The 71,065-nt window shown below is 43.9% G+C and overlaps 2 protein-coding genes and 1 non-coding gene across 4 annotated transcripts; 1 reads left to right on the forward strand and 2 right to left on the reverse strand.

The window, feature by feature from the left end:
- The first annotated feature begins 5,472 nt into the window (after positions 1-5,472).
- On the forward strand, positions 5,473-27,959 carry PLEKHF2 (pleckstrin homology and FYVE domain containing 2). Of its 2 annotated transcripts, none has more exons than XM_057400500.1 (2): positions 5,473-5,625; positions 24,749-27,959. In XM_057400500.1, exon 2 carries the CDS (start codon positions 24,763-24,765, stop codon positions 25,510-25,512), a length of 750 nt encoding a protein of 249 aa, XP_057256483.1. In that variant the 5' UTR covers positions 5,473-5,625; positions 24,749-24,762; the 3' UTR covers positions 25,513-27,959. The 2 variants fall into 2 exon arrangements, with proteins under 2 accessions (XP_057256483.1, XP_057256482.1); XM_057400499.1 differs by lacking the exon at positions 5,473-5,625 and adding an exon at positions 5,854-6,041.
- A 30,923-nt stretch (positions 27,960-58,882) lies between these two features.
- Positions 58,883-66,233, reverse strand: CFAP418 (cilia and flagella associated protein 418). The gene is made up of 6 exons (XM_057400501.1): positions 66,014-66,233; positions 64,513-64,612; positions 62,887-62,957; positions 62,345-62,410; positions 61,434-61,529; positions 58,883-59,520 (listed from the first exon to the last, which is right to left on the reverse strand). The coding sequence occupies exons 1-6, from the start codon at positions 66,157-66,159 to the stop codon at positions 59,361-59,363; spliced, it is 639 nt and encodes a 212-aa protein (XP_057256484.1). The 5' UTR covers positions 66,160-66,233; the 3' UTR covers positions 58,883-59,360.
- Positions 66,234-66,364: 131 nt separating this feature from the next.
- Positions 66,365-66,446, reverse strand: TRNAS-AGA (transfer RNA serine (anticodon AGA)). The gene has a single exon. It is a non-coding gene; the product is annotated as a tRNA-Ser (tRNA).
- Positions 66,447-71,065: the final 4,619 nt, after the last annotated feature.

Raw genomic sequence — 71,065 nt, forward strand, 5'->3', positions numbered from 1 at the left:
TGCTGCCTGCTGTGTAATACTTTTATAGCCCATCAACTAGATGTCTCCAGGTCACCAGCGACTGGCCCTGACTTCCCTCCAACCATCATCCCAACAGAGAATGAACTTTGATAGAACCAGATGAGTTCCACAGTAAAGGAACGACCAGCATCAGCAGGCAGCGATCCAATACTGCACACAGCCTTTCCTGCCCTGAAAGATTGTTACCAGAGATGGAATCTGCCTCGATTGTTGTCAGCCCGGCACCACTCACTGGGAGTGAGTGAACAAGTTCCCTGACTGGGTTTAAACCACGACAGTACTGCAGATTCCCTGTTCTAGGTCAGGCCCCTCTGTTATCTGCACTATGTCAGAAAGGCAGGATAGGTGTGCATTTCTGGTTTGTGGATAAAAACTGCCAGGAGTCTTTAGAGGAGGATGCTGGTTTTCTTTCTTCATAGTGGGGGGAACTTCAGAAACCTTTAACTGTGCAGTACTAAGTGGTTGAGGGTTTTTGGTCAAGTCAGTAGTAGAAGACCACTTTTAAGTGGTAGCTGCTCTTGTAGAACCTGCTGTAAGGCCTAGGAGCAGTTACCCAAGCACTCCTGTCTGGAGCTGAGGAATATTTTGCTCTGTGCACCTGAGGCTGAGCACACTCCCTTCTTACTCAGGCCATTCAGACTTTCTGTTTTATTAATCTGAAGACTCCAAAGGAATAAAAAAAAATCAAAATGTAAAGCTCTATCAGTCACTGTACAGAAGGCTGGACTTGCCTAAAAACAAATCCTTTTTGTCGTTGTGCATAATGCACAAAATCTGCAGCTTATTTCAAGTTGCAGGTTGGCAGTGTGTGACAGGACAGGGCATCTTTATTAGTTTAGCTCTAACTAATTTGTCCTTTTATCAAATCAGATCAGTTGTAGTTCATCAGCCTATGACATCATCCATTCTATGTCAGAATTACAGTGCTATGGAGAATCAAAGCTAAGGTGCTGTGGCTGGGATGGGAGATTGTTTAGACTTCTCTCAGTCCCCAAGCCTCAAACACTTACAAATTCAGAGGGCATGTCTGGTTTTGCCAGAGTGTGTCTAGATGCTGTTCCTTGCCCTATTACTGCATATAATCAGTTAAAGCTGAAGCGTGAAAGCTTAGATTTTGTAATTTCACACCTTCTTCAGTTACCACAGGCAGAGCAAAACATTGTGGTCTAGGACATCCATGCCTGTTTAGATTGCCACGCTTAAATAAGCATAAAATTAAATGAAGGGGAAAGAAAAATAGTTAAGATATAACTCTTGGGCTTCTTCTGTGTCAGAAAGGCCACATTCCTTCAACATAGTCTTTGCATATGGCATTCTGTTTTAGAAATCTGGTCTCTGTTCTAACCAAAAGGCCCAAGCAAAGGTTGGCTGCTGTTTTCACTGTATACAAATCTCAAACCCTACACAAAGCCAGATTAATATGATTTGTATATTTAACAAACCCTAAAGTCTAAACTTTTAGTAAGGTAATATGCTTTGAACGGCAAAAACACTATATCTGTGTGGCACTTGGAGAACCAGAAAGTTCAAGACTTAGCACTTTCTGAAGTTTTTGCTTAAAAAAAACACCTATTTTATCAGATTAGTTTCTACTAAGCTGTAAAGAATCATCTTTTGCTTTCAACAGCACAAGTTTAGAATTCCGCATTATTCATTATTTAATGAATGCTGAAGTTAAAAATGACATGAATGTTTGCAGGGACAGAATGAGACACATCCATCCCTAGGAAATGAAGAGTTATTTCTGGTTCAGCCCCTGAGCCCTTTCTTCTCAGGCTGCTCCTAGCAGTCTGGCTGTGGAAACTGAGGAAAAAGAATGCTCTATGAGAGAGAAATACGGTTGTGCAATGAAAATGGGATGAATACTAAATAAAGGTTGTCCTATGTTTATATGAATTTCTATTATAAACATTATTTCTAGGGAAAGGCCATGCTTCTTGTGGCTACTCCTTTGCCAAATTCTTTCGTACCTTAGGTGTACAACGAGTGCAGCCTCTTGGTTATGATGATTTCTCATCGTATGAAAACTTGGAGCACAAATGATGGATTTTGTTAGTTTTACCTTGGCTGATCCGGAATTGCCCTCTAGTAGTTCCAAAGAGATGGTGAGCAGAAATCCTTGCTGTGTCAAAGCCAGCAATCCTTTTGTGTCAGTATCAGAGAAGTAATCCATCAGAAAATGAGCTTGGCTTGAGCCTTCCTGGCTCTGTTGTTCGTTATGATACAGTGTGAAAGGGTTATTGCCAAGTCTCATTTGCATGGTGTGTACGGCAGAGGGGCAGAAAGAAAAAGCAGTGCATTGTATTCTGTCTTGATCTCACTTCAAAAGTCACCTATCTATTTGCAATTTAGCTTTTAAGGTATGTTAAAATGTTAGACTCTGGTAATAGTTGTAGGTGGACAGAGCTCAGCTGAAAACTGAGACAAAGCCTACAGATAACCTGTAATAACCATCTGAATTCAAGTCCACAGCTTGGGTCTAAATTTACAGAACACATGGTTTTAACCCAGAGAGGCTGGGAATCAGTCTGCGCTCTTGAATTTGAGTCCCCAGGTTTGGGTTCTGTTGTATGTGTACAACTACTGGCTCTCATACATCAGTGAAAGCTCTTCATTATGCAAGAGTAGATGTGAATTTAATGCCACTCTCAAACCTTTGCAACAGATTTGGATGATATCTGACAGCCAGAGATTCATGTTACTAACATAAGCTTGACAAAATATTTTAGAACGACATAAACTTGCAGATGGTCCTGTTTTACTGGACATGTTGTTTATAATACATGAGATAGACAAATGTTGTGCTTTTTTCCTTGCAAAAGTGCCCATAGTCTTACATGTTTTTATTTTAAAAGGGAAATGCTTAAAGCTGATTACTGAATTATGTTCCTTTGGCTGCCTCTTCTTATTCATGTTACATGGAAAATAAGAACCATAATACATCAATTTTACGAATGTTAAATGCAATTCCATAAAAATGGTGTGAGAATCTTTGTCACTTGGCTGTTTCCCAAGTATGGTCTCGTTGATGCTAAGAATTTTTTTCTCATGCCAAGAGTAAAATTCTAACCCGACATTGATGCAACTGAAGTTAAGTCACTCGCTGACCTGAGTTCAGTTTAGAGAACTATGGTGATCAGAAATGATTAACAGCAAGTTTCCATGGTTCATCTTAGGCTCAGCTGCTTAGTAGGCTGTGGTGGGTTTGCCAAGAACTAACTGCTCAAAGGTTAGCAAGCAGGTGTAACAATTTTTCAAATACAAAGTATACTTTTTATTCATAAAATTAATAGAAATAGATGACGGCAAAATTTTAGTAACATATATTTATACCTAATATATATTTTAATTTATTTTGAAATAATCACAGAATCACAGACTGGTTTGGGTTGGAAGGGACCTTAAAGCTCATTCAGTTCCAAACGCGCATGGACACCTTCACTAGACCAGGTTGCTCCAAGCCCCGTCCAGCCTGGCCTTGAGCACTGCCAGGGATGGGGCAGCTACAGCTTCTCTGGGCACCCTGTGCCAGTGCCTCACCACCCTCACAGTAAAGAGCTTCCTCCTAATATCTAATGTACATCTGCCCTCTTCTAATTTAAAGCCATCATTAATTCAATCATTCAGTCATTGAATAACACATTTATAAAAAAATAAGTCAACATGGTATGATGGTGAAAAAAGGAATTAGATAAATTTAAGGATTTGTTATCAGCGGTGCCTATTAAGGAACCTGTGAATTGCCATCTCTATCACATGAAGAACACATTCCTCCGTCCCCCTCCCAAAAAGAAGCCTTAATAAAAGCTCAATTAATGGGATAAATACGTAATTGCTCTTATTTTTACTTTTTTTTTACTTAAGCCTCCACTAGTGGTCACTGTTGGGGAAAGGGCACAAAGTCAAATGCCGTTTAGGGCTGCTGCTGATTTTGCACAAGAGTCATCTCTTTTGAGTATCATGGAGCTTTTATTTTTTGGGTTTTCAGTTTTTTTTTCCTTCTATTTCTATTTCTATTCTATTTCTAAATGAACGGATTCCCAAAAGGAGCGAGGAAGTGATAGGAATGAAAAAGAAAATTCACAGAAATGCTCTAAAAAAATAAATTTGTTGACAGGCAACATATATGTGTCTACAGCTGTCCTGGGTTCAGCAGTAGCAGTCATGTTTCTCCGGGAGAGCCCGGGGGGGGGGGCTCGATTGCTGTCAGCCCAGCAACACTCACTGGGAGTGAGCGAACAAGTTGCCTGACTGGGTTTAAACCACGACAACAGCACAGCTTAAAATGCTACCACAGTATTGTTTAGAGAAATAAATAGTATTGATATTAAATGTTTTTAATGCATGCTTCATATTCTAGCTATTGCTTCCTTTCTGCATAGAATCTACGTGGCTTGCATGGGTTTCTTGACTTGGTGAGAGATTTGCTCTCCTTCACCTGCGCAATCTTAGTTTCTTGGCTTTTCATCACAGTCCACTGTTGTCTATCCATGTCCCTGTCTGAGGTGGGGTAAAAAATTAAGATGAAATTCAGAAACTTCATTGGGTTCATTATCACCACTGGAAAGCCCCCCAGTCTAAATACTCTTATTTTTTTCCCCACAGAATCCAACCACATTATTGCTCATTAATGTGAAATGTGGGAAATGAAGCCCTGCTATATTGCATTTAAGTGGAACTGTCTTAAGAAAAAGCACCTCAGGCCATTTTCCAGAGCACAGACTTTGGCACCAGAGCAGTACAGAGCAGTGCATGGAGCTAACACTGAAAGAGGGCAGCTGTGCCCCCTTCCCTCCTGCTCCACAGCTCCCCAAACACCCCAGCCATGCTCCCGTTCTGGTAGCAGCCATCAGTGCCTGGGAATCTTAGAAGGGCCGTATCAGCTACTGATCAGCCAGATCTGGAAAGCCCTGCTCTGGATGACTTGATGTGTAGACATTAAAAACTGTAATGGAAAGGAGGGAAGGGGATCCTTGTGTTGATGGTTCCAGCAGCTTCTGGTGGGAGCTGTGCTGGCAGACCTGCCATGGTTTCTCCAAGCTGACCAGAAACTATTCAAACTGAAACACTGACATGGTTCAGTGGTGGTCTTGGCAGTCTTTAGGTAAAGATTGGACTCAATGATCTTAAAGGTCTTTTCCAACCCAGATGATTCTATGATTCTATGTTAATAACTCCCTTATGCGTTCTGTGTAGAAAGAGGTAATGGAAAACATGACCATCCCTATTTACTTCTGGGAAAGCATGCTTAGAGCAACGGACACAAACTATGGACCCGGGATGGTGTAGAAGGAATGGGAATATGGGGATTTCAACAAAAAACCTGAGGTAACTCTCGTGTCCTCACAGTCCCTCATCCACGAGGTGCCACTCATGTGCCGAGGCGCCCGCAGCTCCTCAGGGCCTACCCCACCGCTCAACCGCCCACTGTGGAATCACCTCAGCCCTTCCCGCCGCCCGGCTCCTCCCAAGATGGCGGCGGCCCCGCCCCGCGCGGGCGGTATCACGGAGCCCGTCCCCCGGCGGTGGGGTGTATGATCGCCTCGGTGTGCAGAGAGGGTGGCGGCCAGGCGCTGGGGCGGCAGGCGGAGTGGAGGGCGCTGGGTGAGCAGTGCGGTACCGGTTGTGTCCCGGCTGGTGGGTGGTCGGCGGCTGGGGCAGGTCGGGGACGGAGAGGGAAACTTTCCACGCGGAGTAATTCCCCGCTGGGGCTCCGGCCGATTTTTCGCGGCCATGTTGTGAGCCAGGGGTTGCCTGGTGGGGAACGAGCTCCGCCGGCGGGAGGCGGCGCTGGGCTCCGCTGGCGGCTGCCGTGCGGGGCTGTCCCGCTGGGGCGCTCCCAGCCGCCCGCCCGCGGTGGTATTGCTGCTTCCCGCCGCCGGGAGGGAGGCGGCAGTGAGGGGAAGGATCCGTGGAGGAGAGGGGCGGCGGTTGGCGCTGGCTTGTCCCAGGGCTCTGCGGGAGTTGCGGGGTCTGGGGAAGGAGCTTGGGGGGAAACAGCAGTGGCCCCGCCGTGTTACGTAAGTGCCCGAAACTGCCCAACTCGTGACCGGCGCCGAGGCCCGGGCGGCGGCCGCTTACTGTGGGGTGGAGGGACGGGACGGGACGCGTCTGGCTGGGGCGGAGGGCGCTTCCTTCCCTGGCGGCCCTGCGGCGCACCCCGCCGCCGGGTGAGCGCTGCTAGCCGTGCCCAGCTCGGAGCGAAACCCCTGCACAGTCTTGGTGCTGTGGTGCAAAGAGAGCAGCGGAACCGCGAGCGGCGTGAGGTGCTGGGGTGTTTTGCTGTGAAACTCGGTTAGGAGAGGAACGTGACTGCTCTGCTGAAGACATATGTGGCTGTTGTCTGAAAGCGGCTCAGGAAAACACAGCCACATGGTTTTCCTCTCGTCTCATTTGAAGTCCTCTGTGCACAGACAGCGATGTTTATAAATGGAAAAATTGCTCGTCTTGGCAAGGGAGCGCTGGGAGAGCGGGCGGAGCAGCGCGGCCGGGCACCGGCTTTGTCCCCGCGCCGTGAAACTGCTGCCGCGCAAGTTTTAACGTCGAGCGGCAGTGCAGCGAGTGCTGATAACCAGACAGACCTGTTATATCTTAAAGGACTCCTTTGCCTGGATTTTGATTGAATTGAGTGGTTCCAGAAGCATCATTAAGTCCTAACTAGGGGTCCAGTGTGCTGAGTAGTTACTGTAGGGTTTGATGCTTATTTGACATACTACATCCGAGGCTGTAGTGTGCGTAACAGCTTAAGTTCGGATGAGGTTAATGCAGTAGGCAAAGTGAGTCTAAAATCAAAGTCACAGCGCTAGGATCAGTTTCAGAACTGAGATTGCCATTTCCTATTTCCAAAAATAGAGAGCTTCCAAGACTTGTTTATTATTTTAGGGATGGCTACCTGAAAGAAGGGAAGTTTTTAAAGATAACACTGTAATCAGTGCTTAAACCCTATGAATTATTTGCTTTGTAAGCAGTCATCAACATGCAGAAAGGAATTGGTTCTTTAGCCCAGAAAGCAATGTTCTTGCTTTTAACCTATATAATCTAAGTATTATTGATTAATTGAGTGAGAAATAAGAATCCCTGTGTAGTTAAATGTCGTGTATATCAGCTGGGTTTGTTAAATAACATTTTCCTAAGTGTTCTAGTGCTGTGCTGCTAGTGCTATAACAGCAGTGAAAGTGAAGTGTTGTGAGACTGAGTCCTGAATTCTCGTTTCTGAATGCAAATCAGCCACATGCCTTTTGGAGTGTGTTTTGCTCTGCACAGAAACACACATAAGGAGTCCCTTAAATGCTAAATGAAAATGGGTGAGTAGAAATTTGGAGCTGGAGAAGCTGGATCAGCTTTCTCTGCCTTACTCTCCAGAAGGAGACAGAGTAGTGTCTTTTCACCTAGAAGCAAGTTTTCACTAGATAAAGTGATGAAATAATTCTTAGCAAGAGCTGTGTTCTGTTTCCTTTACATTATGGGCTAAGGCTTAACTCTAGTATTATGTACATTCCTGGACTAATAGAAGATTTGCCTGTAATATCCTGAAGTGCTTTAGTTTACAGAAAATATAATCGGTAAAATGGTTGTTTAATTCAAACAACGCAGTGACTTAGGTTTCACTGTTAGGGTTAGTGGATGTGGAAGATTCCAGAGCAGTAAAGAGAGATGGAACTGCAGTCTCAGGTGAGGCGTGATATGGCAGAGTTTGGCCACATCTCTTAGCAATGAATACATTTCTTAGATGTTGGTAGGTAAGAAAGTTGACCTCTTGAATTTTTTTTTTTTTTTATTAAGAAATTAAATCTTACTCTCTACTGCTTCAGGTTCTAAAGGTACATTTGTGGTTTATTCCAAGCTCTGTTAATGTTCATACTTACTTTTCTATTGATGTAATTTTTAAAAATTATAGATGATGCCTGTATATTTTACTGCTTTCAGGGATTAATTCAGTAATTTGATACAAGTTTGATAATCTGTACATTGTTCTGAAAGAGAATATGTAAGATAAAAAAAACCCACGCTTTTGAAATAGAACGGTGTAGGTAAAACTTTCTCCCTTTCTAGGTTTGTAGAATACCTTTGGTTGTCATGATTTAGCAGAGGACTTGTTTTTACAGTTGAGGGGAGTAAAAAGCTACTCTGTAGGTAGGTGTGGTGGAACATGTTTACTGTGCTACAGATTATTTTGATGTCGTAAGCTATAAGATGTGATGAAAGCTGTGTTGGCAAGTAGAGTCCTGCAGACTGAGCCACATGAGTAGTCTTGTTGAAATAAATGAGTCTGCTCACATGAGGAGTGGCTTGATGGAGAGTTGTAGGACAGAGATTCTCCTTTTAGGAAAATAAACATTATTGTGCAGAAGTGTTACTGAACAGAAGAGTACTTGATGTTTTTCAGGCTGCCACTTTAATACTACATAGTCAAAAATGCGCTCATATGTTTACTTTAAATTTTAAAGTTGCGTTACTAGGCAAGAGTGTTGCCACCTTGGACATAATGATGCTTTATATGGTGGTGTGGTTTTTTTTTTAGCCTGTTAGTGATTGTAAGTAATTTAAGGATTAAAATAATATTTAGGAGTGGCTTTTTTTTTTTTCCTCTTTGCATCATTATGTTTTGCAGCAAAACAGTGTTAAGCATATTGTGTATGTAATATAGCAGGATTTGGGCATTTTGTACAAGTGTAAAAGAAGAAAAAACAATTGAAAATTAAAGATTTCAAATAGAGGAATGTTCTCTCTATATCCCCTCCACCTCCTGTTCCTGAATGTAAGACCACATGCAAGCAGTTAGTTACTGCAGTGAGATGCAATGCTTTGAGAAGCTATACTGATTGAAATAGATTCAGGGAGGTTTCTAGATGTATCCAGTCATGCTGTCAGCAGCTTTAGTTTTCACTAGGTACCTCTTGTACCTCAAGTGGTATATATTACCTACAGGTAATTGTTTTGCTTTTAAGTACATAGCATGCCTTCTGCAAAAGGAAAAGCTACAGCATGTTCTTTGACATTTACATTTCTAAAGTGTATGCATAATTTGTTAATGCAAATAAATATTAAAGAGTGCACCATACACACTGCTGTTCAGGTTGTCAGGCAGCATCTTTCTCAGAACAGTTTGCTGTGCAGGTTAACTCCAGTGCAGACCTTTGTGCAGTTCTCAAGGTTTCATGTAGATCATGTCATCTTTGCTATGCAGTAAGGGCCTGAGAGCAAAGGAAAATGGCCTGTTAGATGGGACTCGGGGGGAGCACGAGCCCCTGCGGTATTCTGGGTGCTGTTTATTGCACTTGGAGGTCTGGTTTGTGCTGAGTGCTCTAATGTCTGTACTCAAAGTGCTTTCTCTATAACTTTAAAATGCATCAAATGTATTTGACAAGCAGTAAAAGGCAAAAAGGCCAGTGAGTGCATTTCCCAGGAAGGCCACCTACAGTAAGCTGCTGTGATTATGGGGTTGTTTCAGGAAATGACCCTCCCCCCCCCCCTTCTGCTTTAAATCTCTCCTAACTTAGCTGTGAATTCTCAGTCATGTAAAACTTCTGAGACTGAGTTTTAGTGCACTTCTGTTCTGAAGGCTGTGACAGTGAGATTTTGGTTTTGTTAATTTTTTTTTTCTCTTCCCTCTTTCCCATTCTGATCTAGGTTAGCAGCATGGAGGCACATGGACTGCCCTTTTAACACACAGGTTTCTGGCTGAAAAGCTGGTTACACTGAAGATTGACAAACTTCGTTTACCATTGCTAAAGCTTTCCTTTTTGACAATGGCTGTCAGATGTTGGTTTTTTTTTTTGACCATCTTTCACTAGGTATTTGTTATAAAAAGGGCTTATGTCCCTTGCTCAAGAAAGAGCAATTCAACACTTGGATTATTGGCTTATGTATTTTAAATTGCAGGATAAATACATTTTAAATATTGCTGGGGGTGACAGTGACAGGTCCATGATTACAGCACTTCAGTGTTGTCCAGTTTCCTGAAAATCACAACATGTGCTTTGATTCCAAGCCCCAAGCTGTGTTTCAGCCCCTTGTTTCTGCTGTGCTGGAGGTTGCAGCATGGTGACAGCCCTGCTGTGCACATGGCTGCTGGGGCCTGAGACTTTTTTTTGGTACTGATTTAAGCAACTTGTTTCAGGAGGTTTAAATGGTAGCAAAAAGAATCCCTGCAGCCTGCCATATGTGCCCTTAGTCTGTTCGTGCTGGTAAACTAGTGCTAGAAATTGCTTGACTCTCTTTTTTTGTAAGGAGTTAAAAGCTTAAGGAACTAAGTATGTCTGAATATTCTGGTTTTCCTGCTGTAATATAGAAAATGTGCTGTAGAAGTGCTTTGTCTGACCAAGCTAGTTAGTGGCCAGCTGCCTTGCCTCCTGAAAGGCTTTCTGCAGTGTAAAGCAGCATGAGGTTTTCCCCCTGAAGTGGAGATTTCCGAACTTATTTAGGTTAAGAGCCAGCAGCAAGTTGAGGTGACTGCACCTGGTCAGAGGAGAAGGCTGGGTGTTATTACTTGGCTTGTGTTTTGTTTAGTTTTGTGGAAATGCTTGGAATTAGTGAGCTGATAAAAGAAACCTCTTCATTGCGAATCTTCTCTTCCTGTAACAACAGGATACGTGAATTTAAAGGACACACACATGGGGAAATAATACTGATATGATAAAAATGAGATAGTGATGATGTGGTTATGCTGCTACGCTTGTAAACTGAGACTGCCTGGGAAAACTTTACATTTAGGTAGTATATTTTAAAACAGCAAATTCCTATTGTGTTGCAGATATTTGTAGGTAATTAATAGCTCTTGCCTAACGTTGACTACTTGGTGACTCATAGCTTGTTCATGCTATAATCAATCACCTATAGCCTGGTCCTTGTTAGACTGTTAAAGTTCAGTATATGATTATAGTAGTGAACTAAAGACAACTTAAAACAGAAAACTTTTTTTTTCCTAACACTAACTGGTTTAGGTACCTGTGCACCTTAAAAAGGTGTAAGCCAGTGAACGAAGTCAGGCATGTCATTAGTCTATGCATTCATGAAGAAAGGGAAAATAGAATTCTGTTAACTTGATGAAGCTTTTTGAACGTGGAGATGTTCTGGAAGCTTTGAAGTGTTAAAATATGAAGGTGCTCTGAAATCTAGGTGGTGCTGGTTTTAGTGTATACTTGTGCAAAATGACACCAGGCTGAGTGGTGCAGTTGACATGCCTGAGGGATGGGAAACTATCCAGAGGGACTTGGACAGGCTCAAGGGGTGGGCCCAGGCAAACCTCATGAGGTTCAGTGGGGCCAAGTGCAAGGTCCTGTACCTGGTTTGGGGCAACCCTGGTATTAATACAGGCTTGAGGGATGAAGAGACTGAGAGCAGTCCTGCAGAGAAGGACTTGGGAGTACCAGTGGATGAAAGGTTGGCTATGAGCTGGCAGTGTGTGCTTGCAGCCCCGAAAGCCAGCTGCATCTTGGGCCATATCCAAAGGAGCATGGTTAGCAGGTCAAGGGAGGTGATTCTGCCCCTCCACTCTGCTGGGACCCCACCTGGAGTACTAGATCCAGCTCTGGAGTCCTCAGCACAAGAAATGGACCTGTTGGAGCTGGTCCAGAGAAGGGCCACAAAATCAGAGGGATGGATCACCTTTCCTGTGAGGAAAGGCTGCGAAAGTTCAGCCTGCAGAAGACTCCAGGGAGACCTTATTGCGGCTTTTAGTTCTTAAAAGGGGTGTATAAGAAAGATGGAGAGAGACTTTTTAGCTGGGCCTGTTGCAATAGGATGAGGGGTGATGGTTTTAAAATAAAAGAGGGGAGGTTCAGGTTGGATGTGTGGGAAAAACTCTTTACAATGAGGATGGCAAAAATACTGGAACAGGTTGCCCTGTTCATTCCAGGATGCGCCATCCCTGGAGACATTCAAGGCCAGGCTGGTTGTGCTACTGGGCAACCTGATCTAGCTGAAGTTGTCCCTGCTCATTGCAGAGGGGTTGGACTAGATGATCTTTGACCAAACTATTCTATGATTCTGTAAGAGATACTCATTGGAAATGCTTCTGTAAATGTTCTCTACTTGTAGGTTAAAGATTCTGCAAGAGGGATCCTGGCAAATAATATTTAAGACTAAGTCTTCTTTTTCGTGCTTATGGGGAGACAGTCTAGATAGCTGTTGGCAAGTTACCTCTGTGTGTGCTCTAAATACAATAATCCGTAACAACAAACCACACAACCAGTCTTGTTTTGGAGAGCCTGCTTGCAAGATGGATTTAGCAACGCTTTGGGTTTTTTTTTAGGACAGCTGTATCTGGATCTGTTTTTTCTGTTCTAATGATGTTGTGTCCCTTCCCTGAAAGAATTTAATTAAGTCTGTTTCCAGATTTAAAGATGATGCTGTGGATTCTCGTCACTGTGCTGCGTTGGCAAGAATAAAGGTAGTATCTAGCTTGCTCTGAAATTGGTCAGATCTCTTTGAGTTTTCATGTCCCTCACCCAATGTCCATTTCATGTCAAGTGTAGTAGTATTTATGTATGTCACATTGTTTGCAAGCCCAGATGGGTACCCAGTGCTGCTGAAGTGGGCTGTCAGCAGTGAAGCTGTTCTTTTGCAGGCAGCATATCGGATGGGAAGGAGACACGCAGTGCCTGTCAGGCAGCCTGGAAGGGAGGGGTAGGAAAACTGCTGCCAAACTGGAAAATAACATTGGCTGGGGAGACTCTTTAAACAGCTAAACAATTGGAGTAGAAAACATAAACTGTAAACAGAAAAATGTGTTCCAGTGTTTGGTATTGCAGCCTGATTGAGTGATCTTTTAGGCACTGACCCTGCATGTGGGATTCGTATCTGCTGGAGTTTCTTGATCTGGAGCATGGTCCCAGGCCTCTGCCCTTGACTCTTCTGGCACATTTCCAAGGTGTTGGTTTGTTGTCTGCTATCCTGATGGCCTTTAGCTACTCAGAGCTGTGGAGAGCTTCATATGGAACCTCAACTCTTTTGGCTTCAAGATCTTCAGAAGCTGGTTTTGAAACCACATTGTGTTGTATGTTCCCAGTGCTTTGGCTAAGGTGAAAGATAGAGTTTGCTAACACCAGAGGCTAAGCTAACCACTGGTAGTGCTCCTAATACATGCAAATGGCAGGTCAGAATGCTAGGGTGTATTTTCCCATGACAGCAAAGATTTGATCTGAGTATTGGGCTTTTTTCAGTTCATTGTTTGTTGATTAATATAAAATTGCTCATGTATGTTTATAGTTTATAAATATCTAGTTTGTATATATACAAACATACAAAACCTCAGTCTTTCTACTTCTATCTGTGAGTATGCCGACAGCTGGGAGTATTTGATATACCCATAGTTGCCTGGATCTTGCTTTATGTGCTTTGACAGATTGGTGTCAAATTGGAAACACTGTCCATGGTGGGTCAGGCCTGCCTGTTCACCTCAGTTGCAGAGCTCAAGCTTTCAGGGTTGTGTGGCTGTGTGCTGTGGGTTTTTCTGCTGTTTTTTAAATTCCTTTAATCCTAGTCATTACATGCTTTCCACATGCACATGCTGGCTACCTCACCTTTCACATCTTGAAAGGTGGTCAGAATTTTCCCATTCAAATGGCACCAGTTGGGCTGGCAGTACTGTTCAGAGCCGTGTAAGCCTGTATCAGTGCTTGGGGAGTGCTCAGATTGTCAGTAGATGGGTAAGGACATGGAGATGAAACAAGTTAAGGAAGTTACTGTTTGCTCCAGCCTTTGACTACCAGGTGGGAGAAGAACTTCTTTCCAGCAGCAGCTCTGTCTCTCTCATGCCAGCAGACACAAACAGTATCTGCTACTATGGTTTATTATAAATAGAAGCTTGACAGTGGTAATAAGCAGCTGATTTAATTTAAAAGCTGGATCTCTTACAAGAATGCTGCACCTGGGCTTCTGTAGTGAAGCCTCTTCTCCCCTAAGATGCATTTGGGGACTTCTTCCGGTGAAACTGGGAACAGAAGTTAAAAACAACCACTTTCAGCTGGTATAGGAGTAGATTGAGGCTCTCCTGATAACATACTTTGTGGTGCAAAGCCTTTAGTGCTGCAGAGGTTTCCTTCCTCCATATATTCTGTTACTGCCAAACAGGAGAAGGTGGTGGAAAAAGCTTTGAAACTCAGCAGTCCTGGGTCTCTGTTTCCCATTAATGGGTGCCACGTTTCTTGCTTGGAGCGGGGGTGCTGGCATTGCGGCATGTGGCGTTACAGCCAAGGTGGTGAACTGCCCCAGCTTGTCTGGTGGGGCAGCCTGCTTCCGCATGCCTTTGTTTGCCTTCAGCCTCCTCTGTGATTATGGAGCATTACAACTCCTTCAGGACATGGGAGCTTGTCTTTCTGTTTACAAGCAGGTTAAATTGGTACTCTCTTTCTAGCTGAGGTTTATTGTGTTAAATACCAAACCTAGTAAGACACTGATGTGCAGAACTTGGATGGTTTTGCCTGCATACAGTAGGTCGGGCAGCATGCTAACTGCAGCAGAATGTTCTGGATGGTATACTAGCATTGCTCTGCTCTTGCTGTGCTAATGCATATGCTGCTTGGCAAAACAGCTAGTCTTTTGCTAAAAATAGTTTTCTGTACCCAAGCTAGCTTCTGTGTGGGTTGGGGAATACAAGGTCACACATCTTGAAAGATCTGCCTAGAAATTATCTCCATCCCCAACATGGAGTTGGCCTCTCCAGGCATTCCTAGCTCAGTTGGGCAATGGCTACTGCAAATTTGAAAAGTAATGCACTTGCCATGCAGATTTGATAATAAAGCCTTTTTTTTTTTTTTGTTCTTAATTTTGAATCATTTGAATCATTTGTATTCTGTGAGTGATTCTCACACAACTGGTCAATTAAAATGGGATGGCAATTCTTCCTTGGAAGTAGGGAATGAGAGTATACTAAAATAAACTGCAATGTATTCAAAGAATTACTAAACTGTAAGGTGTTAGGCAGTTAAAATAGGGGTGTCAACCTTCTGCCTTCAAGAAGAGGGGGGACTAGATTTGGTGACAGTTGTTTGCAGCAGTTTAGAAACAAAACCTGAACAGATCTGTCTGGGTTATTATGGTAATTGTAGGTTTATGATGACATCTGACGAGACAAACACATGCATTTGCTATTCTGATGCATTGCACATGACTAAATTCTGGACTGAGAAATAATATAAAGATTTCTGAAGTACTGGCAAGGCAAAGTATTCACAGGTCCTGTAGTACGAAGGAACATTGTTGTTGTTAACTTATTTCCAGCGTGGTTTCTGCCAGTCTCTGGCTGGTGCCAGAAAATCACTGAACAGGCTGAGACAAATGAAAGGTAAAGACTGCTGGTCTGTATTGGGTATACCAGTAAGGGAGTGAGCTCATCTGCGATTCCCCACACCACAGCCATTGCTCCACAGCCTTGTGCAATGCAGGAAGCCATTTCTTCACAGTGGAGGAAGAAAAACAAAAATCACATTCATGTAGAAAACATTGCACTGAGAATCATAGAAATGAGACTTGAGAGAGGTCCACAGTATCATCTGTTCTGCTTTCCTCCTAGTGTAGTATTGGTAGATGCTTATATTGTTCTCTCTATAGTGTTTGGACAAAGATACCACAAGCATCTTTGCTTCCTTAGAATGATACAAAGCAGTTTTGGCATTGCCACCATCCTTTTCTGGTGTTTTATCTTGCTGCCTTTTTGACTTTAATAAATGTCAGTAATCAATAAGGGTGTGAAAAATGGTGCAAAGAGGTGACAGAATATGTTTCCTCAAGGAAAAGGTAATTTTTTAATTTATTTTTTGTGTCTGTAAATCAAGTCAGTTTCTGTCCTGTTACTGGTACCTTTCTGAATGCTGCAGCCAGTAGCCAGGTTAGTCAAAAGTAATTGTGGGTAAAGACTATGTTGAAGAACTTCGAAGCTATCTTCTTGCCTCCTTTCCTGATGTCATTTCTACCTTGATCCAGTCTCTTTAATCTCTTGGTCCTTCTTATTTCTTTACAGTATTGTGATGTAGCTTTTTTTTTGTCATCCTTGATACTTGTATCTTTTAGACACCATCAGGGTTATCCTTTGTGTCCTCCTCATCAGCTCACTCCAGTACTGATAGCAAGAGAGTTTGTTAAATACAGCACTCGGGGGAAATACTTTTGTGAAGAGGATTCTTGGAGATCTGCTTGTTAGAAGGCTGTATTTCTCTTTAACTGACAGTTGTTGTCATCTGATGTTTTAAATAGCATCCAGGACAGCCAGCTCCATCACACTATAGGCATTTAGGTGCTATGTCATGTCAGCTTTTAGCAGTAGTAAAGACCTTTAGAAAACATTTGTCATACTCCTATCTCCTCTCAACATTTTTTTTTTTGATGAAATTTCTTCTAATTTCACTTAACTTTATGGTCAAATTGGTCTTTTTACTGATTTGTAAAAAGCAACTGGTGAATAATGGATATATATATGATAAAATTAATACTAAAACCCCTGCAGTTAATTATAACAGATGTATTTAATCGTAATGAAATGAAATATAAATGAATTTATAAATGCATTAATGGATACTAACAACTTAATTTTCCTCAATATTTTATTCTACGCATTGAATGATAGACATAAGGTTTAATTAAATATCTCTTGCTACTATTTCTGTGTCATCTTTAATCCAGCTCTTGGTATTACCTTTATGGTCCTTGACAGGTAGTGCTGACTCGTGTGCTTGGGTTCTGATTACAGCTAATCAGATAAAAGTGCATAGAAAACTTAATTTTGCCAACAAAGATGACACAGCGAAACATTCAGGACAAGCGATGGCATCATCCTTCTCTGTATGTATTGGAGGCTGTGTAGGAGGTGAAACTAGTGAGGCTAAAGTAAGATTTAAAATTTATGTTGGTTTCTCTTCTGACTTGTATTGGAAACTGAAGAATATCTGCTCTGTGTGTGTTTAGTTCAGCAATTTATCACACTGAAACTGTTTTCAAAGCACTAGGCATTGATAAGCTTCCTTAAACAGATTGCACTTCAGGAATTTACACTGTTTTACTTGGCAATGGTGCAGAAAGTCAAGTGTTGCTCTTAAGAGTAATACATCTGATATTAATAGAGATTAGAGTACTGTATTATGGTACTAAGATGCCTTCATACCTGAAAGCTTGTCCACAAAAGGTGGTGATATTACCAGTTCAGACAGAGCTTTAAATCGGAGGGATGTATGAGTGTTCTGGGTAACGGAATTGTTTGTGTTTATTCAACCCTAAGTTAAATTAGCTTGTCCTCCTTCCATAAACAAAATGCAAGAGGAAAGCTGAATGGGTCTGTGATGATGTATATCACTTACTTGAAGCCTATTACTGAAAAACTATGTAACTCTGTAAATGACTGATTCTGATGAACTGTTTGTAATGAGAGTTTCTCTGTAGATCCAAAAGATGAATTATCTTACAAAGCAGTCACTGAGTTAATGTTAAATATCTGGTCTGCTGATAGTACTTGACTGTCCTAGATTTACAATTTCTGTTCTGTAAAAGTTGTATTGCTCTTCTGTACCTTTCTTGTATGTTTAACTTGTGTGCTTAAATAATAATAAACCAAGATTCAGTTCTACTTTGGCCATCATACAACCTTTAACTTTGCCTTTTAAGCGACTCTAAACAGAGGCTTGTATTATGGAATGTACATTACCTTTAAGCAAGGAGGAAAATGTATTAATTTGAATGTACATGGTAGAACATAGTTGTTGATGTAGTCTGTATGTGCAAATGCAGGTTTAAGTACCAGTGTTCTGTACAACTGGATAATTATTTAGGAGCTTATTGAGTGGAAGGATATAATGTGCTTTTGTTTAGAAAAAAAACTGTACCATGTTTTCTGTGTTTTCTTTCTTTATTCCTTTTGTATTCTTCTGTTTCTGAGTGTTCTTTTCTGTTCTCTACATTTGCTTCACTGTAACAATATCTGCATCTCATTTCATCCAGTCTAATGGTGTGACCAGATCCTTTTTTTTTTTTATTTATTTTTTTTAACTGGACTCAATTTACTGAATCTGGTTTGGAAGTGTCCAGGGTCTGCTGCAGCTTTAGGACTGCATGGGCCTCTGTGTGGTTGGTTCTGAGCCTTTACACTTTTTCCTTTAAAGCTGTCACCTTAACTGTGAATGTATGTAGTAATGGATGAGCTGCCTGCATCTTGATACCATAGCTCTGAGACATGTAGACTACCTGTTTTTTATTAATGCAGTGTGTTAAATGTAATAGTTAACAACCTAATTGCTAATTGTACAGCTGTTGATAGATGAACTGGCAGTTGCAGCAAGGCCAGTATAGCACTTCCCTCCCTTGAAGGAGTGTTGAAGAAAAATAATGCTAAAATTTAGGTGCTTGTTAATTAATATTTGTTAGCGGGGTCTGTGAACTGGACAGGACTTGTTCTTGCCCAGGCCAAAAAGTAGTGGAGTGATGGTTCTGCTGTATTGCTGAAGAAACTTGGGAAGTCAGGTGTGTCCCTTGTCCTTTTGTTTATAACTACTGTGCCTGTCCTGCAGTCTAAAGGGAGTGCTGGTTGTGATGACAGCATGCACTGAGCTGGTGTGAGGAAGTTCTTGTGCTGAGCTGTATACAGTCTGCATCACTATGCCATAGTAGCTTTTTCTATCTCATTTCTCCCCTCCAGCACCTTTGTGTTACCTATGGTTCTGCTCTGTGGTAATCATGCCATCTGCTACAGTGCTAATGTAGTAGTAGACAACATTTCTACTGTTCAATTAGGTGTAATGATGTCAGTCAGAGTTGCTTGAGTTTCAGTTGGTTCCTTGCTGTCTTCATCTGCAGCTGTGCAGTTTAGTCTGGCCTTGTTATCAGGAGCAGAGCTAGCATTTAAAAGAAACATTCTCCTATTTTGAGTAAGACCTGTAGAAACATTGAGTGCTGGGAAGTTGTCAGTTTGGTCACCAGGATACAGTGGCAGAAACAATTATGTGGGAAATGACTTGTCAGCGCACAGCAGCCATAACAGAATTATTTTCCTGCTGCAGAAGCCTGGAATGTTAATAACTATAGTAAGTATGTGACTCCCTCAGCAGGGGTGGTGCTTTAGGTAAGTGGGTAACTTGTTAGCTCTGCAGAGGTTTCAGTAACGTCTACATTTGCTCACTTTGAAGATGATGCTTCTCACCAACAGGTACAAATGTAAAACTGGAGTGAAAGAGGGGAACAAGAAGCTCTTTATCTTGATAACAGAATTGTTACTTCTGTAGAAACTTCTTGTGGGTAAAACTAGAAATAGCTTAGTGTTAAAACAGTTCTGCATATGGTATGGAAACTGGGGCTTTCTGTGTCATGAAATACTTTGTCGCCTTTAAATAGCGTATTACATTGCAGAGATGAAAGCCTTTGACCAGCATTTTCACCATGAAAGGGGCTTAATGAGAGCATGTGTGTGGGGAGGAGGTCAAACTGAAGTTAATTGCAGCATTTTGAGAGGTGAAGTTTGTTTATTTGGAAAGGCTGCTAAACCCTGCTCACTGTGCAGCCCTGCGTAGCTAATTTTTCTTACAAGGTGATTTATTTTTGTGATGCTTTGACTAGCAGCTAGTACCACATTGCAGTCTGGACACAGAAAATGAATCTGATGTGATGGACTAATGCTCCCTATAGCCAAATGGAGTCTCTTTTTGCATAGGGGCCTGGGGACCTTTGAGAGTTTGTATGCTAAAAGTGTGAAACTGGAATCAAACACGCTAAAAGTGTGAAACTGGAATCAAACATGCTAAAAGTGTGAAACTGGAATAAAATGTGCTAAAAAGTCTGAACAGTAAGTTTGAGGGTTTTTACTTCATAACATCCATAAACCAAAAATATTTGTAAGGTGCTCCCACTTTCCCCTGAAGTGGGGCTGTGTAGTGTGTCATTTTGAAGCCCACGGTTCTGCTTTAATTCCTTACTCGCTTCTGGGAAGATCTGGGACATGTTTTCAGCAATTTGCCATCATCTGGGACTTGCTTTGTTTGATCAGGTCTTTAGATTCTGCATCTTGAGGACCGTAATCCAGTAACTGCTTTTTATAGTGGCCTGCAGTAGAAAGCTCAGAAAAAAGTTTTAGCTGGCAGAGAGGAGGATATTGCCACCCAGTTCGTCCCAGATCCTTTATCTTTTAGAATATATCTGAATATGCTTTAAGAAAAGTTTGTAATTCTAAAAGACTTGTCAGTCCAAAAGCTGTGTAAGGTTATCAATTATATCTTGGGCTTGAATATTCCTTTGTGCGTCCAGACAGTATTTTAATGTAACAGTTCCTGATGAGAAGAGGTGCACCTCTTCTTGTAACTTTAGCTCATTCTTGTGACTTGGGGATAGCTTCTCTTTTGTGTTTCTGATCTACTTTTTTTTTCCATGTTCCATTATTATTTCTAATCATGATGCTTTCCAAGTAGTTTCTAGTTATCTATTTCTAGACATACTTCTTTTCTCAGAAGAGGCAAGTGAAGATGAATGAGCATTAGTGTGCATAGGATTTCAGATGGATTTTTAATATTTAGTTCTCTAAAAACTTTAGAAAAATGTCAGAGTGCTCATTTTATAAAGTCTAATCTATTGGTGCAGGAAAATACAGCCCATGCCCTGGAAAGGTGGAATAATCCATCAGCAGTCTGTGGCTTTTGCTACATTAATTGAGGCTGGTAGGTGAGAGTTTGTTGGATGTTCCAGACAGAAGTTTCAGTGTAGAAGAGATGCGATTATTTTGTCTTTCCTAATAGTCCTGAACTTGCCACACATTCTTGCTTCAGGTCCAGTAAGTGATCATTTTCAGCAACAGGCTGGAAGTACAGTCTTCAGTACAAGCTCTGGAGTCATGTATCTTGGTTTCAGGCCATTATGATTCTTAAATGATCCTGGAGAGTTGTTTTCTCTTAGACCATCCTAGAGAGCAGTTAATTAAAACCTTTTAGCCTTTTCTCCCCGTTTTCTTCTGCCAGTGACTTGTATTTTGAAAGCTTTCATGGTGACCTTGCGCAGTTTGCTATTTATTGGCAGGGAGTGCAGAGTTGGAGTTGTGGAGCAGCGAGTGCTTCCTCCAGGTCGCTGTAAATTCACACCAAGAACTTGCTTCACTAAGAATGATCAGTATGATTGTGGGTATTTTTTTTTGGTGGAGGGGGAGGCAGGGGAGTTCCTCCTTGTTGACAAGCAAAGGCATTTAACTTGCTGTAATTTGCAGATAATTCATTAAAAAGTGTAAGCTTAGAAGTTGTGCATATTGATTTAAACCTGCAGAAAAGTGTATTATTCTGGTCTGTCCCCTTTGCACTCTGCTGACTGGTTTCCTTCCCCGCTTCGCAGGGAACATGGTATTACTAAATAACTTCAGGCTGACTCTGTGACAGATACCTTGTTTTCCGAGTCCCAAGCAGCTGTAGGTTCAGCTTTGGTGCTTGCAAAGGCTGTTTATTGCGAGTATGTTGTCAGGTGGGAATGGTTATTTGGCAGTTAATGACAATAACCCTCATTCCAAATCCTGGGCTTTGGCAGCCAAGCACCTGAAGTTTGAGTTTTGAGCCTAGGACTGTAGCAAATGCACATCAGAAAGCTCCTAGTTTTATCTTTTGTATTCCCTCCTTAGTACTTTCTCCTTCATAGACAGGTAAGAGCTGGGACAAGCAAGCAGCATTTCTGCAGAGTGGCACCTCTGCATTAGACAGGGCTGTAGTAGAAGTGAATCCAGTCACTTAACCAAAAAACTCACTCTGAAGTGTTTTACCCTTTGCCATGTGGTAGTAGGTAGTTGGAAGGTGTATATTTAAAAAAAAATAGGAGAGGGGAAAAAAATTTGGTAGAACTTAATGCCAAATAAAACATGTAGAGGTGGGGGAGTATTGCATGTCCCTGTCTGTATATAAGTATGGGTGCTTGGAATGCTTGAAAGAAAGAAAAAAGGATCATTGTGAGGTAATTTGAGTCTTCTGCTGTTCTCTGGGAGAAAAAAGATACTGTCATTACTTCTGTTTACTGATCAGTTTAAGCCAATGTACTTTCTATTCAGGACTTGCCTAAGCATCTTCGCTCCCATCCCTCCATGATATCCCTCCACTGCAGCTATCCTGCCAACCTGAGCCCTAAAACTCAACTGATGAGCTCATCAAAACTCAGAGCTGATGACCAGCTCTGATTTAATTCTCTGTGTAGCTTCTGTAGTGGCACAAGAGAGCAAGGAGGGAGGCTGATAGCTGATGTGGTTCTGCTTTGTTTCCTTCTGTGATGATACTGATTTATGCTGTTTGTTGCGGAAGGATTTAGGGTTTTAGTTCACTGTCCACTTATGGGCCTCTTTTAAAGGGAATGATGGACAAAGCTTCAAGAGCTTTCACAGGAGTGATGATTCAGAAAAGTAGGGCTGGTGAATGAGATGGAAATAACAGGGGTTTGTTTATTTATTTATTAACTTCTACTTGGACTTCCAATCTTATCTCTAGAGGTGACAAGCATTTCAGTCCTCAGACAGGTGAATAAAGTCAGTAGTAATTATTGTTCTGATTAAAGAACAAAATGTTTTGCAGCAAAGATGATTTAAACTTACTGTTAAGAAAATACTTTATAATTGATCAAATGGCAAGCCACTGGACAGAGTAATGGAGGTCGGCGTGGTTTTATTTTGACTGATACCTGGTAGAAATAGCATAGGTGTACTTGCCTGTGTACCTGGATGCAATGCAATTACATCTCTTGAACCGTTTTTAGAAGGCAGTTTGTGTTTTGTCTTGACTTTCTGCAGATCAAAATAATTTCAAATTTGGTGGCTTTGTAATTCCACTCACCATAGAACTGGTTTTATTTTTTTTTTACTCACACACAGTAAGTAATACTGTAAGGCACAAAATCTGAAAGTAGTGCTGGATAATATATAATATCTTTAATAGATTCTCCTGTCTTCAGTGTCAGACTTTGATACAAGGTGATGTTGTGTGCAGAGCTTAAAAAATGTCAGTTTAGTCGTATTTGAACGAGCCCTCATGTCAGACTGTTTTAGTGTGGAACTAATTAAACTCTCAAAGCAGTAACTTATAAATTATCTTTTAATCACACTTAACATTGGCCATGTGCATTTGTGTCAGCACAGTTAACATACTGATTTAGATAAAGCCTGATGAGAGGTTTTTCTGCCACCAGATTTCTATCCCGGTTTTGTAAGGGAGTATCTGAGATGTGATTCAGGGGAAGATTGCCTGGTTCAGGCTATGGCAGAGCAGAGAGTCTTGAGCAGCATCAGTTTTGAGCCTTGATTCAGCCCAGTTTCATCTCAGTTACAGGCTGATACTTTATTGGTGACAGACAATGTGAATCTAAAAGAAAAGGTAGGTGGACTTTGAGGACTTCTCAAATGGGGGTTGTGCTGGGAAGCACAGACAGTAGGCGCTGCAGTATTTTCTACTGTGCTCTCCTTCAGGCCTGTTCAAAGCAGTGGTTGTACCAGACGGTGCTGTGAGCGTCAGCTATGCAGTAGCTGGAAAGGAAGTGCTGAGAGGTCTGTCCTTAGTACTTGTCTCTGCCAGCTGTCTCTTTGCTCTCTAAATTCATGGTTCAGGTTCATGTCCGTACTCAGGAGGAGCTTGTGGAGCAGATCTGGCAGGAGTTTCCTTTGCCTGACTTCTGCCTGGTTAGCTCTAGGGTAAAAGATAGGCAAAAGGGTGGTTTGCTGAGGTGTGAATCACTATAATGACGTCTTATTTTCAGTTCCCTGTTGGATGCCTTAGGAATCTTACCCTTATAAGAGGAAAATCTTACTTGCTACTTGGGGAATGGCAAGGGATGGTTTTAATCCGTAACTGGAACATACGTACTCTTTTGTTCATCAGTACTTCCTAAAATGTGAAGGTTTCTTGCCTAGACTTTCATCTGGTGCAGATGGCTTAGTGTTTCTTGAGAGCATAGTGAGCTATGTGGCTTGTCCTCTGTGCTGGTCTACCTCTGTACATCACCTCCTCATAGTGGCTGCAGATGTGGTTTGAGTATGTGAGGAGTGAGGGACTGGGGCTCCTGCAAAAAGGCATCAGCAGCAAGTGCATGGTGGACCACCAACCATGACCTGCTCTCTGCTCAGTGTTTGTCATGAAAGGAGGTGGTGGGGGCTGCAAGCTGGGGCCTATACAAAATGATTTTAGTAGGTAAATTCACGGTTTTAACCCATGATTTAAGGTTTACATACTGAAAAAAGAGCAATACTGAGCTTGGCTGTGGTGGTTTCCTATGTGAATATCAGTTGTACATTTTTTGTTTGCTGTGTCAATGCTAACATGAATCTCCAAGCTACTCAGTTAAGTTGATGTTTCCGTCATTAGAATTTAGAATGATGGATGATACTTTCTTTTGCCATCCAGAGTAGGTGCAGAAGGATATATAGAACATATGGAGAAATACAACATTAAACCAGGATGCAGTAATGTTACAGGAGAGGAAACCTCTCATCTGTTGCCAGAAGCTCTCAAGTGCAGTGCTGCAGGTGCTGTCTGTGTGATAAAGATAGCTGTCGGCTGGATGGAACATTTTTGCTTTAAAAAAGAAAAGACTAATCTGTTGCTAAAAATTCTTTAATTTTTAGTGTTAATACTTATTTAAATAAGTATTTAAAGTGTTAATACTTATTTAAATCCAGCCCAAGTCAGTGCGTCTGAGCCAGCAGGGTCTGTGAGGTGTTTTAAGAAATGCAGGTTGGTACCTTCCTTGGGGAAGGCGCTGTTGAATCTGTCCTGTTCTAATAACAAACTTTTTTTTTTTCTGATTTTAGGATACTTGTGAAAGATGGTGGATCGCTTGGCAAACAGTGAGGCAAACACTAGAAGAATAAGTATAGTGGAAAACTGCTTTGGAGCAGCTGGTCAACCCCTGACTATTCCTGGTCGTGTTCTGATTGGAGAGGGAGTACTAACAAAGCTGTGTAGGAAGAAGCCAAAAGCAAGGCAGTTCTTCCTGTTCAATGACATTCTTGTTTATGGCAATATAGTCATCCAGAAGAAGAAATACAATAAACAGCACATAATCCCACTAGAAAATGTCACTATTGATTCCATCCAGGATGAGGGAGACTTACGGAACGGGTGGCTTATCAAAACACCAACAAAGTCTTTTGCGGTTTATGCTGCCACCGCTACAGAAAAGTCTGAGTGGATGAACCACATTAATAAGTGTGTTTCTGATTTGCTTTCCAAAAGCGGGAAGACTCCTAGCAATGAACATGCAGCTGTCTGGGTACCGGACTCAGAAGCCACTGTGTGCATGCGCTGTCAGAAAGCAAAATTCACGCCCGTCAACCGTCGTCACCACTGTCGCAAGTGCGGCTTTGTCGTGTGCGGGCCTTGCTCTGAAAAGAGGTTCCTGCTCCCAAGCCAGTCCTCCAAGCCTGTGCGGATTTGCGACTTCTGCTATGATCTTCTTTCTACTGGGGAGATGACTGCTTGCCAGTCCACTAGATCAGACTCCTACAGCCAGTCGCCTAAATCATCTCTAAATGATGTATCTGATGACGATGAGGATGAAGACAGTAGCGACTGAGGACCAGATGTTTTTTTTTTTCCCATGTGTTGCAATTCGTTTCAAACCATATGGAGCTGCTTTTGGGGAAGTCTGTAGTGAGGTTCCTCAGAAAAAAAATCCTGTTCTAGCCATAAAATATGCCTGAATATCTTCAATTACAATGTGCCTCAATCTATGAATTCTCTAGACAATAGTTTTTTCACTCCTCTGCAGGGATAGGCTGTTGCAAATGTTATCAGAATATTTTCCAACTTCTTATACTTGTGTCTAGGTTAGACTTTTGTGGAAGATTGGAGAATAAAATGTACTTTCTTAATTTAACAACCCATACTTCCTAATGCTTCATATTGCTATGTTGTTAAGTGGGATTTTTTTCCAGATATGGAGAGGAAGACTAAGCATACATGGAACAGCGATGTTTTGGTTAATCCCTTAGACCATCTTGTGTTTATCTAACCATGGTATATAATGAGTTGAAATGTGACATAACATGCAATCCTAAATGTCACAAAACTTGGAAATTGTCTTGTTTTGCTCTTATTTATGACTTCCTATGCCAAGCAGTGCCTTGTACCAATTGTGCTGATTCAGGAAGAAACACATCTATTGTGTTGTCTGTATTTGCCTGATGCCGATATCTGAGAGATTGTTGGTGCTATTGAAAATAACTGCTGTGTTCAAAGTGGAGCTTTGATAAGGTCATAACTGTACCCAGTGGTGGGTGATGAAGACCCAAATCACACATTCTCACCTGTGCAGGCAGACCCCAAGACTCCGTTGATTCCCACAGGCTGCAGCAGGGTTCTCCTAGCAGGAGTTGCATTGCAGGTTCAGGATCTTGAGATGAGAAGCTTAGTGTGGCTCTTCATGGGGATTTATATATTTTATTTTCAGAGCAGTTTCTAAGTTTCAAATTTGGCAAATGCATTAGCTGGGTGATAGAGCATTTGGATGTGATAGCCTATATATTTTTGGAAATAGCTCCCTAAAATAATACTAAATTTTTTCTTAAAACATTGAGGAGAGGGTCAGGTTTCCCCCCATCCCCCAGGAGTTTTATTGGCTTGTTTAGAAAGAGCCTCATTATTTTGAACAAAAAGCCTGCAAGTATCCTTACAAAAATTGGCTTTCCTTTTTACACAGCTGACCTCAGGATAAATGTGAGATGCTTGTTATTTCATTCTAAATGTATACCCAGGACCAAGAAAGATGTATTTAAGAACTGTAATGAAGTCGTCAGTGCAGAAAATATCTGTGATAATATTCTTTTTTATTTTTAATAAGTTCTTGTATACAGAAATGTCATGTTCCCATATAAATGTCAAAGTTAGATTTGCAAAGACATGTTAAACCCCCAAATACTATGTTTCTATATTTTTATAATGGTAGTGTCAATTTTGAAGCAGAAAAACCTCTTTGAAATAGTTGTATGAATGTACAACTGACTTTATAAAAAGTTACACTTTTATATCTCCGAGTGACAATTTCTGCACTGTTTGCCTTGGTTGGCAATAATTGGGTTAAATATTTATTGAATAAACAATCAATGCTGCATATTGCACTAGTCTCCCTTTCTGTATGCTGTAAATCTCAGTCTATATATAAAAAAGAGCAGAGCACTTCAGAGCTGTAGCCGTCTGAGATTTCTGGTAGCTGAAGATGCACTTAGTATCTTTAGGGAGGCACTCTGCATGAATAGTCTGCAGGACATCACTTCAGGTGAAAACTGCATTAATATTTTTAGCTTGAGCAATTTCTAAAAGTAAGGTTTTTTAAAAAGCACTCAAGAGCACTTGATCTACTTTGAAATACACGTAAAAAGGGGAGAGCTAGGGATGAGGAAGACTGTAAAATTACCAGAGAAGCAATAAATAATTGTATACACTGAAAAAGTAGCTGAAATGAGTAGTTACATTCACTTATTCCTTGAAAGATGAGGGAATGGTGACTTGCAGCAGGGGAAGACGGGCTGTTCTGAGAAGGCACTTCCAGTTAATAGTGCTTACTTTTTGTACCTCTCAATATTTATATTTCAGGACTGGAGACTTGTAAGCCTAAGTTTTTATACAGAATCAAAGTACAAACCTCTCTTATACATAGCTTCTGATGACTTAACAGGTATTTTCTTCCATGTGCAATTGTTTCTTAAGCTATCAAATATTAACCTGTCTTGTTAAAGGGTCTGTCTCTGTGTACTTTCCCTGTGTTTCTATATATTGTGCTTACTTTTCAGCACTTTCTAGGGGGTGGGAAGAGGGTTGCCGAGAGATCATATCCTGTATTTTGCAGGATGTTCTTGTACCTACTTCAAATATCTTTTTATCTGTGAATGAAACTTGCACTGTGCCACACTGATCCCTGAAGCTGTAACCAAACCAACTTGTACATGTGGGAGTTATCATCTGAAACTGATGTATGTGGTCCAAACTTTTTGAGAAAGCTTTAAAAAAAGGTGTTTTATGGTATTACTCCTATCCATCAGTGATATTAGTTTAAAACTTTACAAAATGGACTTAACAGTGACTTCTCTTGTACTTAAATTCCTGAAAGGGCTCGTTTCATACTTTGTGATCTTGTTCTTTCAAATTATTTTATTTACAAATACACGGTGTAGCTTCAAGCCTATGTGTTTAATTTTCTTTAACCATGGGCCTTCAAGGGTGACCAAATAGGGCAGCTGTTTTTTATCTTGCAAGTATTTTAGCAGCAAATTTATTCACTGTCTGGAGGGATTAATAAACTGGGAGTGTGAGCATACATGAGGAGACTTAAGACCAAATTGGAAATAAATGTAGTTACGTATTTAGAAGCCACTTGCACACTTTACTGTCTCTTTAAAACAAGGGTGACCAAGCGTGCTGCGGAGTTGGGCTTTTGTTGGAGTAATGTCAGCTGGGCCATTGGAAGAGACTGGAGGACCCTTCACACAGGGCAGGTGCTGAGCAGCTCAGCCACAGTGCTGAAAGTCTCTGCCCTGGGCCCTATCAAACCACTGCTGAAGGCAAGACTTCTCATGGTGCCAAACTGGAGGCTAACTTAGTACACTTCTTGGAACTTCTATGCTCTTAAGATCTTAAAATAGCGATTAAGTATGGTCAGTCTTGGTGTATGTTGTGTGCTTTCATTGGTTGTAGTAGGCTTAACCTGCCTTTTTTTTTTTGATAAACTTTCCAAATCTAATGGAATGAAACTGGCAGCAGTGTCTGCAATGTCTCTCTTGCAAGGCTCTGCACTCAGCTTCTGCTTTGTAGAAGATACTGTATTGGAGAAATAAGTTCACATTTGCTCACTCTTAACCAGTACTTTCTTTTGCTGGTAATGCTAAAGGAAAGGGAAAAGTCTCTCTTCTGAAGGTTTAATTGAAGCCTACTAATTTTAGCTTCTGCATCTAAACTGCCATTTTTATCTTAAGATACAAATTAGACTTGTTTTCCTTTCAGGCTTGATGCAGCTGAATTTCCTTTAGCTAATGAGTAATCGGTGAGGGTCAAGCTTTGTTACTCAGTTTCAAATAAAGTTGAACAAAATGGGTGAGTGAATTAATGTGCGTTGAGTTTGCAGCGGGGCATTTAAGGTCTCTTCTCTGGTGTGCAGATTACGAAAATGACATGCAGAAAGGTTGTACTTATGTGGGGCTTTCCCTCAAGGGATATACTTTAACTAATCTCTTAATGCAAACGAAACAGGGGTTATCAGAGTTGTTGATGTTCAAGTGGAAACAGATTATGGCTTGTATTGTGATTTCTGTTTTCTTGTAATCCCTGGACCGATAGAAGGATGCCTGGTTCTGTTAGCAGATACAGCCAGGAAGGAGCTGAAGTACTGATTTCTCCCATTATCCCCAGCAGCAAATTATTGTAGTACATATTAGAAGGTCTCTTGGCTGTGTTCTGCCTTTCATTTGATGAAATCTGAGCTACTTGTTTGTGCTTGCAGCCGGCCTCTTGCCAGCACTGGCTCCCGTGACTCATCGAGTAGCCAGCATGCTTGCTGCGAAGAATCTCTGTTCTGTTCCCTTGCTGTGATGGAGTTTGGAGCTGCTGGGGAGTGCAGCACAGCCATGATGGCTCTGCTGTACAGTGACAGACAGCTGTACTGCACTGCATGGATCTGAGAATAGCCTTGAGCTCAATCAGGAGTAAGAAATCTGAACCTCAGAGTAGAGATTCCTTGTGTTCTAATTTACTTTCTGTCTGATGTACTACCCGTGCCCAGAGTGAGAATCAAAACACTTCAACTGCATGTGGACGCATTTAGGATAAGAACTAACAGTGTAAAGTGATTGAATGAACAATGTAATAAGCTGCCAAGGAGCAGGAGGCAATTCAGGGTCACTTAGTGCATCTGACTGCTGTTATATCTGCCTAAGTGGAATGAGCTTTCCTCTGGGGTGAGATTAGAATCATAGAATAGTTAGGATTGGAAAGGACCTTAAGATCACCTAGTTCTAACCCCCCTGCCATGGGCAGGGGTACCTCACACTAAACCATGTCACCCAAGGCTTCGTCCAACCTGGCCTTGAACACCACCAGGGACAAAGCAGTCACAGCCCCCCTGGGCAACCCATTCCAGTGCCTCACCACCCTCACAGTAAAGAATTTCTTCCTTGTATCCAATCTAAACTTCCCCTGTTTAAGTTTTAACCCATTATCCTTTGTCCTACGACTACAGTCCCTAATGAAGAGTCTCTCCCCAGCATCGTTATAAGCCCCCTTCAGATACTGGAAGGCTGCTATGAGGTCTCCACGCAGCCTTCTCTTCTCCAGGCTGAACAGCTCCAACTTCCTCAGCCTGTCTTCATACGGGAGGTGCTCCTAGTCCCCTGATCATCCTCATGGCCTCCTCTGGACTTGTTCCAACAGTTCCATGTCCTTTTTATGTTGAGGACACCAGAACTGCACACAATACTCCAGGTGAGGTCTCATGAGAGCAGAGTAAAGGGGCAGGATCACCTCCTTCAACCTGCTGGTCATGCTCCTTTTGATGCAGCCCAGGATACAGTTGGCTTTCTGTGCTGCGAGTGCACACTGAAGCCGGCTCATGTTCGTTTTCTCATCGACCAGCACCCCCAAGTCCTTCTCTGCAGGGCTACTTTGAATCTCTTCTCTGCCCAACCTGTAGCTGTGCCTGGGATTGCTCCGACCCAGGTGAAGGACCTTGCACTTGGCATGGTTAAACTTTATAAGGTTGGCATCAGCCCACCTCACAAGCGTGGCAAGGTCCCTCTGGATGGCATTCCTTCCCTCCAGCATATCAACCGAACCACACAGCTTGGTGTCATCCCCAAACTTGCTGAGGGCTCACTCAATCCCACTGTCCATGTTGCTGAGAAAGATGTTAAACAAGACCGGTCCCAACACCGATCCCTGAGGGATGCCACTTGTTACTGCTCTCCAGGCACAGAGGTGAGACTGACTGGTCTGCAATTCCCCGGGTCATCCATTTTCCCCTTCTTGAAAATGGGGGTTATATTTCCCTTTTTCCAGTCATCAGGAGCTTCACCTGACTGCCATGATTTCTCAAATATGATGGGCAGGGTCTTAGCAACTTCATTCACCAGCTCCTTCAGGACCTGCGGATGGATTTCATCAGGGCCCATGGGCTTGTGCATGTTCAGGTTCTTAAGATTGTCTCGAACCAGATCCTCTCCTGCAGTGGGCCCTAGGTCTTCATTCTCACAGTCAATTGTACAGTTATAAAACTTGCAGTTACTCGTATCTAGTATTGTAAGAAATTATGTCTCAGTTTAATTTCTGCAAGCATGAAAAGCTACCAGATAACAGCAACAGCAAAGCGTAAGGTGGTGCAAAGAGACCTGACCCATCCGCCCTCTTCAGAGTCAGTCTCAGTTACACGGAGGGTAACTGGATTACATCTAAAAGAGACCTTTAGGAATCCTTTTACACAAGATGATACCCCCAGCCTAAGTAGTGTTTAGGCAGAAAGCAAGAGCTTGTTTTATTCAGATGTTCAGATGGGGCATAATGTTAATGAGTTCAAGGGCTTAAATCTTGTTATGATCAGATTTTCAGGAGTGTCTGTTGACCTTCCTTAGGTAGGTTTTTTTTGCTGAGGAAGGGTAGATATGGTCAGCTCTATTACAGGTGTGGGTGTTTCTTAGAAATTCATTTTAGCTTCTGACTAGACTTCCTATTTAGATTTTTTTGTCCCAAAGCTATTGCCTGTGTGCAAATTCAGTTGTAGTCTGTGCTATAGTAAGAGTTGGGGCTTTGCTGGCTGTTGTTTATAGAGTCTGGTAAAGTGCTGTTGAGCACTTCTAACCTGTGAGGTTGTAATGGGTTTGCATAATATCAGCGGTCTTGAAGAAAGCTGTCTAGCAGTGAAGGAGAGGGACCTGCTTGATCTGCTTGCAGTCAGTTCCTTTTACCTGTTTGCCCTGGTCCAGGTCTGTGGTGTCTCTTCAGAATGCCAGCTCCACAGTGAGCTTGGCCACCTGCTTCCATATGTAAGAGTGTACAGGTAAAGTAATTTCCTTCCTTCCCCATCTGCCTTGCTTCATACTTGCTTTATCAGGGTATTACCCTGGAAGATGAGATGTTAACCAAGGGCTGAGCCTCTGCCTCCTGCCTGACAGGGATGATGTGAGCATTGTTGCAGTGTCACAATGGGTTGTGGGATGTGTACTCTGTGCCGGGAATAAGGAAGACAGCAGAATTAACTGCTGTGCTGAGGAAACAAACACGTTAGTAAATTAGCGTTGTGTGGAAAGGAAGATCTGGCCTCTCAGCCTGTTGTTAGCACATGCAGTGCTGTGGAGTTTCCTGCCAGATGCAGAAGGCAAGGCAAGGCAAGGAGCTTCAGTGAGAATGGGCTTTGGAGGACCTGTGGTCTGCTCTGAGGTTTTCTTCTGAAGCTAACGTTACTATAAAAAAAACCCAAAACAGACTACCAAAGAGAGAGTGTAGCAGTATTACTTGTGTGCATCTGACCTATATTATATAACTTGGCATTTTGAGTACAGGAGTCTTAAAATTTGGAAGGACCAGCCTGGCTTTTAAACAAGGTAGTTGTGCAATGTTTTCAACAGCACTGAAACAGAAGCATGCAACAAGAATGAGCATGAAAAAGCCCATTTTGAAAACAATTTTTTTCAGGTTTCCCTGTCACCCTTTGTTTCAAAAATTTGGGAAGGAAAAAGAGGTACTGCTGTCACTGGTCAGTGTGTACAAATTAATGCTGAGAAGAGCAAAGTGTGGTCCATAGTAGCAGCAAACCCCAAGGCTCCTTTGGTGTAGTTTGGAGATGGCTAACTTCCTGGCATGCTGCCCAAAAACCGTACATGGGGAAGGAACGTTGCCTCGTCTGACACGCCCCATGCCTGTCATCCTTGAATGGGGTGCCCAGTGCTCTTGGCTGCTCTATGACAGCTTTTCAGAAGTGCTGGGAGCCCTCTTGCTGCCTGACTGTGCCTCTGCAAACCCCACCTGAGCGGCCCAAGTAGCTGGGAGGTGGTGAAGGGGTGCAGGGAGGATCACCCTGGGGTACGAATGGGCTCGGGTGAAGTTTGCAGTTGGTTAGCAAAGTACAGAGACTGCTCGTAGTGGCAAGCATCGGCATGTCTGGTGCGTGTCACCTGGCTTTGGTCAGGGAGGTGGGGCTCGGCCCAATACCTGGTGCTGAGGATGCTGCCTCAGAAGCTTTATCTGCAGTTTCTGTCTTGGATCCAGTGCTCTTTGGCAGTACCTGTGTTGAGAGGCTGTTTCATTTGTGTCAGGATCTGAGGTGCGTGCAGTTGTCCTCATGCTTTGGAAGCGTTGATGCCTAGCGTGCAGGTGACTGGTGCCTGAGGCCAGCTTCTGCCGCTGCTGGTTTTGTGGCTGATGCTGTTCATTACAGCATGTGGCAACCTCAGCAGAGCTGAAAGGGAGCTTGCTGGTCCATAGAATGTATATAATGCAGTTGCCTGCAGTGGCAAGGGACCAGCAGTGCAATACAAGGTTCCCTCTGCTCCTCTGTCCTGTGGGCTGTCAGACCAGTCATGTGAGGCCAGGACTGACCTGACTCCTTGGCTGTAGAAAAATCTGTGAGCTCTTCTCCTAGTCATGCTGTACTTGTGTAAACTGGAGAGGAAGGAAGACAGACAGTGCCTGCCTGCCTGTTGTATGAAGTCATAGGCTGGCTGGTTCTGGCAGGACCTCTGGAGGTCATCCTATCCAACCCCCCTGCTCAAGTAAGACCACCTAGAGCTGCTTGCCCAGGACTGTGTCCAAGTGGCTTTTGAATATTTCCAAGGATGGAGGCTCCACAGCCTCTCTGGGCAACCTGAGACAGTGCGTGGCACCCTCACAGTTAAAATGCGTTCCCTGATGTTCAGAGGGAGCCTCCTGTGTTTCAGCATGTGCCCGTTGCCTCTGGTCTTGGCACTGGGCATCACACAAGAGATTCTGGCTCCATTCTCTTTGTACCTTCCCTTCAGGTGCACCACACATTGATGAGGCCCCCCTCAAGCCTGTCAGTTTCTCCTGCAAGGAGAGATGCTGCAGTCCCTTAATCATCCTTGTGGCCCTTCACTGCCTCTCTCCAGTATGTCCGTGTTTTTCTTGTACTGGGAAGCCCAGAAGTGGATGCAGTACTCCAGGTGTGGCATTACCAGTGCTGAATATAGGAGAAGGGTCACCTGCTAGCAATAGTGTCCCTCATGCAGCTAGGGATATTGTTAACCTTTGCTGCAAGGTCATATTTCTGCCTCATGTAATGGATCATGAAGAGCTGCTTTATGTCTATAAACTGCTGGTAACTTGAGTCTTTATTTCAGTTTTGTTGGTCTCCCCCTGTTGTTGCATTCCCCTTTCTCCTAAAAAAAACAAGAAAGAAAGAGAAAGTTTTATTTGTTATAGTTCTGGGAAGATTTTCACTCAGGTTTTTCACAGAGATGTTATCTCCCCCTGCTGCCATCCCTTTGCTCTGCCATGCATTCTTACCCATACGGTGTTTCTTTCTAGGTGGGAGACTATTATCCAACCTTTGAAATACTCTTCTGTTTTCTAGCAGAAGTGCTGACATCGATTCAGTTTGGCCTTGCCCGCATAGTGCAAATGATTTGATTTGCTCCAGCCTGGAGTTCATGCACCAAACATCCTGGCGTGGCCTGCTGCATTCGGGATGGTTGTGTCCCAGATGACACATGGTTTCTGATGTGTCATGCCCCACCTGTGGGTCTTCCTATGACTAAAATAGCACATCTGTGGGTCTTAGTACCATGACAGCTTGTGGTAGTGGGAAGAGGACTTCCCTCACCTGAATGTGTTTGTCCTTAATGCCTAAAGCAGTTTAATGCGGGCAGCCTAGTGCGGTAACCATAACCCTCCAGGCCTGGCTTCCCACCACCCAGATGCTGTGAGGAGGATGTGGTGCTCAGAGCAGGGAGCCACTACTCAAGCCAGGATGGGCATTGTCTCAGCATTGAGCACTCTGTCCTGGAGAGGATAAGTGTTGTGGTGCAGGGTGCCACATCACCCCGCTTGCGGGCAGGGAGGCCAGAGAGCAGGAGCCACTCTTCTCCTGTGGGGCTGTACCACCCTGGCTGCTGCAGACACGGCCCTGCATCCCTGCTCAGATAAGGGCTCCTTTGTTGCTTCACTGTGTGTAAATGCCCAGACCTGCCTTCTCTAGCAAGTTGGGAAAAGGGTAGATACAGTAGAAGGGGAGATGAGTCACAAAACAACTGGTTCAGGGCAGTTGGGAGAAGGTGAGGGCAGGGTTTGGAGTTGTTGGTGTGCTTCTTGCCTTGTGGATCCCTTTCTCCACGGTGTGCAGTTTCCTTCTCTTGTCCATCAGAGACCTGGTGACCAGGTCCAACCTCCCATTTCTCACAGGAGCAGTACCTCACCTGTCTATCTCAGGTGCAGGGAGGGCAGGGCTGGGGGTCTGGGTGCAAGTCCATGCCCCTCATAGTGTACTTGTGCACTGGGAGTGCCCTCAACACTGGTGTAGCTCCAGGAAAGTTACACAGGGCTCCTCTTCATGTTAGGCCTCCATTGTACAGAGTGCATGACCTATACAACACTGCTACCTGGACATTAAGAGCTGCATTTCATGGGTATCGAGTATTGGAGAGTGAGCTTAAAGTGAACTCCTGTTAGTGATCAAGCAACTGGGGCTGTCTTTATGCATGGAGAAGTCAAAGCAGAATTAGATGCATGTTTTGCATGTAATGGCACGGGGGTACCTAAACCAAGTGCTGCAGATGGGATTTTCCTCTTGTACTTTGTGTAACTGCTTGTTCTTGGCGTTGCAGAGACCGTGGGGGGAAGGAGAGGGTTTCCCAGGCTGTGCTGGCTGCTAGCGGCTGTCACGGCTTTGTTAGCAGGGGGATGCGAGGTGCAGCTTACGCTCTGTAAAGCTTTATGTGGTCTAAATCCCCCCTGCATCAGAGCCCCCTGCCCCCAACCACATCCGCCTGGTTCAGCTGAGTGGCAGTGGCTGTGTCCCTGGGCTGAGCATGGGCCATTTCCAAGGACATGGCTGGGATCAAGTGGAGCCTTGTTCACACTGCAATGTGCAATGCAGCCTTCAAGGAACTTCTTCAGTGCCTTCAGAAACACTCCCTCAGACCTTTAAGTCCCCTGCTCTGCCCAGATTCATTCACCTTATTGAAGATGCCATTGATCTCCCTTTCACTTGCACATGCTGCAGTTCCCTGTGCATTGGCTTGGCCCTGTCAGTAACTTAAGCTGTGCTTAGTAGGTTTCCAATGCAGCCTGTCTTAAGAACAAGGAGGGGTAGAAGAGGCTGCAGAAGCTGCTGTGGTCGGTGGCTGGGCTATGGCCATTTTCTGTCCTCTCCTTGTGCTGAGGCAGGGCTCTGCAATGCCTCTACTTCTGTGTGCTCTGCTGAGGTGGAGACATGAAACTCCCTGCATCTGTGAGGGAGGGAAGCTCTTCCAACCCAGGGAGCATCCGCAGCTAAGGGAGTGCTTGCTGCTTATGTGAAAGTGGAGGCTGCTTCCCAAGGGGCTCCCAAAGGAGCACCTGTGAAGGAAACAGCTGCTTTCCCTAGCATGCTGCAGTGGAAAGCAGGGAAGGTAGAGAGGGGAAGGAAAAAGGAGCCACTTCCTGCTGTTTGCCTGTCAGCTGAGGGCAAGGAAAACTTCAGGTTTTAGATGCTGCCAGTTGCTTTTGCAACACAGCTCTTAATGGAATAAAGTCAAAACCCTTTAAGGGAATCCTTATCCCTGTGAGCTCAACAGCAAATGTGACTGAATACAGCAAATGTACAGCTACTGCTACCACAGATGTACAATTTACTTGAAACCCATGAATATGAGCTCCCCCCTCCCCCCCAAAAAATGCTTGGGGGCAAGCGGCTGTCAGTTGTTACCTGTCCCAGAGCAGATGCCAGGCTGTTAGTGAGACCCAGCTGTGTTACTCCACCAGAGTAAGAGTCAGAGGCACAGTCACAGCAGTCACTAATGTTTGGTGGGCAGTGTAAGCAAAGAAGTGTGGGGTTACTTTTAGGTTACTTCCTCTGTCTCAAGTTTCAACTTTTCACAGACAAGGAGCTTTAAGACTTTGTTCCCATCTTGGATTTGCTGCTTGCAACAAAGCACTGCTCCAAATTGAGCACCAGACGTGTGCCATTTGCAGGTCTGGATTGCTCACTCTTACAGGTGAAAATTTCCTCCCTTGGATGCGAATGCCTATAAAGTAACTATGGTCCTATAAAGTGGTCCTATAAAGTGTGACCCTATAAAGTGGTCCCAAAGTACCTTGCAGAGTGCGCTGGGTATTGTTTTCTCTGGTTTGGAGCACTGCTGAAGTTGTGACTTACAGAATGTGACCTTATCACACTCTATGAACACCAGAAAGGAGGATGTACTGAGCTAGCGGTCAGTCTCTTTCACCAAGGAACAAGTTACAGGACAAGAGGTAAAATCCTCAAGTTGTGCCAGGGGAGGTTTAGATTGAATATTAGTAAGACTTTCTTCACTGAGAGGGTGGTCAGGCATTGGAACAGGCTGCCCAGGGCAATGCTGGAATCATTGTCCCTGGAAGTGTTCAGAAACCATGTAGATGAGGCTGTGACATGGTTTAGTGGTGGACTTGATGATCTTAAAGGTCTTTTCCAATCTAGGTGATTCTGTATTCTAGAATATGGTCCTGGTGAGCCCTGGTGGTTTGCAGAAATGGGTGGATGTTGTTTCTGGCTGGTCTTCCCAGGGATATTCTACGCTGGGGCTGGCACCCACTTCTGCAGGATCCACAAACGCAAAAGAGAATGTGTCTCCTCTCTTCCCTCTGTTTTGGGATGGAGCTTTGTGACAAAGTATCTCTAGAGTTTTTCTTTACACTAAATCTGTATGAATGTGGCCTTTCCATTTGGTGGTGAAGGACACAGGAGATGGAACCCATCCATCCTGGCCAGACACAGCTTGGGCAGCCCATGCCCACATGCCAGTGTGCCGGGTTGGAGGGCAGAGCTAAAAAGTGAACACAGGAGAGGAGCCAGACTTTGGCAGGCATCAGGCTGTTCACCATCCATCACATTACCACAGTATGCTGGGAGCAGCTGCCTCGCCTAGTTCTTGTAAAGTACAAAACTGGCAGCTTCTTACTTATCTGATGAGCTGAGGGAAGTGCTAAGTGAGCAACCTTTTCCCCTGCAGGCTGTGTGTGGGGGTTATGGTTTTTAAAAGGGAAAGAAGAAAGATTTGAAGATACGTGATCTGCAATCTAGCTCTGAGCTGGTGGAATGTTTACTTTGTTGTATGTGTAGTTATTAAAAGCCTTATCATGAAGGAAATCAGGAGGCTCATGATTCAAACGAAGTAGGCACCTAGATGTGGAGAACATCACAGGGAGACCATGCTGCATGCAGAGAAACCTACTCATTGTCATGACCTCGCTTACGCTGTGCTTTCTGTGGCACAAAGGGCATCATCATGCAGTGTCACCGTATCCTCCTGGGTCTTTCTGCGTTGAACCCTTCATCTGTGCTGGTACCCATGTAGCTGACAGGTAGTGCCAGAGCCACTGTTTGCAATGTGAAGCTGTTGCCATGTAGGACAAGGGAGATGCTGCATGCATTTCTGAAATGCTGTAACTGCCCATAGCAAGAGTTTTGCAGAACTGCTGTAAACAGGCAGCTGTGTGAGTCAGGAGAGATTGCTCTCTCTCCTGATGCCTGCTGCAAGCTGGCTTCATTTGTCAGCCTGTTCTACCATGAGGGTGATGGCAAGATCTTTATTTGCTATCTCAGCCTTCATAGGGCTTCCCCTGGCTTCAGGGCTTCTAATTTATTTTCTTATCAAACACTGTTAAACATGGTGAGCAGATTCAAAAGCTGTTCCGGCACGTGTCTGTGCGGTGTAGGAGAGAAGGGATGCTTTCCTCAGAAGTCCTGGCTAAAACTGTACCTCTGAGCGCTGGAACATGAAGTGGATGAGAAACCAAAAATGAGGAGAGACCTTGGAGAAGGCAAGAGTTTGTCTGGAGGCTGTCCATATGGAAACCCACAGCAGCAAACTTGTGCATTCATGTTTGGGTAGCAGCACATTGCTGTGTTCCCTATATAGAGCCAGGCTGGGTGCCTGTGTGCAGGCAGGCAGGACGATGCTGTAACCTTCCCTGGTGACAGGGCAGCATGCTGCTTGCAGTTGTGAGGAGCGAATGACACCTCTAGTCATTGTACGAGGTAACTATAGACCGGTCAGCCTCACCTCCATCCCTGGGAAAGTGATGGAACACCTTATCCTTGGTGCCATCTTAAGGCATATCAAGGATAAGAGGGTTATGAAGGGCAGTCAACATGGCTTCACCAAGGGGAAGTCATGCTTGACCAATCTCTTAGCCTTTTATGAGGAAATAACACGGTGGATGGATGATGGCAGAGCGGTGGATGTGGTCTACCTTGACTTCAGCAAAGCATTTGACACAGTCTCCCACAGCATCCTCACAGCTAAATTGAGGAAGTGTGGTCTGGATGATTAGGTAGTGAGGTGGACTGTGAACTGGCTGAAGGAGAGAAGCCAGAGAGTTGTAGTCTATGGGGCTGAGTCTAGTTGGAGGCCTGTAACTAGTGGAGTGCCTCAAGGGTCAGTACTGGGACCGGTATTATTTAATATATTCATCAACGATTTAGATGAGGGAATTGAGTGTACTATCAGCAAGTTTGCTGATGACACTAAGCTGGGAGGAGTGGCTGACACGGCAGAAGGCTGTGCTGCCATCCAGCGAGACCTGGACAGGCCGGAGAGTTGGGCAGGGAATAACTTGATGAAATGTAACAAGGGAAAGTGTAGAGTCCTGCATGTGGGCAGGAACAACCCCAGGTTCCAGTATAGGTTGGGGAACGACCTGTTAGAGAGCAGTGTAGGGGAGAGGGACCTGGGGGTCCTAGTGGACGACAGGATGACCATGAGCCAACACTGTGCCCTTGTGGCCAAGAAGGCCAGTGGCATCCTGGGGTGTATTAGAAGGTGGGTAGTTAGTAGGTCGAGAGAGGTCCTCCTTCACCTCTACTCTGCCCTGGTGAGACCGCATCTGGAATATTGTGTCCAGTTCTGGGCCCCTCAGTTCAAGAAGGACAGGGAGCTGCTGGAGGGAGCAGATGATTAAGGGAGTGGAGCATCTCCCTTATGAGGAAAAACTGAGGGAGCTGGGTCTCTATAGTTTGAGAAGAGGAGACTGAGGGGTGACCTTATTAGTGTATATAAATATATAAAGGGGGAGTGTCACGAGGGTGGAGCCAGGCTCTACTCAGTGGCAAACAATGATAGGACAAGGGGTAATGGGTACAAACTGGAACACAAGAGGTTCCACTTAAACTTGAGAAGAAACTTCTTCTCTGTGAGGGTGACGGAACACTGGAACAGGCTGCCCAGGGAGGTTGTGGAGTCTCCTTCCCTGGCGACATTCAAAACCCGCCTGGACACATTCCTGTGTAACATTATCTAGGTGTTCCTGCTCCGGCAGGGGGATTGGACTAGATGATCTTTTGAGGTCCCTTCCAATCTCTAGCATAGTGTGATACTGTGATACTGTGAGGCCATCGTCTGCACTGCTGAGCAGCTGTGTTGAGGGGTGATGGTTTTCCCTTGCAATGCTTCAAAAAGGGAGGTGAGGACAGGCAGGAGGGGCTGCAAAGGAAAAAAAAGGGAGAGAAGGGCTTGGAAGTGAGATAAGAAAGAGGAAGGGAAGATAGATTAGAGAACAAGAAGTTAAAATGGGCAAAACCAAAGAATAAGGATTTGAGATGTGGTCAGGTCCGTCGGGGATGATTCCTGTCCTGCAGGGCATCTCTCTTGGTGGGATGGTCTCTACCCCAGGCAGGAGGAAACAAAGTTTTGTAAAAAGTGATCATGTAAAAGTTAGTAATAATTTGCTAATAAAAAACACAGAGAGAAGCCGGAGGGGCTCCACTAAGGAGCAATTTTGTTCATCTATTCTAATGCAGCAGAGGTCCTGGTGCTGATGTCCCTGCTCAGTTCTTGCCTGCCAGCCCCGCTGGCCTCTGCTCTGGCTGCAGGTGCTTGAGTGCAGCATGGGGTGCCTGGTGCCATGAGGACCGAGGGCTGGCCCTTGCAAGCTGCCATCCCTGTTTGGTGCTGGGGTCTGGATGTGGGCCTGCTGCCCTGGGTGCTGCCTGTCACAGTCCTCTGGCTGAGTGTGAGCACATCTCTTGTCCTTGCTGATCCCTGTCCTTCAGCTTCCCATCATGCACCTTAAGTGGAACCTGGCACCGGCACAACTCATATCAAAACACCAAATCCCTGCTTCTAGCAGCCCTTTTTGCTCTGGACAGCTTAGAAACCATTCAAACATCCTGATTGAAACAGAAAGATTCTGGAATGTGACTTTTTCCATTCCAAAAGCAGTAAGAATATGCACTTTTCAGCCCTTTTGGTGACCCTGTGAGCAGCTGGCCATTCAGACATGACTCCCTTCACCCTATGTATGGGAACCCCATCGCTAAGGCAAGACACGTGGTTTTTAACCCATCATCATGTATGATTCTGGGGTGTGTGCAGGTGTTGGGCTGTCCTTGGGCAAGGAACTGCTGCTCGCAACTGGCCCTTTGCTGGCTGGGTTGGTAGGAAAAGCTGCATGATGTGGCTGCTGTGGGAATGGTTACTGATGTGTACAGCCCAGCCACAGGGGATGGAGGGTGCTGGAGATGTGAGCAAACGCTGCCCACTCCTTGGAGAGCAACAGGATTGCCTTCATGCCATTACCTGCAGAGATAAGTGCCCATTAGTCACTCGGCCAGGTGAGCTATCTGCTGCGAAAACTTGGCTTACAGAAGAGGCTGCAGGGGTTGGGCCTCTCCAGAGTTCACAGCATAAAACCAGGATAATGTGGTAGAAAATGCATGAGGGTTTTGGTTCCTATAGCCTTTACAACTATAAAGTGCCCCTTCTCACCCCTCAGCATATGGCTGTCCTTAGCTTTGCTCTGTGCAGAGAAAATTGTACTTTGGAGGTGACCTGCACCTTGGGAAGGGGGGAGGTGTGAAGTGTAATGTGAAATAAGCTGAATCTTGGAGAGAGAATCTGGGTCTATGTTAATGTGTGATTACCCCCCGCCCCCCCCGCCACCATTTGTGGCTGTGGTTTGCTTTTGTGACTTTTAGAAAAATAAAGACAAGTTTCCGGTGGTGCAGTGAAGTGCGTAGGGTGTCAAAACGGCCTTTCCAACATCCAGGCCTGGCTGAGCCCCATCGGTAGTGACTGAGCACTGATCAAGGGCCAGCTGGTGCCTGGCCAAATACCAGGTAAACCTGCAGCGCTCCTCTGAGGGTCCACAGCCTGTTTTACACTGCTGCTTGCCCAGGGTTTGAGTACGGAGATATCAAGCAAAATAACTTCTTGGGGCCATGGAATGACTGTCCTTCTACAGGGCAAACCTACATAGGTGCTGTAACGCCCCAGCAATCCTCTGCCTGGTTGCAGCCTTCCTGGAGTCACAAGGAGTTCTAAGTGAGTAAAACCAGCCTTCCAAACATCTTCCAAAATGCTGGAGAGCAGAGAATCAGGCCTGCAAAAAACGGCAGCTCCTCTGGGACAGCCCCCATGTGCTGCCTGCTGGTGGTGGTGGCTCCTCATCTGACTGCACACAAGGAGGGTCGGCCTCACTGCTGTGGCCATGCAGCCACGAGGCTTTGTTAATGCTGAGCCTCTGTCTGGACCCCACAGGATTCGCCATTGCTGCACGCGTGGTGTGTCAGCACTGAGCAAAAGTGGATGGACCAGGACTTGCTTCTTGCTTGTAACAGCCAGAAGCACTTGACATCGATGAGGCTGTTCTGCAGGGAAGGAGAACCAGACCTAATCCCAGGGCTTTGCCATGCCTTCTGCTCCCACTGAACTGCTTCGTCTCTGGTCTAGCAGCTTGATATCAATGCAGGAAGCGCAGTTGCCTGCTGTGAGTGGAGAGGTGGGATGGGGCAGGGACAGTGCTGCTGTGCAGTGGCTCAGCAGACCTGAAGCAAACCCACTGCAGCTTTCCATGCCACTACTTAGCAACAAGGGTATTGCTGGGTCAGGGGCCACCACTGATCAGGTCTTGATATGGCCTCAGCTGGACCACCAAACCCAATTATTTTCCTATCAGCTATTATTAAATGGGGGTTTTAGCAGAAGCTTAGCATCTTTAGCCGTAAGGATGGACTTGGCAAGCTCTACTGCATCCTCTAGGGGTATGTGCCCTCTGCCTTTGCCTGCACCAGGACAAACCCTTTCAAATTACAGGGGCTCATTGATAAGTAAATCCCCTTGCTGTCCCTGTAAGTGTTTCCCATTTGGTCGCTGGGTGAACACCTTCCCTTCCAGCACTGAGTGTGCTAGTGAAGGCAGGATGGAGATCTCAGCCCTGGCTTCCCTTCCCAGCCCTGCCATTTCTCTGGCTAACAAGGCAAGCCCCCTTGTCTGATATCACAGTGTGAGTCAGCAGAACCGAGAATGCAACCCCCATAAGGCAGATTTTGATTTGATCCCTGGGTAAGTGCACAGCCTAACTGCTGGTCTGGACCTGGGATCCTGCCAACCTCCTTCTGCCCTTTTCCCTTGGCTCCCCATTTTATCATTGACTCCTGGGGCTGGGTCAGAGGCAGTGGTGCTGTCAGGCCAGTCCCCACCCCAGCTCTAGTCTCAGCAGGAACCTCAGGAGCACCCCTGTAACCTGTGAGCATGGTGCATAAGCAAGGTCATGGTATAATTTGGTTTCCTAAGCCTGCACTGGGTTTTAAGGCATTAAACATCCATGAGCTCCAGGTGCTGTTTAATTTGCCTGAGCTGCACGGCGTTAGGTGGAACTGATGTGTAGATATTTGCTCCACCCAGCTTTCCCTTAGTGAAATAACCTGTTTGTTTGTGGTGGTTAGGGCTGAATCATAACCAGCCTGGCCCATTTGTGAAGCATCATCTCTCTAACCAGGAACATGTGCCAAGAGAAGCAGACGTTCATGGCTTCTGTGCTGGGGAGGAGGCTGCAGCTATGGGACACCTGGTAAGGCAGCAATAAACCACCATTTATTAGCTGCTATGAAACAGGTTCTCCCATCTAAACCCCAGCCAAATTACAAGCAGCGTGATGAATTAGTACCAGTTAATGCACTCCTCATAACTACTTCAAAGGAAATTACTGGGAATCACAAATGTACTATTCATTTAAATATTACTCATTTATGTTAACTTACTGCAAGTAGGCAGGCAGAAGGGCTGCAGGGACTATGTGGTGATGAGCACTAATTGGTATGGCACGTGCTCCATGGAGCTCATGTTCAGCTGGACCCACACGCACAGGGGACGCTGCTGGATGGCAGGAAGATCCTGTGGTCTCGGTGTGAAGCTGGTGGTAGTTTAAACGTTGCAGCCATTGGGCTGGGCACAAGCAACATGGGGCCCAGCTGAGATCTGGAGCTGCCCAAGTAGGGCCGGTACACACCTCTCTCCTCCAGGTATCTTGGGGTGAGGAGCTGCATGGCACCGGTGCCAGCTCCCGGTCCCTGTCCTTTTCCCCGGTGGGCACTGCCTGGTGGCTGTGCTGAGCCAGGATGGGGTGCAGTTTGTCCCCCTGAGCTTGCAATGCCTGTGCAGCAAGTGTGTGTCTTCAGTCTGGTCTTTCACGGGACTTATAGAGCACCAGGTTATCAAACTCATGGCCTGGGAGCAGCGCCTGCTACATCTCCACTGGCATCTCTTGCCCTCTCCAGATGAGTTTCTCCAGTGGGGGAAATCAGATCTCATATCTTAGCCTGCGTAGATGTTCAGGCCTCTCTGGACTGAGCTCACTTTGTCACTCTAGTGACATGGTTTAATGATGGACTTGGCAGGCCTGGGATGAAGGTTAGACTTGACAGTCTTAAAGGTCTTTTCCAACCTAGTTGATTCTATGATTCACTTTGGACATGTGTCAAAGGCACATCTGATTTTACACTTGTCTCCAAACATGCAGACTTTTCTCCCAAGCATTACCCTCTCCAAGTCACATGAGCACAAGAAAAATCAGCTTTTCTTTAAGAGCAACCCACCCATGGCATCTCTGCCATAAAGACACTTCACAGAGCCTCCGAGCAGGCCAAAGTGTCTCTCTTAGTATCTACCCCAGTGATGCTTCACACTGGCAAAGCCATGAGTTTCAAAGAAGCTTCAGGGCAGGACAGGGCATGGTGTGAGGGTTTTGTTGGTGGGACAAGGGGCAGGTCCTGCAAGCTCAGAGGGAGGTCTCTTGTTGGCTGTGTCTTTACTTACCCAGAAGATGGGAATTTAGGTACAGCACCTCTCATTTCCCTTGCAACCCCCAGTGAACGCCAAGCACCTGTGGTACACTCAAGCCATTGCAGAAGCTGTGGTCAAAAGATACCTCAGAAGGGTTTGAGGCTGAAGCCACAGAAACTGTGCTTTTTGAGTCTTCTTGAGAGGGACGAAAACCAAAGGAATGATCGTTTTCTTTTGCTGCAGCCCTTTTCTTGATCAAAAAAATCAGTGATCGTGTATCTGAGCAGATCAGAGTGGCCAAAGCATCAAGGACTGGCCACAGTCAGTGCCTGTGAGACCAAACTTGCTTCAAAACCATTCTAAAGCACATGGGTTTGGGTAAAGATGTGGGTCCTGCTTCTGGTGTATGAAGGGGGGGATGCTGTCAAGCCAGGGCACCCATGGGAGCAAGGGAACAACGTGGAAATGCTGGGATGCTCAAATAGCCTGGAACCGTGAGGATATTTGCTCAGGTGTCTTGTGCTAAACCTGGTGCTCTGAAAGAGGCATTGATGAGCACACCCAGCCAGAAGCAGGGCCTGATCCAGCCCAGCAGGCATTTGCCCCCACTTCCATGGCATCTCACCTGGGTTGGTTTCGGTCTGGCAGGCAACGCCTGCAAGAGAAGGGCACTGCAGGCCCCACAGTGCCAGGTGCCGTTTTACACCCACCCGCCTGCTTATGAGCACCCCATGGGATTGAGAGGGTGCTTTTTGGAGTCTGATGTTTCAGAACAGAGCTGAGGTTTTGACTGAATAATTACACTGTGGTTTATAATAGTAATAACAGTGGTTTCCTTTGCCCAGATGTCTGCCCCCCTCCATGTGCTTCCTCTGGAAAGGGGGATCAGTCCTGCACTTTCCATGCACACTTCAGCTCTTTTCCTCTGCTATGTTCTACCTCCTCAAGCTTCTTCATCAGTTGTATTCAGTCTTCTGTCTATTACTTGGCTGCTGGTCACACTCTGTGCTCCTCAGAACCACCATTCCTCATTGCAGCATCTTTTGTTTCCTCTCCGCCAAGTGCCCGTGGGTGAACCGGGGGTGGTGGTGACAGCACAGCTGCTGACAAGACTATTTCTATGTCAAATAAGAAGTCTGTCACCTGCCTTAATGCCTGCCTGCTCTGATGGCAAGAGAAAAGTTTGTGTTACTTTCACTGACCAGGGGAAGCATCTGCAGGTTGATATTTGCTATTACAGAGACGATCCTCTTGCATTTTCAACGCAAAAGGCTTTAAACAGATGTTAAAGGACTGCAGGAACAGGTGAGCTCCTTGCTCCAGACTCTATATTTTATGAGATTTCCCAATACCAGTTTGGTAAAAGGACACATACATCCACAAACACCCTGGTACTTCTCTTTCTTGGTAGATTTTCCTCTCTCTATTTATTCCTTAGCTATACTTAAGCACATCAGTTGGTTCAGCTATAAGTGATATATCTAGGACTGGTGGTTGTTAAACATGTAGTTAAACCCCACTAATCTACAAGCAGGTAAAGGCAATGGAAGTCTCCTTGATTATTTATGCTACTTATTTGCCTCTGCAAAAACAGTTCCTAATAAACCTGCCAAATTGAAAAAGTGGGAAGTGTTTGGTAAGTGAATTGGCTATTAGCTGTCTGTAATGTCTCTGTATTCATTTCCAAAGGTTAAACAAGTGAAGGAGAACAGATCTGTCAGGAATGATTCTGCCAGTCTGGGATGTGATAAAATGCATGATATGATTTCTATTTGAAATTGTGGTTTAAAGAATGAAAAGAGATGAAACCCAAGAAAGCCTTTCTCCTTCCCACCATGTGTCACTACCCCAGGATTTGCCTTAGAGGGGATCTGAAGTGTACACTGTCAAACAGTAATAATTCTATAAACTAATCTCAGAATCTCCCCCAAAGAGCCAGCTCACTTCAACTGGGCACCCACCAGCACAGCTGAGGGCTCCCTGTAATGCCAGACCAAGGACACCTCTGCAGTCCTATGCGTAGTAGTAGCATGTCTGTTGGCAGGGGACGGTGGGATGGGCAGTGCCACGTGATGCCCTGTGTGTGCTGGGGGCTGGTCACACAACAGCCAGAACCAGGTGGCCAGTGATGTCCTGGAGATCGCAGTGGACCTGAGCAGCGCTGAGCTTAGCAGTGAGTGGCTGTGATTTTTTATTTTCCAAGTGCCAAGCATGGGGAAGATCAGTGCCAGGGTGGGATCCCCCTTTGCGGCTCTTTGGTCTCCACTGAGTGCTGTGCGACAGCACCTCTGCTCTGTGCTGCAGTATGGCTGGCCAGGTCACTCCAGCAGCACAACTGCCTGAGGGAGCGGTGGGTTTCACCCCAGGCTTCAGCTACATGTGCATTTAACTAAGGAAGCTGATGGATTTTTTATCTTTTAGAATTTGTCGTTCACCCAGATACGTTCAAGTGCTTACCCCAGACGAATTCAAACCTGTTGCCAAACTGCTTTTCTCAGTTATTTTTTGTGCCCTGTCTGAAGGTGGAGGAAGCACACGCTGAAAACCACTGGAGCAAGCGATGGTGGAAGCAGGTATGAAAGACACCTGGCTAAAATGCAAGCTGGAGTATGTGAGTTTTGCAAAACTTCAATTAGTTTAATTGTTTCCGTTGAGTTAATGCAGTTCTACATTTAGATAAGCTCCTGAGGTATGACTCTTGAACTAGTTTTCTCAGGAGAGTATCAAAGGCTGGATGACTGTTCTTATTTCTGGCTCCAGGCAGAGCCTAAAGGAATGATGCAAAATCATCCAGCTGGTTTGATGTAACCACCACGCTCTAAACCAAGCGAAGGCACAGTCACTTCTTCCACAGTCCACGCTAAACCGGTCCTAGTGGGAAGCTGTCCTAGGGCCAGCTTGCCTTGCCTAGTTATAGGATGTTTTACTGCTCAGACACATGATCAGCTTAAGGGGAACACATCAGTCAAATGTCTTCACGTTACCTTTAATCAGTGGAAGGTATTTTCAGTGTGCAATTACAGGTTAACACTGTTTGACTCAGTCCTTACCCTGTTGCAATTCTGGGAGCTAGTTTTGAGAGCAGAAGCCCGCAGTAATGGTTATGGGGATGTGTGTGTGCCAGACTTGCTCATCCCATCTAGAAGTTATAAGCATGTAAGTCACCACCACAAAGCCATGAAGCTTCATTAATGTAGCAGCAGCAGAAAGCTGGCAGACTCCTAGTGCTGTAAGGGAAAAGAGTGAGCCAGCAGTTGGGAGCCTCAAAATCCTCATCTAGTGCTGAAGACTGTTGACTGTCATTCTTCTTTTAACTCCAGAATATAATGTACTTATATGGGGACCGGTCTTCCCTTCACTGAAGGCTAATAATACCCTGGTGGGCATTCCTTGCAGTAGACCTATCTAGTGTGTTATCACAGAGATGAGAAGGTTAAGTTTGTGCTGTTTGTTGGATACGCAGGCAGTAGCATCTTAAAATCCATTTTCAAGTTGCAAAACACTTGGAGAGCTTTCTTCCTGGGAGTTCTCTCCCAGACTGAAGCAAAATGGGTGGATTTAACTTGAGCAAATGGCTTTTGTGTATGTGCCATTGGTTAAACTCGGATTTTATCTCCCCAAGGAAAATCTGGAATAATCCCGTTGAAGGGCTCAGGATTTAAAGCAGTGCCTCCCGTCAGTGTGTGGCCTTGCCTCTGCTCTCATGGGAAGGAATGCCTCCAGAGGGATGGACCAGTTGCGTCAGGCATTGCCCTGGGTACACAGCCTGACCCCGGATGAGGATCAGGCTCTATGTGACTTTGGTGCATACCACGTTTTTTCCATGGTGCAGCAGCTGTATTTTGAGCAGAGTAGAGAGGATTACTGGCAATGGGGAGCATTGCACAGGGAGCATTCCCTCGCTGTGATGCAGAGAGATTTAGGTTTGTAACTCCTGATGCAGCTCCATAATAGTCACAATAAACTGGTTTTGCATCAGTCCCTAATATATTGTCCAGCTGCGGTCCCTGGAAAGCAGCTCCGCAGAGAGCCACTGCAGCCCGCGGGTGAGTAGGGCCAGACTGGAGCTGCACCCTTCAAGTGTTGGGTGCAGACGTGATGGGATGGGGGTGCTGAACCCCTCCCTGAACCCCTGATCTCCCTCTGCAGCTAGAGCTGCCCTGAGAGCCAGTCTGGTCCTGCAGGGAGGAGAAATCCTGTGCATGAAATCTGCTGTGCGCTTCAGTGGGAGTTTCTGTATGTAAATGATGGCCTTGCCATTTCTCTAATACTTATCAAGGCCTCAGCAGTGACCCGGAGTGCAGCTTGATCCCTGCCCAGCCATTTCATCCTTTAATTTAGGTTAATGCTCCAAAGAAGCGCTGTACTTATCCTCATTACACAACCACGGTCAGGAGGCAGTTCAGGGCCTGTGTACCTTATTTTAGCATCAACTCCTCTCAAAACCATTAACTTCCTGATGCTGTTTGCGTCACATTGATTTATGAACCAAATGAAGATCATTTCTCAAGTCTATAGGTTGTAAAAATCTCTGGGTCAGGACCACATTTTATTTACACTGATTAAAGGCTGTGGCTTATTGCAATTCTTACATTCTTTCTTTGTGTTCCTCACTAAGAGGTGTCATCTTTTATTTCTGATTTTTAATGGCTAGCAGTTTATGGCGAGATGTTGTGGCTGGACAGACACCTTCTTACAAGATACAGCACCAAATCCTTGCTACCCGTGTGGGATTCAGGGAAGGAGGAGGTGTGGAAGGGATTTCATCTCCCAGGCAGCATTCTACATCTTCTTCCCCTTTCCAGGCCATTGCTACTCTTTTGGCAGCAACCACTGAGGAGCTCCTGCTGGGAACCCCTTTCTTTGCATTTAAGGTGCATGAAAGAAATCTGGAGCCCAGGACTTGGCAGGGTGGTTTGGTGCCATATGTTAAAACTTCCAGAAGTACCATCAGCAGAGGGAGGGGAGCTCCTCAGGTGTGCGTTTCCAGTGAGCAGGCTCCTCAGTGCTCACTAGCACCTACGTGGGTGGCAGCAGCGCACATGATGATATTTCTATACTGGTATGTTCATGGTCTATAGTTCACATACTGGCGCTGAGCCACAACAGAGGGAAAAGATTTTCCTGCCAACATCTTTGCATTTCAGGATTTGCCTCCATATCTCGGAACACACAGTGGGCGCTGATGCCCAACTGCTGCTCTTGTCTCAGACCTTTCTTTCGATCTGCAAACCCTCTACTGTTTTTTTCTTATCCTCCTACAGGACAATCTCCAGCACAGCAAATATAAGACTGCTGACAACAGACCTGCTTTTCTTAGTTACCCTTCCTTAGCCTTTTAGATGTGGCCTGTGACCTCCTGGGGCTCAAAGCTACATGAGGGCCTGCAGCACAATACTCTGTGTCCCAGGAGTAGCAAGCTCTTCATCAAACATTTAGAAGGGTGGTTGTCACATGCAACAGTTGAATTGGTTAGACCCATTGAGAAACTAAACTTACTTCCTCAAAGTTTACATTGCAAGCATGCCCTGAGTAATTCCCAGGCCGTCCAGACTGAGATAAGATTCTTTTCTGAAGGACAAATAAACATAGTTTCAAGTCTGTAAAGAAAACAACAGCCAACAGGAAAGAAAAAATGTGTGGGAAGCAGTGTTTTATTTTTAAATGGTTGAAGTGTGAATGTGCTTAGTTAAGGGATGTCAAAAATACCACTAACTGCCTAAATCCCACTGGTGTTAGCTCATTGAAATTCTCCTGCCTTCTCCCACATACTTCTGTTCTTGGCTAAAATACAGCCCAAGCCACCGCCAGCAGGGAGAGAGGACTGGTCCTCCTGTCCTTCCTGGGCCCCACAGGCATGGACACTCGTGGTCTCTCTTCCTCTGATGAATGCTGTATCCAGCTGTCCTGCAGGTTGGAGGGAGATCTCTGGTGGCAACCTGTGCCAGGGTTCAGGCTGAGCTTACACAGGGGTAGTCCTGTCCCAGGGCAGAAGGCACTACCCGCTCCTCGGAGATGCCTTCCAGGCCTGTGTTTCTGCCGTTCATTCAGGCGTGGCTGTAGACAGACAGGAAAATATTTCATTTCAGACAAGTTAATGAACTCCCATTTTCAGCCCTTAGTCCTTTAAATAGCAGAACAGGAAATGTGAGTAACTTGCAACATCTGACAGAAAAGGAAAGTAGCTGCTTCATGCTTTTATGGCCTGTTACCCTATCGAACAATGATGTGAGAATGTGTTGGAACAAACCTGATGAGGTGCTCTCTGCTGTGAGGTGCCTATTAGGCTGTTTGTTTTTCCCCTATTTAAAGGTGCCATTTGCCTTACTATGGATCCTGAAAATACCCAAGGTAACCACATGCCCAGTGCTGGCTGAGAACCCCAAGCAGTGAATTGTTATTGCAAGGACTGAGAAACGCTTTGACATCTGGAAATTATCCACTTTACAGACATATTCTTTATAAAGAAGTAATGTTCCCCAGGTTTTAGGAGGGATTTCCAATGTACCACAGGGGTTAAAAATAGCTTTTGCAAAAACAGAGGGGTTCAGGGTTTTAGCTTACGCCAGCAACCCTGGCGTGAAGCACCTGGCTGGATACACCGGGTGCTAAGACGGCTGACGGCTGTGTCGCTGTATTCGCTGTGCTCAGGAGGCTGGGGATGTGCAGTACCCGCATTCAGCCAGCAGAACAGAGGGACCCCAGTGTCGTCTTGGCTTGAGTTTGTTTGGCAATTCAAATCCAGAATGTTCTCTGTGCAGTTACCCGAGACAGATATACCTTATTGCTCTTCAGGACACGGGTAGACTCTTTTATATCACTCTCCTTTGTAAGAGCTTAATTGTTTCCAGCTTTCCTCACTGGAATTGAACTAAATATATATCTAACATGGAAAAATAAAACCGAAACAATGAAAAGAGGTGTTTCAGACATATGTGGGAAGATGCAACTAAAAGACTGCTTTAAAGTGTTTCCAAGTCCCAGTCTTAGCTTGAATAAAGTTTTGAGAAAATATGACAGAATTTTGCAGTATACTTTGGGGAAGGCAGGAAAAATTAGAGTCATCATTCATAGAAAAAGCAATGCAGAGGATGCCACAATTTTGTGTTAACTTCATTTCAGCCACTGAGGAACACGCATTGACGGAATGGTGCCTTGCTGCGCTGTAGGCTGAGGGCAGATGGATTGCCCAAGATAGACACAGAAACCAAAAGGAAACTTGGCATCATATGTTAATGAGCAACCAATTACATGGCAAAGAATGTTTTGGAACCACTTATCTTCCACTTGTAAACAAGGGCCTCACCGATTTGAAGCACATAAAACAAGGCTGCAATCTCTTTTATCTCTAAAGTGTTGGAACTAGAGGTGTGCCAGTTCTGATATAAAACCTATAATCTAAAAATTAAACCTGATATTGCAGTGCATATTAGGATTCAGGAAAGGCTTATATTTCTTTAGGGCTAATAAGACTAATAATAACTCTTACTATAATGAAGTTTCTATTTCCAGGAGTCACACACCCTCCTACTTCAGCAGCAGCTCAATCTCTTCCTGCAACTGATGGTAACCGAGACTGAATGAGAGCGTAATACACCATGGTAAGCATTATTTTGAATAACCGGCCCCAGGATATAATCTCTTCCTAAAGCCATCTGCACACACGAGATTGTACCCTGATTACCTCCATGTGAATGGTCTTCCCAGGAAGGGCCAGGCAGCTGTCACTGTCTGCTGGAGCAGTTTATACTCTTTCTTAGCAGCATCCTGAGCAGCCCACTGTGCCTTGATAAGGAGTTTGATGCTAAATTCAACCTTCCTGTCTCTGGTGGCTGCTTCCCCCTTCCTGTGAGTGCTGTTTACATGAGGGCAGTCAGGACAGGGGCTTCTGAGCACACTCAGATTGCTGACTATCCCAAAGCTTCTTTTCATTAGTTGAAAGATTTATGCTCGCTGTATTTAACTACTATCACATATACTGCAGCACCTTAGAGTAAGGCAATACTGCTTGCTTTTAAATAGATTGAAAAATTCTATGGATACTTTATAAATATCCTACCACCATTCAAAAGCTAGTTAACATTTTTTTCCCCACTGTAGACAACCACGTTAAAATAGATGTATTTAAGATACTTGGAGCTGGAATATTATGGGTTAGTTTGACCAGCATGAAAATGTCTTCCTCCTCTCTGCCTCCCAGATCTTTAGAACAAGCTCTGAGGCTTTAAGGGTTTCATGAAACTTTCATGAAACTTCAAGATATTTGCTTATATTTAAAAAACAGTTATAAACCCCTAAGAGGATGTTAGCAGCCCTCAGTATCTTAGCTCCTATATCTAAATAGAATATCTGACTATCTTAGCTCTTGTATCTAAAACCTATCACCAGGAAACAAGTTTCAAAATACTGCAGAAAACCCTGAAGTTTACGGGTAGAAAAAACCTGAAAGAAAAAACCCTGAAGAATGCGGGTAGATTCAACCTCTCTTTTGGGCCAGCCCCTGGAATTGCAATCACAGAAGGGTTTGGGTTAGAAGGGACCTTAGAGATCATCCAGTTCCAACCTCCCTGCCATGGGGAGGGACACCTTCTTCTAGACCAGGTTGCTCCAAGCCCCATCCAACCTGGCCTTGAACATTGCCAGGGATGGGGCAGCCACAGCTTCTCCAGGCAACCTGTGCAGGGCCTCAGCACCTTCACAGGGAAAAATTTCTTTCTAATATCTATCCCAGTATCAATCCTAAAAGACGCCTAGAAAGGACACCTCTTATATGAAGTTCTGTCCTTGCTTTTGGCAAATTGTAGGCATTTGAATTGCTCCCTGCAGCATGCTGAAGTTTGTTTCTTTCACTGAGGTGTGCTGTCTTTGGTTTAGAAGCAAACAAAAAACAGTGGCTTGTTCCTTGCCTGGAAAAATGTTTCCACAGAACTTTTCTCTATGCATTCTCTCTCAGTGTGCTGCTCTGCCTGCCTGGTCCTATTTTCTCTACTAAACTCTTTGTTCAACTATTTCTCCTATTAGAATGGAGGAAGTGAAAAATGAAGTGTTACAGGGATCACTCACCTATGGTGTAACTAGGCTAAATTTAGATGATACTCCCTATTTTACCAGTGAAATGAGCAAACTCTATTTCCATGGCTCAGGTATGTTAGTGTTTCTAGTTAAAAGCACCTCATTGCTTCTACAGAAAGAGACACAACTTCACCGGTTATCAGAGATCACATTTACTTCCATCCATCACAAATCAGCTTTGTACATTCACACTTACTGGATTCTCAGAGAATCAGAATGAGAGTTCAGAGCATGAGACTTCACCAGAACCTTTGCCATGGCTCACGGCCAATGAACTTCAGCATGCAGGTCTCTGGAAGATGCTCATGCCATTTCTCAGACTGTCCTGCAGCATCTCTGGTCTACACTGCTTTCCTACATAGACAGAAATAGCCATTTGGTATTTCTAAATCTTGGCTTTTTACTTTTTCTTTCTTAAGATCTGCTGTTTTTTTTCACATCTTTGAGTGATGTGCTGTATTTGTATTGAAAATTAGAAGATCCTAATGTACACAACATCTACTTGCCAAAATTATTTATTTTCAGGGAAAATTAATTTGTGCAGGGTGAAAGATAAATCCTGAAGCAATGTAGTTTTTCCATTGATCTTATTAGAGGATAAACATAGGTACATACATCTACATACACAAAGACACAGTTTTTTACGCTTTAGCTGACAGCTAAAAGAGTTAGTCTGCTTCAGATTGGTCAACGACTACTTGAGGGCCATTTGGATAAAGTTGCACAAAAATCAAGTGGAGTTGCCCCAGACCTGGCTGCCCCACTTATAACCACACTGGTAGGAGACAAATGCCAGAAGCCTTGTTCAGTTGAATGTACACCTTCATTATTCCAGAAAAAAACGCTGAAGTATGAGTTTCTAGTAGGGAAGCAGAAGCCTGAAGTTTACACACAGCGGTGTTGCTCTGCCCTCTGCAGACCAGATTGTATAATCACATTTCACCCCAAATTTCATACTTCCAAAGCACATCTAACACAACAGAATAAAAGTTGTCAATGTCGATTAAACACATATGGGCACTACCTCCTAGCGGTGCAGTGTGATATTGAGAATAGTAAATAAGATGTCAGGAGTACTCCTGAAGCGGGGGGTGTTTTGTGTGTGCTCCCAGCAAGTCCATACTGCCCATTAAATCTCGGAAGCAACTATTGACTGAGTAGCACCAATGCCGAGAATGCAGATTCAGAATGGAGTATAGGAAGTATTTATGTCTGTTACTCTAATGTATGCCACACAGCATTTCTTCATAATGGAGAAACAAGATTTGTTCCAGCTCCCATAGACAGAGTAACTTCTTCCTTGTGCTAAGACTGGTTTTCTACAGCAAGATCCAGGGGACAGCAAATGCTGTGATTCCTTGATTGACCTCTCTCTTTGAAGTGACCAATATGATGCTAGTGATAACCTGCCTTGACTGTCCCACAGAGATACCAGCATCCCATTCTGCAGGAAGTTTAGCTATGTGACACCTTCCACAGCAGCTGGCTCCACCTTTGATCCTAGGTAAACATCCAAAGGAGGTGGTAAATGCACCTACCTTTACAAGATTTCTGTAATTTAAAGTGCTCATGTTATCTGGTAAAGAGCACTAAAGCCCACTTAATTCTCAGGTATTTGCTGCATCCCCATTTATGTGGGAAAACACAACCAACAGTTACTTTTTGTTTCTTACAAGCTAAACAATGTTTTTGTTCTAAGGACATTTCATAACACTTTTGACAAAGAAAGCATGGTCCTGTATCGCTTTTACAAGACTTCTCCTAGATAGAAACAACACAATAGAATTTATGCACCACAATGTGCAGGTTTATTCCAACTTCTCATTTTATTGACATGTTGACATTTAAAAAATAGCTTCCTTGAAGCCCATGTGCCAAGTCCCAGGCATTGTGAGGTGGCCCTCGCAATGAGCAGCACCTAACACCCCTTTACGCCACCCCTGCAGAGCTTGGCCTGTCTATGGTTATCAGGTGTCACACAACAGACAGTACTGGTCGGGTCTGGTGCAGGAAGAGCCTGGCAGGAATCAAATTTTGCCTACGCAGGTCTTGAAATGGTCTCTCTCCTGTTGTGTGGCTACCACGTGTGCTGGTTACATGACCCAGAGACTCACATGTCAGAAAACAAGAGAAGAGAGCAGTCATTCAACAAGTGGCAGCTTCCAGTGCCTGGTATGTGCAGAATGCCTTCAGAACAAAACTGAAATGGGTGCTCAGAAAAGAAATAATAAATCTTTATTTTATCTTATAAAGTGCAGAGCTTGCAATATATAATGCTACTATGCTTCTGTAAGTTGTATGCTATGGCAGGGCAAGATCTCCAGTAATTACTCTTCTGAGCTATAGTCAGCATCTGCGTTGGACACCCTCCATGGTTTGCAGGAAAAACAAGTGAGATATAGCCGAACCAGCACATTAAAAATTGAGAAGGAAAACCCATAAAAATATTCTCTGTACATTTGGATTCCTACCCACAAGTACTGCAGAAACACGGACTGAGAAAAGTTGGCATGACATTAAACCCTGACTGTACATTTCCAAGTGAATGCTTTTGCATGGATTCTCATTTTGCCATCCTCCAGTGCTTTTTGTTGAGGGATCTGCTGCAGACTAATGCTGCAGGCTAGAAAATTTCCAAGCATATCACTTAAGCAAAATGAAAGTCTCAAGTTTTCACCTTGGCCATTTCACAAACAGCAATGGTACTATTACTCCCAAAGCAAAAAACTGGAGGAAAACAATGGTCACATTTATACTTAGCAAAACTGCTCTCCAGTACTTCCGTTTGACAACAGCTGAATGGCATTCTTAAACAAAATTCCTGACATAATCCCTGCTATCTCAGGTAACTGACACAGAAATATCACTTAGGATCTTGGCTATGTCTTGAAAACCTTGTGCAATCTCACAATATGTTCATCAAATGAACATCCAAGTTCTAATTTTACCTTTCTTTACATTCTTTTCATATGAGGACTGTAGAGTGGTTTGTAATGTGTAACTGAAGATAGCAAAGCAAGGGAAATCAAATACTTAATATCACTCCTCTTTCCAACAAAATAGTTTTATTTCATGACATAGTAACTATTTTCATATCTAGAAACACGTTAGATTCTGTAATGAAAACCAATACAGTAAGCACCATTCCTGCACCTGTTTAAACTTCATTTGGACAAAGAGCCATCATATCCCACCATTCTGACCAAGGCCAGAAACAAGTATCTACACTTGAATAAACATGATTATTTCAGGGGAATGCTCAGGTTTCCACATACATTTACCAATAAGGATTATCTTCTAAAGTTTTCAGTGCTTGGAGTGCAGACTTAATGGTGTTACTGATACAATCACTTGACAACAATCTCTACCCTGAAAAAAAAACCCTCTCTCTCCAGTTCTCCAGGCTAACAGAAGATTGCTTAATATTCAGGAGAAATGCTGATTAACGCTGTCAATAGATATTGGTGTTATTCCTTTTTACTTCTCCTACACTCTTAGTCCTTTTCTCTCAGTTTCTTCCTGGCCTCCACTTTTGCAAGCTGTAGTCCTGTCATAGAAATCGCTAGCACAGATGTCCTGAACTTCTGTTTCCACGTGATTTGCTCCACAGAGGAAACGGTTCCAGATAGGGTGACCATTTCTGCTGGTTTGTTTAAACCAGGGTACTGGAGACATGCTCCTTTTTGTCACATAAGACTTGGTTTCATAAACTGAGATGGGTGTTAGGATTTTCCCCATTTCCTGCTCAGAAGTTGCAAGCCCAACTAATTCCCTACATTGTGGCACAAGCAATCCAGGCCGAAAGAGAATCCTGTGGGGCTACTTGGTCATCAAGTTTCAAATGGGCTCAGAAAAAGATCAAATGTGCAGATTAGGGCCATGAGCAAAACTTAACACACACACACACACACACACACACAAGAAATGGCTCTGTACAGCTAGGACTGCACAAAGCAATTTTGAATCTATCCATACAGTATCACATATTACATAACAAAATACTGACAGTATTCCCATTTTGAGACACTTTTCAATGTAATTGCCAGGACTGGTAATCCTTTCCTTGCTCTCAAATCCACCTCCTGTTTTATTTATACATAATGAAAAGAAAGAGCTCATAAGTTATATAGCGACATTAACTGTAATCAAGACAGTTCACCAAGTAACAGTGTTACTGTGGGAAGGCAGTGTGTTGTAACAGGACAGCTTCACTTTCTGAACATGCAGTATTTCGAAGTGAAGCTGAAGTGAGAGCTAAGAGAAACTGAAAACAATCCAAATTTGAACGTCAGGAGGGACATATATTTTCTCACTCTCAAAAGCCTGAGCCTTTTTTCCCTTGAAAATACCAACAGAAGAGCCATATACTTTTCAGAATCTCTTTAAAATCACACAATATTTAATAATTGCACAATAAGTTGTTCACCTCTTGCAGTAAAGGCTGAAGAGAAGTCCAAGAAATTCATGGTGGTAAAAGTCCTTAGTCAGCAGAAAGTGCTTGGAAGAAATCAGTAGGAACTGGAAGGAAATTTCCAGGACTTGCAGATTTTGGCTACTGGTGACTAAAAGAAAGTAAAATTTTGGGGTGTGCTGAAACCTTTGAGATGAGAGCTGATATCGCAGTAGATTTTTTTGAGAGGTCTACAACTGCTTGCTTGTTAACAGCTATGAGCAAAGCAGAACAGCAGTATGCATTCCTGTGAAGAAATTCATATACTTGTGTGTCATGGCTGCATCCCAACCCACCCTTTTGAGTCCAAGATCCTACAGACATGGGAAATAAGGCTCTCTGCTAGATGCAAGCAACAGTCTCAAGGTGCTTTGCTCTGTTCCTATGTCAATTTTCTCTTCTTTTCTTTAACACCGAGTATGAGTTTTAACCTTCTTTAACTTCCAGAAAGCCTCCAAATTGGTTGTTTCTTCTAATAAATCAACTCCCCGCATTGCTTGTAAGACAGTTACATTGAAAAGAAAAAGGTTTTCAGGTTGAAAGGTTGGGTGTTATAATCTGTTTCTAGATATAAGTACCCAGGTTTCCATCTGTTCTCAGAAAACTGTAGGAAACAAATGGAGTTTATGACCTGTTTCCACACAAGTAGGTACCACACACGAGTGGACTTCATTCTGCATGTTTACCACAAACCCACCGAAGCTGCTGGTCTGTTTGGAGGTCAGTTAACTCATCAATGGATCTCCAGCTGCACTGACAAGCATATGCTCGTGCTCCCTTCTTCTTTATCATCTTCGCTCTCAGTTTACTAAGTTCAGGCATGTTATTCCTGCCAATCAAGTGAAAAAAGTTTCATGAGGCCATTTCAATTCAGAAAAGCTCTTCAGAACATTTCTGAGTACCACTGACATGAATGAATTTAGCGGTATGTTTGAATTTTGTTTTGAACACAACCCTTTCCTGAGAGCAGTCCCTGTGCATAGTTGCTGCATGCTCAGATCAACTGGAGATTGACATTTTTGTAACAAATGTTCTCTGACAGGTTTAGAGACCCTGTGTCAGCCTCCAGAGAAAGGGTTCGAAAGAAAACCAGGTAGAGTTAATTCTCTTGTTAAGAAATGATCCAAAAAACATATTTATTTTATCAAACTTACTGTAAAAATCCCTATGCAGAAAGGGTACAACTAAAGAGTGAAACTTTTCATCAGGAACTGTTACTCAGGATGGCTGTTACAGTGTAAAAGTGACTGAAATGAAATAGCCATTAGAGGGAAGAATGTACATCAAACCACACATAATTTCTGTGTAAGCATCAACCACAACAAATGAAATACCATCATGGCTATTACAAACCCAAGTTGTTTCAAAGACCAAGTAAAAAAGTAGCATTTTAACTGTCCCTGCTCTCATGACTTCCTCCTGGCCATCAATTACTGGCCACTGAATTGCTCAGAAAACCCCATTAACCAGCCCAGCTAAATAAAGAAAACCCAAAACAGACATCAAAGGAAGAATTTTTAGAAAAAGAGGCCAGACACCTAGTCATGGAAGCAAACAATTAATATTCAAGTTTGCTTTTGCTTTTTAAAATTCAGGTTAGTCAAAAGAAATAGCTAAATATCTTGCTAAAGAGAACAGATTTTAATCAATGCTACGAGTACCTGATACTAATGTTTTTCATGGCTTTTTAAAATAATTTATTAATTGCAAGCTCTCAGAAGCAGAATAATTTAGACCCTGAGTAAATAAAAGAATCGTATTTTTATTTAACCTTTCCAGCTACCAAACTCACCTCAGTAAACTAGTAGAGCACTGTATTTTTAATGCTGCTTTAAATAATGGGAAAAGAAGATCTGCATTCAAAGAGAATGCAAATCTTCCTAAACTGTAAGAAAAACCTTCCAACCCTAACTATTCTACGATTCTATGTAATAAAAGAAAAATAATGTAAAAGAAGATAATGTACCCATTACTGCTGTTACACCCCTCCGTGGCCATGCACATACTCTGAACACACCAGCTATCTCCATCAGTGAATGGGCACATACAGAGACTTTCCTAAAGAGGAATCCAAATTCACTGTCTGTATTAGGAGCACACCCTACACTATTCTTCGTTAAGTCCTGGCATTTTACAGAAAGTAGAAATAAGAACGCCTGAATTTTAAGTCTTGAAAAAGATGGAAATAATTAAAGTCAAAGACATCACAATCTAAAAATAAAAAAAAAAAAATCCCACCCCTCCATTAAATCAAACCTTGCTTCAAAAAGAAGTCTGCTAAGAAATCACACTATCTGATTTTCACTGAATATGACAGTGTAATACTTGAAAAGAAGAAAACCTGACTTGAAACAATCACAGTCTATATGACTGAAAGCATGAAGTACATACGGAGCAGTCCTCATTCATTTTGTAGGCATTCTGCAATGGCACACCAGAGGCCAACCCATCACATGTATTATTGGCTTATTTCAGCAGAAAAGTTGCCTTTTGATCCATGAAACTTGAATTGTTTTTAAGACCAGAGAGGGAGAGTGATGGTGGTAGAAATGGAAATGCGGATTATGGGAGATGTTGCCCCCCTCTCCCTGCAGAATTTCTCATCTGCCCCCCCCCAGCAGACTGTACACATGCTCCCTTTTAGGTAACACAGGAGTGCTCAGGACTTTTCATCTTTCCCATTCCTATCAAGCCTGAAAGCACAGTAACACAATACTAACACCAAACCCACCTCAGACATACCTGAAAAAAAGATAATCACAGGACTGATCCCAGATGTAGTCATTGAAGAGTGACACGCGGAAGTCACAAGCAGTACAACGTAGTTGATCACACGTTCTGCTCAAGAAAGAACAGAAAGCTCCAAGAGTTTATTACGATCAGAGAAGCCACACAGATCATACTTGTTCTTGAGTACAGTGCTCATTCAGAAATGCTAGAAGCAAGCTTACCCTGTAATCTTATTTTTTTTACGTCTCTGGCACATTCATTATGGTATATGTTTTAACTATATGATCATGTATTATTTTTACAGGTTTCTAACCTCACTGAGTGCATAAAATAAACCATTACTTTCTTGATATATTCTCTTTGGTCTTCCTCATTAGTATGGCACCTGACCAGCATCCAAATATGCATCAAGTGCATAATTACTTACTAAAAAAATCCCACATGGAAATGCAGTAATGTTCTATAAGATGTTGGGGATAAATATTTAAAGTATCTTTCCTACTAAATTCAGCTACACTTGCAAAGCACTCTGGCTATTTTCAGTTCAGGCTCTCAGATGATTTAAACCAGCCCAGTGATTTAAGTCACATACTCAGCATCACATAGAAAGCTGAAGAGAGGCAGACAAAAATAACAATCCCCTACAGCAGCAATTTTGTTAACTACTTGTTACTGATTTTTGGAGTCTCATGTCTCATTTGCACACATTTTTCAACTCCTCAAACCAACAAATGATCTACTGGTCAACAACAGAGGACTGGAAGGGCCCAGCTGACTGCATCTGCAGTTACAGGTAGACACGTTTATACGAATATAAGGGTGTCCTGTCCAGTCCAAATACAGAAATCTGCACCACCACAGAAACACAGTTGTGAATGAAAATAATGACAAAGCAAGTAGAACGTTCTGTTCATGTTTCCTACCTTTTTGAAATATTTGTCCCTATGCCATGTGGTGAAAAGCTTCCACCCAGGTACACAGGAGAGCATCTACAGGGATTTCATTAGAAGTATTAAATTAAAGCAAAACATTTTGGAGAAAGTAGTACAATGCTTCTCCTAGTTTAACAGCATGGGATTTCTAAAATAATATTTATTAAATATAGGCAAATATATCCAAATGCTTACAAATGACAGAATTTTTAAATTTCCATTACCACAGTGTCGAGAAAAACTCTACAATAACCACTCTCTTTACCAAATATATTGTATCATTTGGTACACGTGTATGCCTTTAAGGCAAAGAAACCTGTTCAATAACTGAAATAATTAGTAAGAAATAATTTTGACCCCATGGAAGCACATTAGTAACTCTTCAAAATTATCTTGATCTTTTTCTTTAAAAAGAATGCTTTTCAAAATACTCAGATTCTTAATGTCCACACAGATGAAACAGTAGCAATACTTAGACTGACAACAAGCTATAATCAAGCTGTGTTCAACCAGCCAAAACACTTTTCACTTGCCTTTTCCTATGAGCCTGTATAACAGCACTATTTCTTTCAGGTGTGAGACTTGCAGAGTTAGACTTCAATTTCTATTAAAAAAAAACAATAAAAGAATCACAATTACAGCAAAGTAACAATAGTCTGTTTTCCTTAATAAGTCGGAGCCAGAAAATTTCTGTCATAGAAGCAGGGGACTAAGAATTTGGGAATTTTCTTGCTTGGGTTTCTGAGGCTCCAAGACAAAAGCTGCTGAACTAACAGATAAATGAAAATAAATAACAGATAGTTATGAAAATAGATAGTAACAGAAAAAAGGCTTCTCTTCCTGTACTGAATTCCCAGCTCTGCCTGAAGGAATTCAGCACCACATGACCATTTTGACTTTACAATCAAGACTTTGTATTTCATGCCCTCTTTTTAATAATTTTGCTTTTAAAAGCTGTTTTAATTTTCTCCCTCACCATTGAGCTTTTGTTTTAGAAGAGAGATGAAATTGCTTAGCTTGCAGAAAGGGTCAGGAGAATCTTATCAAATCTTATCAAATGTATAAAAATACATGACAGGAAAGAATAAGGAACATGTAGCTAGACTCTTCTCAATGGGGCTCACTGACAGGGTGAGGCAACAGGCACAAATTGACATACAAGAAATTCCAGTTAAACATATGCAAAAACTTCACTTCTTTTGAGGGTGGTCAAACACTATGTACTGGTTTTGGCTGGATAGGGTTAATTTTCTTCCTAGTAGCTGGTGCAGTGCTGTGTTTTGGCTTTAGTCTGAGAACAATGCTGATAACACACTGATGTTTTAGTTTTACTAAGTAGTGCTTACCCTGATCAAGGGCTTTTCAGTTTCTTATGCCCACCTAGAGACAGTACAGCTGACCCAAACTAGCCAAAGGGATATTCTGTACCACAGAATGTCATGCCCAGTATATAAACCTGGGGAGCTGGCTGGAAGGGACTGATTGCTGCTAGAGTCAGGCTGGGTATCAGTCAGTAGGTGGTAAGCAATTGGATTGTGCACCACTTGTGTTTCTTGGGTTTTATTTCTCTCTCTCTTTTTGTTGTCTCCCTCTTCATCATCATCATTATTATTATTATTATTTATTGCAATTATTAAACTGTTTTTATCTCAATCTGCAGTTTTCACCTTTTCTTTCCAATTCTTCTCCCCATCCCACTGAGGGAAGGGATGGGTGATTGAGCAGTTACGTGTCGTGGCAACAAGTTGCCATGACACAAGTTACTCAGGCTGCGGAGACTCCATCTTTGGAGACAGTAAAACGCTCTCTGGACATGGTCCTGTAGGTACCCCTGCATGAGCAGGTGGTTGGACCAGATGATCTCCAGAGGTTCCTTTTCCAACCCAAACTATTCTGTGATTCTGTGATATCTGACATTATGCTCTATCTTGAACTAACATTTCCTTTAATTGTCTGTTATTGCCTGGGTAAGACCATACTTTTATCTCTCTTGAAACTCACTACAGGATTGCTGCATTTTCCTTTCTGCTTTATTTTCCAAGTTTATCCTACAGCTTGTTTTAGTTTATTTTTTTGCTTTATAACAGCTTTAGTTTATGGTGCTTTTCTTTCCATGGCTGAACCTCATCTCTTTTGTATTTCTCTAGATTCCTACTCACCAGAGGTGTTTTGGTAAATCTGCTGTCATTACAGATTTCATCAATAATGTCGTCTAGATCTTCTTCACTGCTGTCAGCACTCAGAAACAGTTCAGGTGATCTGAAAAACAAACAAATCAGCCTTCATTTTGTAGCATGACCAAAGTAGTTCCAACAATTTTAAGTTAAATAAATTTAATTACAGCCTTTTCCCTCTAATATTTCTGTAGTATCTAAGGTAGGCCATCCAAATAATGACTGGACAGATATAAACTGCAGGATGATGCCTTTCAGTCCCTGCTGTTATTTTTGCTTGCTTCTTTTATTTCCAGTCACTTCCAACCCTGAATAAAAGTATGATAATATAACCCATGCTGCATTTACTGAGCAATAAATTGGTCAGCCCTGCTCTTTCATGTTTATCTTCAGCAACAGGAATATACGAAGGTGAGAAAGAGTTCTCTCCTCATGCTATAGAACTGCAGGTGTTCTGAAGGAATTCCTGTCAAACTGTATGCATTTGGAGAGAGATCACCTGCACTTTGCTTTCACCCAAGTGAGAAGTCTTGTCACTCAAGTCTGCTGGTTGCTAGCTCTTTGTCAAAGAAAGGGAGGCCTGTAGTACTGCTGCATCAACCAATCAAGTACAAATCTGTTCCTGAGAAAGAAGAAAACTGTGTGATTTTTTTAAAATATTGTCATTAGATTGACTAAATTTAAGCGCACCTCTAACCATTATGCAAACAATGGGCGAGTTCAGTAATGTGGCCAAAGGCAGTGCCTGGGACTCTGAAATGCCTCTTGGGTAAGCACTCAGCAGCACACCTCTGGAGATATCTGGCCAAGCCCCCGTGGTCCACAGACCTTCCAAACAGCCTGAGACACCATCAAGGGCCGGGATGGGAGCCTGGCAGCATGGCAGACTTACTGGCAGTACTGCCAGCAGCGACTGTGTCACAACCAAACCTGTTGGTATTCAGACCCATTTGAAAACTGAAATTTGGGGTGGATCCCTGAAAGTGCAGAGTGTAAATTGAGTGCTTTCTATGGAAGGTATGGTGAATAGAAAAACTATGATCGGAACACATGTATCAAAATGAAACGTTTCACAATACTAGTGCTAAAGTTCTTCCGGCTCCGAATCGTAGGATTTTATATATTTTATATATACCATAAGGTCAGCTATAGAGCTCAGTAATCCCTGATCCTAACTCACAAGCAAATTAGTTAGGCTTTTAACGCCATATTTAATCCGAGACTGGGATACTCCCAAAAGACAAAGACTATCTGAAGTAACTCAGCTCGCTGGCACACGACTGGGGTGTTTACAAATAAGTACTCCAGGGGACACTGTTTGACCGCCGCTCAGTGTTTCGGCTCCCGAACCTCGGTGTTTTCGGCTCCTGAGAGATCTGGCCAGACGCCCGCAGGAAGGGAAAGGGATGGGCTGCGCGCCACCACAGCGCCGGCCCGCCCGGCTGGGGGGTGCGTGAGGCCGCCGGACCGACGCAGGACCGCTAACCTGCCCTCCTCCTTCGGTGCTACTGCTGCTACCGCCGCCGCCGCCTCGCCTCCGCTGTGCCGGTGGCCGCCCGCCGCCTCGCTGCCCGGCAGGCAGCAGAGCCGCCTCTCCACTTCATCCAGTAACTGGTCCAAGTCATCCGCCATCTTGCCGCCGCCAGCCGTTGCCAAGGCGGCCCCGCACGCCAGGCGCCGGCAGTGGGCGGAGTCTCCACGTCCGAAGGGGGGTGGGGGGCGCTTGGGGAGCCGTCCGCTGCCGGGGTCTGGGCCCGCCCTGCCTCCCGGCCCACGGAGCCCGGAGAAACGAGTGCACAGGAGAAAAAAACAACCGCGGAGCCCGCACACTCGCGGTCGTAGTCGGCAGGATTCGAACCTGCGCGGGGAGACCCCAATGGATTTCTAGTCCATCGCCTTAACCACTCGGCCACGACTACGCATGCTGAAGGAGCTGTGCGCACGGCAATAGGCCTAACTACCCGGCTGTGAGAGCTGCAGTTTGGTAGTTAGGGCATGTCTTCTGGTTAGGGGTGGAGTCAAAGAATGAAACGGTTAATGCTTTATGTATTTGTAATGTAGTTCAGTATGCTGTAGTTCTGTAGTCTGTTCAGAGCAAAAAGAAATGACTATGCTTTGCTGAGTCCCATGGGAGGATCACAGAATGGTTTGGGTTGGATCATCTGGTTCTAACCCCCTCCTGCCATAGGGGTGGCCGGTTCCAGCCGAGTCGCTGGGGGAAGTGGCAATGGCCCTGAGCTGGCGGTGAGGCTGCAGGGCTTCATGCGGTGGCACCGCAGGCTCCCTTTCCTGGACAAAGAGACAACTTCAGCACACAGGGTTTTGGTATACGCTTTGTTTAGTATTTTTGAGAAAACACCCATAAAACGTGGTGTCACCTGGTGGTGTGTTACTAAATCCAGACAAATGGAGGAGGTGTCGGTCACTGGTCTTCCAATGCGTGCTCCAGCCTCCTCTGCCTTCAAACAGGTCAAATGCCTCAAGGTGGGCACACTGGCAGTGTTGTCAATGATGACACTTGAAGACAAATGGTGGAGGTGGATGGTGTGTATAGAATCACAGAATCACAGAAGAGTTTGGGTTGGAAGGGACCTTAAAGCTTATCCAGTTCCAACCCCCTGCCATGAGCAGGGACACTTTCCGCTAGACCAGGTTGTTCCAAGCCCCATCCAACCTGGCCTTGAACACTGCCAGGGATGGGGCAGACACAGCTTCTCTGGGAAAAAGAGAAGGAAACAGTCTGTGACATCACTGTGAATCTTTGAAAACACTGTGATAAACGACTATATTTGATTAGAAAGCCAAGGAAGCAACATAGAGGGAAAGAGAGGTCCTGCTAAGCAAAACAAAGCATTGCTGTCTCCTCGGGTCAGCTGAGACAGAAAGCTCAGTGCTTGCACCCTCCCCCTTGTTGCCAAGACCAGTCAAAATTGGTCAGTCCATGGTGAAGTGGGGGCTGCAGTCCTTAACAGCTCCAAGTAAAGCCTCTTGGTTACAAGGTGTTTTACAATTCTCCTGGTATTAAACTAATGAGTTGCAAGCCTTATTTGAATTCCCGTGTACTTAAATTTTTATTTAATCATTCCATTCCCCCCCCCCCCCCCATGCAACTTGGCGCACTGTTAATACCCCAGCCCATATCATGGCAGTACTGCTGGGGGAGATGTGTTAGGCAGAACAGTTGTGAGCCTTCCGTGGGTTGATGTGATGGAAGAAACTAAATAGTACTGATGCTGCTCCAGCACTTTTAAGTGGTCCCTTGGTCAGGACTTAGTGTCGTGTAGGTAAATTCAATCCAGAAGAAGTGGATTTTTGAGTGGAATTCTTACAATCATCTCTTGCAGCTGTGGAGAGTTTAAACTAATCACAACTCTCCCTGGTATGCTATCATCTCTGTAATTTGAAAAAGGATCAGGAGCCCACAGGCTTGGAAAATCTTGAAGAAACTCTTGTCCTGAAATACATCATCACATGTGGAAAAGACCACTTGCTGCTGCATCATCTTAAAGGAGCTTAAGAATGCCAATATCCAGTATCGTTCTGGCATTCTTTCAAATGGCCTTAGAAATCTGAGTACATTCTCTTTTGACTTCAAAACAGCTTCTTTCCCTTTCCGTCAGTCCTGTGGCTGTCAATATGTCTGTTGCAAGGTGCCAAAAATGTATGGAGTGACTATGGGATAATGGTGCCAAAGTCAGGGGTGCCTCAGGGCCTTCTTCCGTGAACCCACTGCAGCATTTGCTCAGTTGGAAAGCATTTGAAACCAAAAAAATAGAAAAGAAAAAAAAAGCACAGATCTTTAAAAATCCTTAAATTGCAAAGTTTGTTTTTGTGCAGATTGTTGCCTGGTGGTCAGATCCTTGTTGTTCAAAACTTCTGAAAGGCCTGATGCAATCAGAGACTTACTGGGTCAAATTGATTCCAGACCAGTCCCTGGAATCACACTGGGGTGTATCTGACATACTAGGCCTTCAGCTAAGCTGTGGCCAAGAGAAAGGAGTTGAGGTTATGCCCTGAGTTTTGTCCTCTCTTAGGAAATGAGTGAATTTGCTTGTGCAAATCATGACCTCCACTGACTACTTGGGGCTTATATTGGTGCAGACAGAAGGGTTACTGACTGCTAAGAGCTGGAAAAGTACAGAATGACCCCTTTGATGATGATGCTTGTTTTTGCTTTTTTTGGGGGGGTTGGATAATTTCTCAGTGTATCCTCAGGAAGAGAGGACAGAAAACTGAAAGTCTGTCCTGGGTTGAAACCATCATGTTCTCTAATCCTCAAGCTACTGCACACTTTCTCAGCACTGCTGATAAAACTGGATTTTGCCACCACAGTGATGAGGACAAAACTTCCTAGGGCAGGATGTTAATTTGTCTCTTCTGTTTTCTCTGGAAACCAAAAAGAGCCTTAATTGCAGTTGAGTAGAGCTTTCCTCAGCCATCTTCTCTGAATGATGAACTCTCCAGAGTTCGGGTGATGATAGAGGTCAGTGGAGCAAGGGAATACCACAGCTGTCATTTCCTAGTGCTACTCACTGCCAGGCAGGAGGGAAATGATTGCGAGGAAGAACTATTCTTTTTGATGTGGTGACGACATTGTTGCAGCCCTCTCTGCCTTCCCTTTCTATCTCTTGCCCCAGCAGCTGGGGTGGCAATAGCACAGTGATTGCCTTTCACCAACATGTTCTGCTGCCTCCAGCAAATGTAGAACCAGTTCAACTCCTTGATCCCAGTCACAGGATATTACTGTTCCTGTTCCTGGTCACATTCCAGTATAATATCATTTTGAGTGACACCATGCTTATTATCCAGTAGTGTTACAGTGCATCAACATGTGCAGATTCAGGCTGGATGCAGATTCTTGGTTGTAATTTAACCACTAGAAAGCATTTCTCTGGATGAAATTATTGTTTGTAAAGACACCAGATTGGGAGACAACTTGAAAGACTGCTTGGCAGCAAAACAGCAGCATGTGCAAGATTCCTCATATAATGTTACTCGTTTGTGATGTTGAGAGATGACCTTGGATCAGAGGACAGTTTAAGCTGGAGGCCAAATCAGTCTTGGACTTTACTGCTGATCCTTCCATCAAGGGTGCCAGCTCAGAGGGCGGATTTTCAGTTTGTTTTTCTGGCACAGTTGCCTCACCCATGAGGGACCAGACTGGTCCAGGTCTGGAACAGCTTTCATTTATTTCCAGTCTTCCCTCATATTAATCATTTCAGGGTTAGGGTATGTAAGCACCAACCACCTGGTCCCTGGGCTACAGTTCTCTTGCAAAAGCAGAGATTCCTGAGTGACATTGAGCCCTTGCTGTCAGGACTAAACATACTTTTGGATGTTTTCAGCCACACATGCTCATTTTCAAACCAATGTGACATTGTGGTGCTCACCAAGGGAAGCAGAAGGTTTTCAGGACAGTATAAAAGCAAAAGAATGCTTGCCTGGGGGCCTTTTAATGAAGCTGGCTTAGTCCTGAAAACTGCTATAACCATGACATTTTGATCTCCATGAGGGCATAACAAACATTGGAAAGTCATTTGTGGAAAAAACCTGTTAGCTTGTAAGGCTGTGCATCAAGGAGGTCGCACTTCCAAATCAATGATAATTATGTGTAACTTCAAATAAAAATGGTGTTGTCAGGCACTGTGCGGCTTTACTGCACCTGTGTTCTCTGGCACCAAGGGTGTCTACCCCTGTAAAGCAGGGCAGAGGGAGGCAGATGGTGATAGAGCAGGTTAAAGCAGAGGAAACATCTCATCACAAGGAAAAAATGTTTCCATTTAAGATACAAGTAATAATTAGTGTAAATATACTGCCAGGAAGGACCTAAGCTGTGGAGCATGAGTAGAAAGGAGCAGAGGGAACTGGGGGCTATTGTGGAAAAATCCTTCCTAGTTGCTGCCCATCTCGCAGCTGCAGTGAGAGACAATATGCAAGGCCATCCTAGCTGAGGAACACAGGAGCTGAAACCAAAGCAGCCATAGTGCTACATGACCCCTGCCAAGCTGGAAAATATTTTTCAGGGAATATTCTCTGTAGGAGCTGTGAGCTGGGAATAACTAATCCATAACCCATGGGGTTTTGGTGCGAATATGTGTGTGAGGGGAAAGGTTGCTATTTGTGTGAACTCAGTGCTAGTGTCCCACTCCTCAGCAGGGCTGATTCAGATTCTAATTCCTCAGGCCCCAGGATGCTGTATTGCAGCTGACAGGGATCTATCAGGTTCCAAATATACTCCTTTGTTTTACTGCATAGCATTTGCCTGTCTTCCTTTTCTCACTGCAAGAATCCTGTGCAGTGAAAATATATGTTTAGGCAGAATTGCACCTGTATAACATGAATGCTCTTTGCATGTGTAATTTTGTACAGGCTTTTACAGTTAAAATTACTTAGAATGTCAAGAGGAGCAATGTTTTTTGTAGCTGAAAGCTTCCTTATAAAACCTCTCTCTCGAACCTCAATAAATGCTAAAGGGAGATCTTCATGTCTGTAAGTCAGTAATGAGGTTTTTATTTGGGCTTGAAATAAACATTTTTTT

The sequence above is a fragment of the Pezoporus wallicus genome, unplaced genomic scaffold (genome assembly GCF_028554395.1).
Source record: "Pezoporus wallicus isolate ANWC-B61680 ecotype Strahan unplaced genomic scaffold, APGP_CSIRO_Pwel_v1 contig_7985, whole genome shotgun sequence".
Lineage (NCBI taxonomy): Eukaryota > Metazoa > Chordata > Aves > Psittaciformes > Psittacidae > Pezoporus > Pezoporus wallicus.

Excerpts from the sequence above, each read along its gene's own strand:
- PLEKHF2 (XM_057400500.1), top strand. The coding sequence starts at position 24,763 with ATGGTGGATCGCTTGGCAAACAGTGAGGCAAACACTAGAAGAATAAGT.
- CFAP418 (XM_057400501.1), bottom strand. The coding sequence starts at position 66,159 with ATGGCGGATGACTTGGACCAGTTACTGGATGAAGTGGAGAGGCGGCTC. Across the intron at positions 61,530-62,344 it reads GGGACAAATATTTCAAAAAG|AACGTGTGATCAACTACGTT; the intron begins GTAGGAAACATG and ends TTTCTTGAGCAG. Across the intron at positions 59,521-61,433 it reads TGTGATTATCTTTTTTTCAG|GAATAACATGCCTGAACTTA; the intron begins GTATGTCTGAGG and ends CTTGATTGGCAG.